This window comes from Planococcus citri, chromosome 2 (assembly GCF_950023065.1).
Source record: "Planococcus citri chromosome 2, ihPlaCitr1.1, whole genome shotgun sequence".
Classification (NCBI taxonomy): Eukaryota; Metazoa; Arthropoda; class Insecta; order Hemiptera; family Pseudococcidae; genus Planococcus; species Planococcus citri.
The window spans coordinates 76,845,188-76,917,276 of record NC_088678.1 but is presented as its reverse complement, the minus strand read 5'-3'; the positions used below and the strand labels follow the sequence as shown (position 1 = coordinate 76,917,276).

At 35.6% G+C, this 72,089-nt stretch overlaps 4 protein-coding genes and 2 long non-coding RNA genes across 7 annotated transcripts in view; 2 read left to right on the top strand and 4 right to left on the bottom strand.

Moving 5' to 3' along the window:
* Nucleotides 1–12,365: 12,365 nt before the first annotated feature.
* LOC135837820 (uncharacterized) lies at nucleotides 12,366–13,341 on the bottom strand. The gene is made up of 2 exons (XR_010557259.1): nucleotides 13,023–13,341; nucleotides 12,366–12,854 (listed from the first exon to the last, which is right to left on the bottom strand). It is a non-coding gene; the product is annotated as an uncharacterized LOC135837820 (long non-coding RNA).
* A 9,324-nt stretch (nucleotides 13,342–22,665) lies between these two features.
* Ndg (Nidogen) lies at nucleotides 22,666–51,562 on the top strand. The gene is made up of 21 exons (XM_065353212.1): nucleotides 22,666–23,016; nucleotides 23,541–23,822; nucleotides 32,528–32,739; nucleotides 32,849–32,955; nucleotides 33,035–33,178; nucleotides 33,270–33,503; nucleotides 39,011–39,211; nucleotides 39,300–39,566; nucleotides 39,671–39,767; nucleotides 39,839–40,011; nucleotides 40,320–40,613; nucleotides 43,658–43,903; nucleotides 44,035–44,154; nucleotides 44,254–44,376; nucleotides 44,561–44,692; nucleotides 44,813–45,021; nucleotides 45,110–45,266; nucleotides 50,357–50,596; nucleotides 50,716–50,887; nucleotides 50,973–51,257; nucleotides 51,360–51,562. Exons 1-21 carry the CDS (start codon nucleotides 22,810–22,812, stop codon nucleotides 51,469–51,471), a joined length of 4,014 nt encoding a protein of 1,337 aa, XP_065209284.1. The 5' UTR covers nucleotides 22,666–22,809; the 3' UTR covers nucleotides 51,472–51,562.
* A 6,511-nt stretch (nucleotides 51,563–58,073) lies between these two features.
* Nucleotides 58,074–59,005, top strand: LOC135834190 (uncharacterized). The gene has a single exon (XM_065348029.1). It carries the CDS (start codon nucleotides 58,082–58,084, stop codon nucleotides 59,003–59,005), a length of 924 nt encoding a protein of 307 aa, XP_065204101.1. The 5' UTR covers nucleotides 58,074–58,081.
* A 474-nt stretch (nucleotides 59,006–59,479) lies between these two features.
* LOC135837818 (PDZ and LIM domain protein Zasp-like) lies at nucleotides 59,480–62,029 on the bottom strand. Of its 2 annotated transcripts, none has more exons than XM_065353210.1 (3): nucleotides 61,541–62,029; nucleotides 60,872–61,456; nucleotides 59,480–60,798 (listed from the first exon to the last, which is right to left on the bottom strand). In XM_065353210.1, the coding sequence occupies exons 2-3, from the start codon at nucleotides 61,431–61,433 to the stop codon at nucleotides 60,455–60,457; spliced, it is 906 nt and encodes a 301-aa protein (XP_065209282.1). In that variant the 5' UTR covers nucleotides 61,434–61,456; nucleotides 61,541–62,029; the 3' UTR covers nucleotides 59,480–60,454. The 2 variants fall into 2 exon arrangements, with proteins under 2 accessions (XP_065209282.1, XP_065209283.1); XM_065353211.1 differs by having other exon boundaries at nucleotides 59,480–60,795; nucleotides 61,541–62,002.
* Nucleotides 62,030–64,282: 2,253 nt separating this feature from the next.
* On the bottom strand, nucleotides 64,283–68,215 carry LOC135837817 (uncharacterized). The gene is made up of 3 exons (XR_010557257.1): nucleotides 67,854–68,215; nucleotides 67,688–67,763; nucleotides 64,283–67,598 (listed from the first exon to the last, which is right to left on the bottom strand). It is a non-coding gene; the product is annotated as an uncharacterized LOC135837817 (long non-coding RNA).
* Nucleotides 68,216–70,068: 1,853 nt separating this feature from the next.
* LOC135837816 (vitellogenin receptor Yl-like) overlaps nucleotides 70,069–72,089 on the bottom strand; it is an 8,258-nt gene continuing 6,237 nt past the window's right edge. Inside the window, exons 9-10 of the mRNA XM_065353209.1 lie at nucleotides 71,837–72,028; nucleotides 70,069–71,576 (exon numbers count right to left, since the gene is read on the bottom strand). Of these exons, the coding sequence (XP_065209281.1) occupies nucleotides 71,085–71,576; nucleotides 71,837–72,028 (684 nt within the window). The 3' untranslated portion in view covers nucleotides 70,069–71,084. The remainder of the gene's footprint in view (nucleotides 71,577–71,836; nucleotides 72,029–72,089) is intronic.

The window sequence follows — 72,089 nt, the reverse complement described above, 5'->3', positions numbered from 1 at the left end:
AAAATTTGGTTTGGGGAGTTGATATTAGTTTCAGCGCTAATTTTCATACGTACTACATCATTTCAAATGAATAAATCCGGTAGATTTTTTGAAAAGCATACTTGGATCGCCGAAAATAGCTAATTTTGGATACCTATACCAACTTAAACATTCACCCAAAATCGAAAAATGTATTTGGACAGCTGAAATTTAGGATTGGGGGTTTCAGATCGTTCTCTTTCCAGCTCTACGCAAAACATCGTCTATTTTCAAATCAGAGATGGGCCTTTCAAGAGGTCCTTTTGTGAGTAGAGTGTGAATGAGTACCAGAAAAACGCCTTCAAAACTAATTTTGAGAGTAACTATTCAACACCTTATTAGCTCGTAAATTGATCAATAAAAAATTGAAGTTCTTAAATGAATTTTTTTATTTTTGAAGTTTGAAAAAAAAAAACAAGGAGAATGTCTTATCCACACAGCGGAGTTCCTTCGAAGTATTTTATTTTCAGGAGTGGGGATACGTAGCCTATTCGTTGATTGAAAAGTTGAACCGAATTCCAGTTTAATCTTTGTAGTTTTAAATGCTCAGGTATAGACTATTTTTGGGCTCCAGTTTCAGTCTTTGGCATTTGTTGAAGTCTGAAAAAAAAATCAAATATTATTAATATGACATTGGGAAAAAAGACTAATTTATTATTTTTAATCAAAATAATTATACATTAATACATACAACATGAATATTTTCTATTCCTACTAAAAATAGGTATTAGATAATTTATTAAAATGATGCAAAATAAAATGTAAATTTGGAAGTCTGAAACCTTAAAAATCTAAAATTAAGATGAAATGAATTGATAAAATATGTAGCAGTAGATTAAGTGGGCTTGAGTATAGAAAACTGAAACTTTAAATTGATAAGGACCATCCTAGTGCATGCAAGTGGAAGTAGCAGGACATTCAAATGAGGCCTGTTTTCAGAGAACTTGAAAATTATTTCACTGAGAGGAGAAATAATTTTGATAAATTCTCTGATAATGGGCTTCATTGGAATGTTCTGCTTGTACTAGGATGGCCTTTATTAATTTGAACTTCCGGTTTCTGGACCTCTGAGTAATCCCCTTTGACCATCTGCTTCATTACTGTCTGACTTCTTAGCAGGGTATATAGCCCAATCAGGATCACCATCGAGATTTCTCAGAGAGGTCTCTGATAACTGGTTTCATTTTGATGTCCTGCTTGTACTAGAATGGTCCTTATTAACTTACTTGAGCGAAATGTCAGAGAGCTGATGTTTCACAAGGATTCTTGCTACAATATCGATCCTGAAGTAACATTCATGTCTTTCTTGAAATTTTGAACTTCTTTTCGGTGTATTGCCTAAAATTTTAATTCTTTTTTAAATGTTGAATTTTTGCATTGCTTGAACTACTGCAAAATAAATACGTATTACCTAATTTTTTTTTTAATTTTAAATTCTTATATTGCTTGAAAATTCGAATTTTTCAAAATTTTGAATTTCTTTTCTGTGAAAATACTTAAATAAATATTCGATTTTTACGCAAAAATGTTATGATTTTTCAGCTGTACTACCATCTATCAAACTGTGAACCTCTGTCAATGTTGCCCCATCGTTCAAACCATGTTTTGTGAATTTTATCAGCCCTTCAGAGCACAAATTTCAAACTCCAACTTGACCAATTTTTTTATAAATTTTCCAAAAATTCGCATGTCTTACCTGCAAGTTATGCTACAAACTTTGTTCTTCCGTCAAAATGTAGATAAAATATGGGAATTTCAGGGGGAAAAATATTTAATACATAAATCAAATTTGATTATACCTACTTATCTGAAACCATCATAAAATATATAATTTCATTTGAAAATGTCCTGTGAAGCTCATTCAGTTTTAAAGCTTAATAGAATATTACAAGAAATAAAGTTTCCCAGAAAAATAAGTTTATTTAACTGTTCGCACTGTTCACAGATAGCTTATTAGTATTGAAGAATTGAAGATATATTTTTCAAAAAATAGTAATTTTAAACATAATATAAGTTTTTCTTTTACATAATTTATGTCATTCAGTTTCCCTCGTAATTCTTTTTTTTCCTAAATCACCTGTTACTGAACTGGCAGGGATTTTTAACTGATTTGAAATGTCGTTTTTCAATGAAATACTTTCATAATAGGATGGCAGTATCAAAATCGCTAATTTTGAACTGTGTTTTCTTTTCTTTTTTTTTTTTTGATGTTCGGTTTATCAACGAGATGATCTATGTACTTTCAAACGAATTGTTCACGTATAAATTGATTCATTTTTCTGTGAATTATTCGTAAGAGGTTCAATTCATGAATAATTCATTAATTTATGAATTAATTCGTTCGCGAAGGCGTCGCGCGTCGCTTATACGATTCAATTCGTTCACGAATGATTCACCAAAATTATTCAATTCGTTCGCGAACGAGTCAATTATAGGAATCAATTCGTTCGCGAACAATTCACCAAAAATTCTTCAATTCGTTCGTGAATGATTCACCTAAAAATCAAACAATTTGTTCAATCACCAATCGTTCGAGAATGATTCGATTCGCTTTGCTTCGCTTGAAAGCAGGTCAATTCCTATGCTACAATACTTACACAAAAACCAAATAGCTTAACCTTAATCTAATTTCAATACACTACGAAGTACGAAGTCGACTGCAGATGAATTTCAGGTCGTTTTGGAGCCTCCAGCGACTTTTCGAGAATTACGGGAGTCTCCAGTGAATTTTTGAAACTTGAAATTTCAACATAATTCACATTTACCCCTATTTAATTTTCTTTTCAATGAAAATGCAAAAATTGTCCTTGCCTGAAAAATTTGAAAAAATAAATAAATAATGCATTTCCGTGTTTTTGATCCTTCTGAAACCAAGGAAAGAAAATAAATATTATCTACCTGCTGCTACCCCATGCCCAGGAGTTTTTAAGATCTTCATCAATACCTGAGAGGTGTAAAGCATTCTTTTTTACAAAACGGAAATGGAGATAATGACCATACCATTCTATGATACGAGTATTTATCATTAAAAACCACACTGAACCAGAATTTTCTAAAAAAAGACTGCTTTTTGGGTTTCTAATAGGTCGCGAAACGATACTGGAGGAAGAGCCAGATGTGACGACCTAGTACCGAATACCAGCGACTATTTACTATTCGTCCATGAAGTTTTTCACCAGCTCTATGGATTTGGATATTGTCGAAATATTGAGAATAAATGAAATGGCGAAAAGTGAAGGAAAAAAATCCATCTACAACAATTTTTTCGATAGTCATTTCATTGATAAGAAGTTCTCATTTACCGTATGAAGAAAAAAATGGGAGGATCGAAGCTCTCTCCGAATGGAAGCATGTCTGGAGGGTCATTCCATGTCAACTCAACCAAAAAAAGGCGATTTTGAAAGTCATGTCTTTCGATTTCGCTCTATTTTTTTTTACAGTATCTACCCACCCAGTTAGTAAGAAAGCTGGAATTAGTTTGGTCCCAGCCCCCTCCGGGGGCGGGTGGGTGGGCTTCCGTTATTTTCACATTGTCTCGAGGTACTCAACTTCAGCAGCCTATTCCTCCAAAACTATGATACTTTAATCAAAACTGATTTCACAGTTCGAAAGTGCATTGCATTTTGAACTTTTTAAGCATTTTGAAATTTTCAAAAGTTGAAAGTTGAACATTCAATTTGAAAGTTCAAATTTCAAAATGGCGCTGTAAGTGAGAGCTACCATTTAAAATTTTGAAAAAATGTCCATAGATGTACATTTTGAAACTTTTTCGAAATATTTAGGTTTCGAGATGGCACTCGTTGTCGGAGGGGGAGCACCCCACCCCCAATTTTGGGTGAAACTTTCAAAAGAAAATCTGGGGCATGTGATATATCGAATTGTATGTTTTCGGCAACGCTTAACACGAATATGACGTCAGATTTTTGATAGGACCCCATCCACGGCCCCCAACAATTTTTTTGGACTTTTACCTATTGGGGGAGGTGCTGGGGGCCGTGGATGGGGTCCTATCAAAAATCTGACGTCGTATTCGTGTTCAGCATCGCTGAAAACATACAATTCGATGTATTATCACATGCCCCAGATTTTCTTTTGAAAGTTTTGCCCAAAATTGGGGGTGGGGGTGCTTCCCCTCCGTCAACGAGTGTCATCTCGAAACCTAAATATTTCGAAAAAGTTTCAAAATGTACACCTATGGACATTTTTTCAAAATTTTAAATGGTAGCTCCCACTTACAGTGCCATTTTGAAATTTTAACTTTCAAATGGAAAGTTCAACTTTCAAATTGAAAGTTCAACTTTCAACTTTTGAAAATTTCAAAATACTTGAAAAGTTCAAAATTCAATGCCCTTTCAAACTGTGAAATCAGTTTTGATCAAAGTATCATAGTTTTGGAGGAATGGGCTGCTGAAGTTGAGTACCTCGAGACAATGTGAAAATAATGGAACCCCTCCTCACCCGCCCCCTGAGGGGGCTGGCACCAAACCGATTGCGGCTTTCTTACTTACTGGGCGGGTAAATATTGTAAAAAAAAAATTGAGCAAAATCGAAGGACATGACCCAAAAACGTTGATTGAGTTGACATGGAATGACCCTGGAGAGAAATGGATGAAAAAACAGAAACAATGACCGAATTCGCGAAGGTCACAATTCAATCAAATAAAGGAGAAAATGCAACACCAACAACAAGTATAGCGAGCCATGAAACAACAGAATATGTCTTTGTGAATTTATTTATGAAGTATTTGCACAAGTAGGTATACCTTCTCTAAAATTGTGCTGATCATGGCCGAATAAAAGTTAGGTAGTAAGACTAAGTAACTACCTCATTGCGAATTTGATAGTCCTGCAAATCTTGTTCGGTTTGGAAATGTTCCGCAATTTTATACTGTTCTTGAAAGTTGCGCACCCACGCAGCAGGTGAAAGGAAGATATCAATTTTAAATGCAGAAGTAGTTGGTATAACACTCCTCGTCTACATCAGCCTCTTGGAATTCCCCTTGCAATCTCATTATTGCCTCAGGTGCAGTTTCTACTGGAAATTCCGTTTCCGTAACCAAAGGTTTCAATTTTAAGCTCTGAGGACTAGAGATCTTAAAATGATTAAATTCATCTGTAGGATCATGAGATGAATACTCGAACTGGTAGACTAAAAAACGGACCACCGATAATCAATGATCGATTCATCTCCTCTTTGAATGACTCCACTGTATCCGACATCTTAGTTCTAATGTCGTCCTTATTTACATTATTTGATCGTGATTTTTGGTCTACTTTTCTTTTTACTGTGCAATAAATCAATTTCTTTAAGAGCTGAAAACGAATAATAGAACCATGTACTTGTAAAATAGGTATTTTTAATCGACATTCTTCTTCTATGTTCGAAAATTGCAACGTATTACTCACTTTTTGATTTTGTATCATCTTTAAGGATTTTTCGAACATTCCAAGTGCAAGTCAAATTGAGTCATTGAATTAAACACCTTCGGTGCTGGTGTGAAAAACATTGTGTAAAAAAATGTCTAAAAATAGATCATTATCTGTCCATTCATTTTACTTAATTATAAAATTCAACTAGTGCACAAGGCTTTCTTCTCTTACTGTCAAAACAGTGTTATTTCTGTGCAATATGATGACAGACAGTTTTTGATGACCTATTTTTGTACAAAGAATGGAGAACACAATTTTGAAAAAAAAAAACAACACAAATTAGGTATAATAATTATAAATTACTAAAAAAAAAAAACAGTAGAAACATTATAATATACTATTACAATACAAATCTTTCAATTAATCATAACTACTTGAAATTATATCCAATTTGGCCCCATTGGGGGTTCCAATTTCCTTCATTCATAAGCATGATAAACAAATATCAGAAAATTATTTGTGTGATTGTGCTCAACGTATGGTAGTACCTAGGATTGGTTGAAGACGAGTGAATACATATCATTCAACTTAATTGCGTATTTTTATCACAATCGAGTGAACGAGCTGAATTTTATGTCAGAGGCTCCGGTATCTTGCACAGCATTGTGGGCAGCTAATTGCAAACTATAAATGAGTACTGCAGTGAATACCTTGAAATTAAACAATCAGATTACCTATCAATGTTGGTCTAGGTACATAGTTATATATACACAATTTTGAAGCAAACAAATTTCACATGATGAGGCCTCCAAAAATCCCTCCCAAAAAATAATAATAATAAAAATCTTCATTAAGTCATATGAATGTTATATCAATTGGTGAAATTGATGTTTTTCTTCTACATCAAACGACAAATTTTCAGTCCACACAACCTTTCTCTCAAAAACCTAAAAATAGCTTTAGTTTTTCATTCGGCATTTTTGAAGTTTTATTCGACATTTTCGTACCCAATATACCCCCCCTTCCCAGAAAATTTGGAGCGCGAGCCTCTGCTTAGATGCTGCTTGTGGCAACTAAATTGCTGATGTACTGCTTATTGTCAACGGTCATCCTGCGGAGTTCGAATTCAGACTGGTGAAAAAAAAAGTTGCTGGAAGTTTTTGGTCAAAGGAAAGAAAATGTACCTAATAATTTCAAGTGTGAAGTGTTAAACTGGTGGCAGTATTTTTTTAATTGTTTGCTGAAAGCAAACAGGAAATTATGGAAATTGTAGTCAAAAAATAGGTACATATGTATTTATAAAATAAAGAGCTATAAAAAGTTTTTGGGTAAAGTAAAGAAGATGGGAAAATTACATACTCAAACGTGAAATTCAAAACAAAAATGCAAATGTTATAAAAATGTAAAATTGGTAGACTGAGTTTTTTTTCAACTGCAAATCCTTTTGCATAATTCTAAAACAAAAAACAAAAAAGATCTCTTCATGTTTGTTGGAGGAAATAGGAAATTACGTAAATTATAGGTACCTAGTAAAAAATGTAATGAAAAGTTTTTCGTCAAAGAAAAGAAAATGCGAATATTATAAAAATGTAAAGTTGGTAGCTGGAACTTTTTTTTGACTGCAAATCATTCTGCATGAATCGAAAAAAAAACAAAAAAGATTTCGATTGCAGAAGGAAATAGGAAATCTTGTAAAAATTGGCGAAAAATGCCTAAATGAGAAACAATAAAACAATGTAATGTACTTGATAAGAAAGTTTTAGTAAAAGAAAAGAAAATTTAAAAATAACAATAATGTAAAATTGGTAACTAGGAGATATTTTTTTACTGTGAATTCATCGAACAGAAAAGAGAACCTTGGCCTCGAATTGAAAAAAAAAATAAAATACAAAGCAAAAAACAAAATATTTAGGAGGAACTAGGACATTACGTAAATATTGGTGAAAAACTTCTTGATAAAAAAAGTGCTTACTTTTACGGGGAATACGTAAAAATTGAAAATATACATTCAGTTAACCATGGTTTGTTTTAGACTGGCATCTGAGTACATTAGACTATCTTGCGGCGATCCGCAAATTTTTTCAGATGTTGAACTTGACAGTGTCCGACTGGACTTGGAAAATAAAATGAACGGGATGTTAGTTTAGCTTGAATTGAAATAGTGAAAGTATTAATTAAAACCATAAACATTGCAAAAAATAATAAATAAATGAGTAAATAAAAAATAGAATTATTCATTAGATCCTAAATTCTTTTTCAAACAATTTGTGTCCTGTTTTAGGTTACTTTTTAGCATTATGGATTTCTCTTTGGGTCTGTGAGCTGCCCTGAATTTTTAATCGGTCAACCCAGCGGCGGATTTAGGCATGGGCAGAGTGGGCAGCTGCCCAGAGCGGCAAAATTTCAGGGGCGGCAAAACGTGGACAATTTTTTTCGGTACTTTGAAGTTTGAAATAGTAAAAAAGAAAAAACTAAAAATAATGGTAAAAATGGAAAGCACAAATCAGTGAAGCCATAATTTAAATATCCTTACATCAGTCAAAATTCAAAAATGTGAAATCACAAAACCAGTGTAGCTTTAGATTAAGGTGCACCGGGGCAACTTTGAACGGCTGTTACTCCCCTACAAATGAACCAATATGACTCAAATTTATTATGTAGGTTCCCATAAGGGTTCTTTACCTACGGTAAAAATTTGAACGTGATTGCCCTACATGAAAAATTTTGTGTTTTTTAATGATTTTTTTTTCAATTTTTAATGAAATTAAAATATCAAAGTGTCTACTGGCAATAAAATAGCAAGAAAGCAAGAAAATAGTGTAGAAATTCCTTCAAAAAGCAAGAAATTTTTTTAAAAATTCACATAAAAAATCTCTGTAAAATTGAAGTTATCCCACCAATTTTGAAAAATGTTTGAGATCAGAAAAATCGAATGCTTTCATTAGATTGATATTGTTCTACTTTTCGAATTACAAATTTTTCAAAAAAATTTTAAGAATTCAAAAACTGAATAGGAAAATTCCCGAAATACTCGTAATAACCCAAACCATTTGAAAAGTACGAATTTTTCATTTTTTCTGAACAGAACCACTAACGTTTCAAAATTTTTGATAGTACCTATTGTGCTCCGATGAAAATGTAAAATAAAACATACAAAATGGTCTTTTTTGGGTTTTTTGTACCAATTTTTGAAAAAATTTTCGCTCTCGCTTCGCTGGAGCAGTAATTTTACCTTTCTTTCAATACAATAACCATTCATCATTATGAAGAATTCTCGAAAAATTACCTAATATTTGTCAATTTTTTATTTCTAATAATCTGCTTTTCCCCTCCCCAAGTAACATGATTTTGATCCATAAATTTTTTCTAAAATTGTTTTTGGGGAGCGGGTAGCAAAGATCATCTATGTGTAAATATGAGGAGGGGTACGAAATTTCATGTTGGAAAGCAAGAAAAAGGTAAGAAAATTGCTTTTCTAGGTTTCAGCAGACACTCTGAATATGTTGTGTACAAATTTTTTGTTTCGTTCTTGGGGGGGGGGCGGCGGCAAACATTACTGCCCACAGGCGGCAAAATCCTTAATCCGCCTCTGGGTCAACCCATTGTTGGAAGTGTTCTCATCCTTTTTCTAATCTATTTGAAAATTTTCATAATGATTGAAATTTCTGACAAAGCTATGCATAGTACTTACTATGTTTAGACGATAACACTTATGTACGTACAAGTAAATAATCAACAAAATTAATCCCTTACCGTTACTGTAATGCGATTAGGTTGACGAACCGTATTTTAAATAAGTTAACTTCTTGTTTATTTAATACAAATAAAATTACCTGTACCTATGTATAAAGGCCAATTTAGACTTGCAAAAGTAAAATGTTCTAAAATTGGAACACCACCCTTCTGTCTCTGAACGGCTTCAACTTTTTTTGGAGCCAGATACAGGAATTGGGTCGCAATTTTTGGAAATTTTTAGACTTTTTGAGATGAAACTTTGTCAGAAACAATTTTTGGATCATACAAGTAGGCATGTACAATTGTACAAGCAATAAACAGAGAATGAAAAAATATGAGCAATTTTGGTAAAATCTTGAAATTTCATAAAGTAAAACCTGAGATTTGAAAAATATGAAATGATACAAATTTTTGTGTTTTCTCATTTAAAAAAATATTATTATCATGATTCTACAGCATAACTATCAAATTGTACTTTGTAAATCGCATGGAAAATTAGCTACATACTTTGACCACTTTATATACCTATGCATAAACTCATGAAAAATTACTTCGAACTTTAATTAAATATAAATACAAAAAAAAAGAATAAAAGACCACATAGATAACGAATGAAAAATTACTTACTTCGATATAGCATTTTAGTAAGATATTCCATGTTAAGTTTTCCAAATATTCGTTGTTTGAATAAACGACTCAATCCTTCGAAAATTGGTAAATTAGGTACTTTTAAAGTTGTAGTCTCGCAATAAGTTTTACTTGAAGACATGAAGACAAAAAAGAGCTTAAAAAAATAAGAACATTTAGATGCGCTTTAAAATGTATTCATCGCATTAAAAGCAAATAAAATGTCCTCAGCACAAATCATTACCCTTTTTCCCCGAACCGAAACTGTTTAGGTGATTTCGAAATTGTTGGTAAATCTGAAATAGAAGTTGAAACCAAATTGTATCTAAGTATGGGTAAGTTTTTATGTAAAAATTACATAGAAAAATGTTTACTTTGAACAGGAAAATCGGTGCTGATATCAGACACTGATTTCTCAACAGTTTTTACAAGTTCATTGTCATGGTGCCCTGACGTAGATGCAGTATTATTTTAAATTTGCACTATCTGAAACCTGAGCTTGATCTGGGGTTGCAGTCACGAAATCAGAAATACTATCCTCAAAATAGTCACATTCAAATTCCTCTTCTTGAACTGCAACTATGTAGTCATTGGTACTAAAGGAATTTCCAATAGTTTCGACATCATCAGCCAAATCTTCATGTTCTTCATCGATCAACATTTGCTGATTTGCTGGTTCTGGTTTGATTTCATCGCTGCACACAACCGAATAATGTTCGGTTTATGATTTTTTATAGTTTCAACCCATGTAAAATGATCCACGAAAATCATTTCAAGTTTTCCGGAGAAATTTTCAAAATAAGGGTCTGTGGGAGGTTTTAGAAGGAACTAAGACATTATGAAAAAATTGATGAAAAACGTCTTGATAAAAAAAAGTGCTTACTTTTACAGAATAGGTAAAAATTGAAAATACGGATACGTTAGAAAGATGGTTTATTTTAGACTGGCATCTGAGTACATTCGTATGTACCATAATCTTGCGGCGATCCGCAAATTTTTTTCAGATGTTGAACTTGACAGTGTCCGACTTGACTTGGAAAATAAAATTAACGGGATGCTAGTTTAGCTTGAAATAGTGAAAGTATTAATTAAAACTATAAACATTGCAAAAAACAAATAAATAAATAAATAAATAAATAAAAAATACATAGAATTATTTACAAGATCTTATTATCAGACTGAAAGCAAATGCAAAAACTATCTTGCAATCAGCGAGTAGTTGGTGGCTTGTTTTACATTTACCTTTGATATCTAAAAATTTGAAATTATTTTTCAAAAAATTTGTATCCTGTTTTAGGGTTACTTTTTAGCGAGTATGGATTTTTCTTTGCGTCTGTCTGTGAGCTGCATTGAATTTTTAATCAGTCTACCCATTTTTGAAAGTGTTCTCATCCTTTTTCTAATCTGTTTGAAAATTTTCATAATGATTGAAATGTATGCCAAAGCTATGCATAGAAAATGCATACACTGATGTTCGAATTACCTACTGTAGACGATAACTTAGGTAGGTACATATACTTACAAGTAAATAATCAACAAAATTAAACCCTTACCGTTACTGCAATACCATTGGGTTGATCGGCGACTGGCCTGACTATAAACTCAAAATACTCTAAACTTCGATCATCCTTCACAAAATACATAAGTATAGTCCGGCATATGACAATAAGAGTAATTGCACAGCCCACCCCCCCCCCCCGCTGATCCTCCGGGACAACTTTTTTCTTGAAGGGGACATCCTAAGGAACATTTTAAAGTAAACTTGCCAAAAAAAAAGTTGGCCTTACTTACAAAATGGCGGCCATTTTGTAAGTAAGGCCAACTTTTTTTTTGGCAAGTTTACTTTAAAATGTTCCTTAGGATGTCCCCTTTAAGAAAAAAGTTGTCCCGGAGGATCGGGGGGGGGGGGGGGTGCAAATACTCCTATTGTCATATGCCGAACTAGATCTCGCAAACCTTTTAGTGAGGAGAACCGCATCTAATAGCAATTTTAAGTTTACTTCTTGTTTATAAATACGAATAAAGTTACCTGTACCCATAAAGGCCAATTTAGACTTGCAAAAGTCTTATTGGACACCATTGGGCACCACCCTTCTGTCTTGCTCCAGTAAATTAACGATAACACAAGTTACAATCGACGAGGATCGATTAATTAAACATCGTCGAGGACCACTATCAATATTTCCTGTAAGGAGACACAATATAGGGAACACGAAAATACATCGAGCAGGATCGAATCGAATTATTCTTTCTTTTGCGATTCGCCGATTTTCTGGCTCTTTCTTTCTCAGCATCGTCTTCTTCTTTCCTCTTTCGAATACTCGCTGCCGTTTTACGCAGTTTGATTTTATATTGTTCGAAATTGGCTTTCTTTTTTTCCATCTCTTTTGTATCCGGTAAATCTTTGAAACTGTGGGCGCTTGACCCAAGGTGATCGGTAACTTTATTGATTTCGAAGTTAATCACCCAGTCGTCGCACTTATGGTATTTGCATTTTAGTGCATATCTATAGTCCGGTGCGTCTGCAGATGGTCGCTTAAATGCTTGCCTTTCTTTCCAACGAAAGGGCAGTAATCGCATAAGTACTCGATTTACTCTAGAATAAGAAGTAAAACTGTTAGTAATCAGTAGTTTAATATTATGATACAGAAACCAAAAACATTCAGCTCTTAAAATATAAAAAACGACTATGCGTAATTAACATACCATCCATTCATAACATACGCAAACCCACATACAATCACAAACACAACACATACACAAACACATTTGCGCATAATTAAATAAAAATCACATTTAAAAATATAAATAGAACTTCGTTTTATAATTTATTCGTCTTCATCGTCAGCTTCATAGCTGACACTGGTTGTCAATATCCTTTTTCTCAAACCATTTCTGATATAAGTCGAACGTGTCATTTAACTTTAATAGTTTGAACAAACTACGGCCAGGAGTTCGTTGAAAAGTAATAGCGACGTATAGCGCATTACTGGGAGGCGTAAAGTTGTACAAATTGAAGCTCTCCAAGTCTCCATGTTGATGTTGAAATCATTAATAGTAGAGCATGAAAATTGCGCATTATTCTGCCAAACATGATAAAATATCTGGAAACGAAAAAATTGAATAATATTAGATAAACAGATCACGATCATTATTGTTATTATTATTATTTTTAAAACTGTACGTGAGCAGGCCGACGACGACGACAGAGATAACTACGATTCGGATAATCTATTGACGATAATAATTAATTAATTAAACAATTTACTTACTACTGAATCAGAATCACTACTGTCTGATTGATGCAGGCGATTCGATGCCAGAGTCATCACTGGAAAAAAAGTAAACGGGTTAAAATGTTACACTTCATTTTGAAATTTCAAGAAAATCGGTCCATAAATAAAGTTGTGATTCGCAGTCTAAAAAAAGGGTTTACATTACTATAATAGATTAAGTAATTAATTTCATTATACATATTAAAAACATATTTTCCTATACGAAAAAGTGAAGAAAATCATCAAAGTTTCAAGTATTGAAACTCCCACTATAATCTATACCTTACTTTTGATGAAACTTTAGCTCATCAATTTCAATATTGTGGCGATACTACATGCAGCCCAACTTACACATACGCCAATTAGGCGCGGGCGAAGCGGGTTTCCCGCGCGCGCGCGCATCGTCACTGAAACCACTCATTTCATTACCTTCATACAACATCCAGTTGTTATCGTAATCTTTGTACCGTTAGCCGTCTGTAATTCTACGTATACGTGTATATTTCTGTTCTAGTCATTGTGTACATATTTTATATTATTAATTAATCATTTTAATTGGCGATTCGGTATTCGTTATTCTACGTGGAGTCGAGTACTTCACACTGGTGACCCCGACTGAAAGTTTTTCGCGTTTTGCGTGTGTTTTCCCGAGGTTTTTTCCCACAAAATTCGGTGTGTTTTCGCACAGTACGGCTAGTTCGAACGTAGAAAATTGTTGAGCATATCGTAGCTCGAGCGTGAATCGTTATCCGGCGCAATGACCAACCCTGAAGATAAAGAAGATCCACCAGAGCAGCCCGCTGCAGTCCAAGCGGTGCAGAAAATCGAATTGCCAGCATTCAATGCCGGCAATGTCAGGCTATGGTGGAGGCAGGTCGAATATAGGCTCAAATTAGGCCAATTTACGGGTGACGAGCGACGTTATTATGCAGCCGCCAGCGCATTGCCTCACGAAGTCGCAGGCAGAGTTCCAGATATTATTATGAACCCACCAGCCACCGATATGTTTACTGCGCTACGTGATCGTTTGTTCGAGGAGTTCGAGCCTGACGATGTAGAGCAAATCACCAGGCTGCTTGAGGGGTGCCACCTTGGGGATAAAAAGCCCTCAGTTCTGCTCCGAGAGATGCGCGAAATAGCTAAGAACCGCCTACTTGATTCTGCGCTGAGAGTGTTCTATATGAATGGTCTTCCTGAGCAGATACGTGTTGTACTAGCCGCAGGAGGCATAACAGATCTAGACAAGCTCGCTGCAGCCGCAGATGCGGCTATGAAATATGTTAAAGCACCAACTGTGCACGAAGTCAGCAAGCCATCCGGCAGTGGCGCATCATCCGGCACCCAAACAGCAGCTACGCCAGACCTCGCAACCCAAATAGCCGCGCTAACGAACTCCGTAAATCAGCTCGTAAGCGAGTCGCGCCGCAGCCGCTCTAAACCACGCTCAAGGAGCCCTGACGTTCGCTCAAAGTCACGAAATAGATCGCCAACGCCCGGGCGAAATTACCGCTACTGTTGGTACCACTATCGTTTTGGCAGCAGGGCAAAGCAGTGCGGCGGTGACGGCTGCAAGTGGACAAAATCAGAATAACATCCAGAAGCGCCTACAGTGGCGGAGTACGGCGCGCCTGCAGGCAAATCACGCCGCCTATTTGTGTTCGATCGCAGCACCAATTGCAAGTTTTTAATAGACAGTGGTGCGGACGTCTCAGTCCTTCCGGCGCAAGCAGCCGATAGGCGCCGCGGCGCAGTAGCCAACTCACTTTTTGCTGCAAATGGTACCAGGATAAACACTTACGGCGTGCGCTTGGTCCGGGTTTCCTTGGGGTTGAGGCGTGATTTCGTGTGGCCATTCATAATCGCTAATGTGGATAGGCCTATAATTGGCGCCGATTTTTTGGCGCATTTTCACCTTATACCGGACCTGAAGTTCTCCAAGCTGATCGATGGATCGACGTGGTTGGCAGCAAACTGCACTGTGCAGGCAGTAGAACTTGGCCAAACTGCTCTGAGTTCAGTGGACCGCGGAGCTGAGTTCACCAAGCTGCTCACCGAGTTTCCTGAGCTCATCCGATCAAATCCAGGCGCCAAATCAACGGTGAAACATGCCGTCAAACACGTAATCGAAACCGAAGGACCACCAGTAGCCGCCAGAGCTCGCAGGCTACCTCCGGACAAGTATAAGGCCGCAAAACTAGCCTTTGAAGAGATGCTGCGGAAGGGCGAGATACGTCCGTCAAAAAGCCCCTGGTCATCTCCACTCCACGTGGCACCTAAACGTGGTGAAGAGAAATGGAGAATGTGCGGCGACTACCGTGCTCTAAATGCCGCCACAAAGCCTGATCGATATCCTGTTCCGAATGCTCAGGATTTCAACATCACATTCTGCGGCGCTTCCATATTTTCCAAAGTTGACATCGAAAGGGCATACTACCAGGTACCAGTGGCAGAGGAAGATATCGAGAAAACGGCTGTTATTACGCCATTTGGCCTTTTCGAATTCCCTTTCATGCCATTCGGCCTAAAGAATGCGGCGCAGACCTTCCAGAGACTGATGCATCAGGTGCTATGTGACCTTCCATTTGTCTATGTATATATAGATGACATCATAATATTCTCCACCTCGCCAGAGGAACATGAACGTCACGTGCGCACCGTTTTGGCACGATTGGCCGCAGCTGGGCTCACTCTAAAAGCTGGTAAATGCGTCTATGCGCAGCCCAGTGTTGAGTTTTTGGGATACATCGTATCTGCCGCAGGTATCTGCCCATCTCCGGAGCGCGTCGAACCAATTATGCGCTATCCGCGGCCAAAAGACGTTTCCGGTCTTCGTCGTTTCATCGGGATGTTAGGCTATTACCGCCGCTGCTTACCAGGCGTCGCCGACGTTCAAAGGCGAATTCAGTGTCTAATCAAGACCAATAAGAAAAATGATAAAACTCCGCTGGTTTGGACGAAAGATGCCGAGGAGGCGTTCGAGCTGCTGAAGAAGCGCCTTGCAGATGCAACTCTACTGCACCACCCTGACGAGGCATTACCTACGGTCCTGACAACCGACGCGTCCAATACAGCCATCGGTGCAACATTACAGCAGCTGCGCGATGGTGTACCTGAGCCGATCTCGTTTTTCTCTCGCAAGCTCTCACCCACAGAAATGCGGTATAGCACATACGACCGTGAGCTGCTGGCCATGTATGCCGCAGTTCGGCACTTTGGAACCCAGCTCGAAGGGAGAGTTTTCTCTGTGTACACCGATCACAAGCCATTGGTGTTTGCGTTCAAACAGAGCAGCGAGAAAGCGCCACCACGGCGCGCACGGCAGCTGGATTTCATATCCCAGTACACAACGGATATTCGTTATGTTGAAGGGGCGGCGAACATTCCGGCTGATGCGCTCTCACGCATAGAGACTGTCAACACAACAGCAGAGATAGACTACCACGAGTTGTCTCAGGCACAGGAGGCTGACAATGAGACCCAAGCGCTGTTGGCAGGCGGCTCATCACTCAAGATCGAGCGCAAGAAGCTGCCTCAATCAGACACGGTGCTGTATTGTGACGTTTCTAGCGGCAAAGCAAGGCCACTCGTGCCACAGAAGTTCAGGCGAGCTGCATTCCTCAGCGTGCATCGATTGGCACATGCTGGAGCGAGATCAACTGTGAAGCAGGTAGCAAGCCGCTTCGTCTGGCCGGGCCTGCGGCAGGACTGCCGAAGATGGACTCGAGAGTGTACCGGTTGCGGCATAGCCAAGATTGGACGGCACACAAAGTCAAAGTTTGGCCAGTTCGAGGCTGTGGGCCGTTTCCAGCATATCCACATGGACATCGTAGGCCCACTGCCACCATCAAAAGGCAACGAGTACGTTGTCACCATAATCGACAGGACATCAAGGTGGCCGGAGGCCTACCCAACACTGTCGATTACAGCAGAACGAATTGCCGAGATAATTGCAACCAATTGGGTTCCTCGTTTCGGTGCCCCGGCGACACTCACAACTGATCAAGGTCGCCAATTCGAGGCGGACTTGGTGCGGAAGCTCTCAAACTTGCTAGGCATTCACAAAGTGAGAACAACTAGCTACCATCCGCAGGCAAATGGCAAGGTAGAGCGATGGCATAGGAGCCTGAAAGCCGCAATAATGGCACAGCAAACCACCAGCTGGAGCGACGCACTGCCAATGATCTTGCTCGGCCTGCGTTCCACGGTGCAAGATAACGATGTGTCCGCGGCCCAACTTACGTATGGCGCCGAACTCCGCTTGCCAGGCGATTTTTTCACGCCATCACAAGAGCTATCCGACGCACCAGAGTTCGTAAAAAAAATCAGAAAGGCCATCACAGACGCAGCGAGCACCTTACGTCAGCCTAAGCAGTCGTACACTTACGTACCAAAAGAGCTGACGGACTGCTCTCACGTTTTCCTGAGGGTTGAGACTCAGAGAGCAGCGCTGCAGCCGCCATATACTGGTCCGCACCGAGTCATCTCCCGAAGCGCCGACAAAAAGACTTTAGAAGTCCAATTGGACAACCGAGTGTTGCGAGTGTCCATCGACAGGACGAAGCCAGCGTTCTTTTCATCACCGGAAAAGGAGACCGATACCCACGCACCCTCACCTCCAGTCACAGCCAAGGCGCCTCTAACCTCAGCCAAGAAACCACCTCCGCAGCCTGTCCGACCACTGCGGAAAGTCAGATTTAAGGGGAAATACCCCATGTAAATATCCTCATCTTCCGTGTAATTTATGTAAATTGTGTCCAGCGGGTCCCCCGCTAGGGGGGGAGTTGTGTGGCGATACTACATGCAGCCCAACTTACACATACGCCAATTAGGCGCGGGCGAAGCGGGTTTCCCGCGCGCGCGCGCATCGTCACTGAAACCACTCATTTCATTACCTTCATACAACATCCAGTTGTTATCGTAATCTTTGTACCGTTAGCCGTCTGTAATTCTACGTATACGTGTATATTTCTGTTCTAGTCATTGTGTACATATTTTATATTATTAATTAATCATTTTAATTGGCGATTCGGTATTCGTTATTCTACGTGGAGTCGAGTACTTCACAAATATTATTATACATATTATGATCAATTGACGGGTTGAAATTCTTCCACAGCGTCGTGCTCTTGATATGTTATCAAAATTGATGATCCAATCAAGAGTTAAAATCTTTGAAACTGCCCAGAACACGTTTTCTTCGAAATCTTTGAAGTCTTTCCACAATTATTTTGACCTATAATCTTGATCAGGTTTCATGAGACCTTTTCAAAAACACCAAAAATCATGATCCTACTTTGGGTTCAACATTTTCCAAAAATTGACTTATTCGAGCGTCCATTCTGCCATTCACTTGAATCACATCTGGTTTGATTCAAATATTTTATTTTTGTATAAAAAGCCAAATAAAGTTAGATTGAAAGGGAAGAAATTTTGAAGAGGAAAGGAAAGCAGGAGAGAAGAATAAATTGAAGAAAACTGGAAAAAGAACAAGAAAATAAGAGACGAACAGAAATTTACTAGCACGATGCATGGATAATATATTGCCAATTATCGAGTTTAGTGAAGGAGATACTTACGGCAAAAACCTAAATTGATTTTCCTACTAGGTAGATGGTATTTTCATTTCTATAATTATTTTATAATTACCTCATAATTTCCCTGAATGAATGCTCATTTTTCAATAAAACGTCTATTGGTTTTCCAAAACGCATTAAGTCAATGTTTTAAAACGCTTGTGGAATCGCTTGTGCAACATTCAACTCAACACCGCGTGTTGAATCATATCAAGCTATACCTAAACTTCAATGTTAGGTTGGTTGCATACTCAAAATGAGCCCTCTAATGAAATGGGAGTATGGTTTATGCTTTTTCTCGGAACTTACTTTTGTGACTTAATGCGTTTTGGAAAACCACGCTTCATTTTATTTATCACCAAACTAAACAAATGTTTTATTTATTTATACTTAATATTTTGTTGTTTTTTTTTTTTTTGCTTAATAAGTAAATAATATCATTCTTATACTTGTACTACATACATGTTTTTAATGATTTATACCGTTACGAGATACTTCAACTTCATTCTTTTTTTTTTTTTTTCTTGAGGATCTCTTCTGAGGATCTTTTTGGTTTTGGTTTCATCATATCTAGAATCAACTCGAGCAACTCCGTTTGTTGGTCTTTTTCCAATTCAGCCAGTGCGAATACAAAAACATTTTCGAAAAAGTCTTTGTTGATTGTTTTATCCAATAATTGATTGAGAAATAGTTGTTTTACTTCGATTTTTACTTTTCATAGGTATCTGAATAATGCTGTCAGCATGTCGTCCGAATTTTCTACTTCGTTTATGGTAGATAATATAATCGTACTTAATTCGGCAGAAATTATTGTGCTTCTGTCAAATGCTTTAAGAATAGACGTGAACGTGTTTTCGTCTTGTAAACCTTTAACATACACATTCGCAATTTAAATTAGAGCACAATTGTCATTTAAAAAAATTGTATTTTATTGACTTATGAGGTCTTTTCAAAGCATTTGAATCTTTATTTGAAGGCGATGAACCTTTAATTGTTGGTGGACATACTTAAGTAACTTCTTTTTAATGGTGAAGGTGAAAAAAATCCAACATCCAGATTCTAAATAAGTTGGCTAAATCTGAATAAAAAGAACATGTAATAATCTAAAAATCAAAAATTTACCGAATTGACCAAGAAAGCTGAAATTTGGGATACACCTATTTTTGACCTGCCAAATCGATTGGAAACTGTTTCGAACCGTTTCGAGCAGTTCTGGAGCCTCCAGCAGATTTTTGAAACTCGAAATTCCCACAAAATTTCACCAAAATGGAGTGGAAAGCTGAAATTTATTCTGCAAACTAATTTCAATACGCTACAAAGTTAACTGCAGGGAGATTTCAAGTCGTTTTGGAGCATCCAGCGGTTTTTTTTAAATTACTGGAGCCTCCAGTAGATTTTTGAAACTTCAAATTTTCACAAAATTTCATCAAATGGAGATGGAAAGCTGAAATTTACTCTACACTCCAATTTTAACACCCTCTAAAGACGACTTCAGGTGAGTTCAAATCATTTTGGAGCCTCCAGCGACTTTTTGAAAATTACTGGAGCCTCCAGTAAATTTTTGAAACTTCAAATTTTCACAAAATTTCATCAAATGGAGATGGAAAGCTGAAATTTACTCTACACTCCAATTTTAACACCCTCTAAAGACGACTTCAGGTGAGATCAAATCATTTTGAAGCTTCCAGCGACTTTTTGAAAATTACTGGAGCCTCCAGTAAATTTTTGAAACTTCAAATTTTCACAAAATTTCATCAAATGGAGATGGAAAGCTGAAATTTACTCTACACTCCAATTTTAACACCCTCTGAAGACGACTTCAGGTGGGTTCAAGTCATTTTGGAGCCTCCAGCAACTTTTTGAAAATTACTGGAGCCTCCAGTAGATTTTTGGAACTTGAAATTCCCGCAACATTTTACCAAATGGAGTTGGCAAGCTGATATTTACTTCGCAAACTAATTTCAATACGATATGAGGTCGACTACATGGTGGTTTCAAATGGTTTTAAATGGTTTTGAAGCTTCCAGCTACTTCTTGGAAATTACAATTTTCCAAAAAACACCATACAACCTCTCAAAAAGTGGCTGGAGGCTCCAAAAAGACTTGAAATCCACCAGCAGACGACTTTGTAGCGTATTAAAATTGGTTCTCAGAATGAATTTTGAGTTTCCATCTCCGTTTGATGAAATTTTGAGGAAAATTAAAGTTTCAAAAATCTACTGGAGGCTCCAGTAATTTTCAAAAAATCGCTGTATGCTCCAAAAAGACTTGAAATCCTCCTGCAGTATTGAAATTAGTTATTTCTGCTTTCCAACTCCATTTTGGTGAAATTTTGTGGGAATTTCGAGTTTAAAAATCTGCTGGAAGCTCCAGAACTGCTCAAAATGGTTTCAAACAGTTTCCAATCGATTTGGCATGTCGAAAATATGGTGTATCCCAAATTTCAGCTTTCTTGGTCAATTTGGTAAATTTTTGATTTTTTTCCTCATTTTTGGCCTGAATTTGATTTTCAAAAATTCACCAAAAATCGAAAAACGCACATCAGCACTTGAAATTTTGACAGGTGATAAATTTTTGCTTGATCTTTCGATCTACTTTTGTATAGTTTGAAAAATGTTGTGGAAGTGCTGTGTTGAACGCAAAATCTGCGATTTCGGCTGACCTGTCAATCAAAATGTACGCCATTTTGTAAGTAGGGCCAATTTTTTTTTTAGTACAATTGCTAGAAAAGTTCCTTAGGACACTCCCTTTAAGAAAAATGTTGTCCCGGATGATCGACCGTGGGGGGGGGGGGCAATTTATCCTTAAGCGAGCTCCCCGACTAACTTTTTTTCGTGCAAAAAATTAGCCCAAAAAGTTTTAAAACGTATGTAGTTTTTATATCGTTCCGATTCTCAAAAATTCTGAAAAAATATAAAAATGTTTAAATTTATTCTGTTGTCTTATTCTGACCTCTTTCTGACGTATTTCATTAAAAAGTTGATAAAAATCACACTTATAGCAAATAAATTGAAATTCGTTTATTTTTTGAATTTTTTCAGAATTTGATTTTTTTGTGATGAGTTCATTTCATCGAATGAAGGGGTTCTTTCAACTTTTTCAACGTGTACGTAGAAATCGGGGTCAAATGGGTCAACTTCACCAGTCAAAACTTTTTTTCATGTTTTCTATAAAAAAATCGCATTTTTTCGCCAACTGTCCCTTTTTTTCAATCGACTTTACGAAATAATGCCATCGCAATTTTTTAATATGTTGTTCAGCATGAAAAGCTGACCATAATATATTTTTTTTAGAATTATTGAGAGTCGGAACGATATGAAAACTACGTTTGGAAATTTTTCGAGCTAATTTTTTGTACGAAAAAAAGTGGCAACACTGATTTTTATGATATCACCAAAAAGCCTTTCAAAACCCCTTACTATTGGAAAAAGTTCCATTTTGGTAGGTATCGCAGTCATCGAGTTATCCACTGCTGAAATGGATGATATTTCAAGTTCACTGAAAACTTTGACACCCCCTAGCAGCCTTTAAAAAAGGACTAGAGGGCTGCGATTTGCGCCAATAGTCATCCCTTCGGAAGGTCTCTCCGCCGGAAAATTTTCAAAAAAAATCTTCACTCCCCCCCCCCCCATCATACCACTTTTTGGTCGAATTGACGTGGAATGACCCTGTATCCAAAATACCATATTTCGCCACATCATGTATAGGCTCGTGAGCAACCTGCAACGCCAGCATTTTCCACCTCACTTATCTCTGTTCTTGGAATTTCAAAACTCGTTCAACTCGATGTAAAAATGTACCTATATATCGTATTAACCTTAACCCATTACCCAGTCATACGTCCAAATACATCATCATATCAAAATAACCGAATCTCATCCATCGTATGTATAATCTTTCGTCTTCGTACAATTCCTTCGCAATTACATACGTTAACTTTTACCAACATTTTCATAAAAATAAATATCCGGATGACCTTTACACCTTTTTCAATAGATAATACTCGTCGTCGTTCAATCACCTTTGATAGGATGTTATCGACGATGTTTCATTTCATTCTGTCAGAAATCGAATACTTAATCGAGTTAGTTTGTTCAAGTATTCGTGTATAATAAGGTCGTGTCCAAAAAGTTGTGTGGTTTTTTTCTTCCCAGCAGTCGATTTCAAATCGATTGCTTTCGTATGAAAGTTGGCCCAATATCAACTCCAAAATGATCGCTTTTAAGGCGTTTAGGTGTTTAATTTTGGCCGCGTTTGTCGTCTGGAATGTTGGAGCTATTCCGATACAACGATTCTATTCTTATGGCGAACAATATGGAGATGCTCAGTTGTCTAAAGTTGATCACGAAGCGTATACGCCAGAAATACAGCTCAGAGTACCGGTGAAATTCTACAGCGAAGTGTATTCGTCTTTATTCGTAAGTTATTTCGTATCTTTATATAGGTATTATACCTTCTCGAAGTTTAGTAGGTATTTATAGAGTAGATTCTGGATCTGGGTGGGATAAAAATCAATCCAAAGTCATCGCCGGAGTTCATTTCCGTTTCTTGGAATTTATATTTACAATGCGGCTGCTTCTTATCAACTTACGTTATCGATTCGATGAAAAATAAAATATACTTTGAAAAATTATCCGAGCTTTCGAGGCAGACAAAAAGTCGATACGATGGCTTTTCCTTTATCTTCCTGTAAGGGGAGACAATGATTTATAACGTAAACATAGCTGAACAGAAATAAACACTTCCATTCGATTGATCTCGATTAACGAAAATCTGTTTTTTTTAATTATTCTGTTTATTATTCGACTATTTGTTTTCGAACCAAAAATTTGTCGATGCAATTTCCCTCTTGAGTTAATTTTCTCAAAAACTGGCCCATATGGATGAAAATTGCCTCGAATTTTATTCATTCTTCTCATCGATAGGATTTTCCAACCCTTAGGTAAACGCCAACGGACTGATCTCATTCATAACAACGATGTCGCAATACGTAAACATGCAATTCCCTCTGGACTATCCTGTAATCGCTGCTCTTTACGCCAATACCGATATTCGAGTCTCTGGATCGGTTTTCTATCGTGAAACGAATGATGTATCCTTGCTGAGTCGAGCGAGTCAAGAAATTCGCCAATTCTTTCCCAATTCCGGAGCACGATTCCAGGCCACATCGCTATTCATAGCTACTTGGTACAGAGTTGGATACTATAATCAGAAATACGATAAGGTAAAACCAGGAAGTACATATTTATAAATAAGTACATACATAGGTATCTAATTCTCTATAACAATCGATGCATCAACAACCTACTGATTTGAGTATTCGCTTGATTGCTTCTATGATATGGTTCAACGCAATGCTAACAATATATAGGAAGGTTATTGAACATGGTGGATGATTTGTGACGTCGTCGTAGATGTTTTCCGCTGTTATCGTTTTCGTTGTGATTTTCTTATAATGACCGTTGAATTTGAATTCATCTTACTTTCTGTCCAAATAAAGTGAAATGGAAATAACTGAAAACGTACGATTTTCTCCTGAACTTTCAAAAAGTCTCGAATTTTTCTCCCAAAGTACCAAAAAGTTTCGCCTTATTGCTGAAAAAGTGAAAAAAATCTCGTTTTTTTCGACGAAAATTCTTGAAAAGTACGAATCTGTAGGTATCATACTTTTATCAATAATCTATCAAAAATCCTTCTTTTTGCTCAAATGGTTCAAGTCTTACTTTTTACCAATATATTTTTTCCTTACGTAGATAAATTGTTGAGAAGTCTTACCTTTTTTCAAGAATTTCTCAAAAATCAGGATTTTTTGCCATAAATTGTCTTAAAGTATCACTTTTTTGCAAATTATTTACAAGAAGTCCTGTTTTTTGCTAAAATTCACCAGTTTCATTTTTTCCAAAATTCGTCAAAAATTTTCGCTTTTTCAAAGATAGATAATAATTTAAGCTTTTTGGAAAATGGCCAAATTTTTCTGCAGAAGTTATCTTTTCTAAAACTGTCTAAGTTTCGTTTTTTTTTTTTTTTTTTTTTTGACAAAAATATCAGTAATATTTCCACTAAAATTGCCAATAAGTTCTCATTTTTGCTAAAATTATTTTCGATGACTTGCATTTTGATAGAAATTTACAAAAACTCACCATTCATATTAAAATTGCCAAACATGTTTTGTTTTTTTGTTTTTTTAAATCCGAAAAGTCCTCATTTTTTCCACAAATTTTCAAGAAGTCTCGATTTTTCAAAAGTAAAACTTCGTTTTTTTGCACAATGGCTAAAAATTGTGCAAAATTCTCGCTTTTTTTGCCAAAAATGTACAAAAATTATCACCTGTCTGTCTCTAATTACCTATCAAAATGTCCCATTTTTTGCTCAAATTGTCAAATTCTTGCTTTTTTTCCGAAAAGTGTCAAGAATTTTTGTTTTTTTAGAACAAACAAAAATTTTTGCTGTTCAGCAAATGGCTAAAAGGTTTTGTTTTTTTTTTCAATTCAAAATATTCCAACGAATTTCACTTTTTTTCTAAAATTGTTCAAAGAAATTGCAGAAATTCTTACTTTATTGCCAAAAACTTACAAAGTGATGCAATTCTTCAGAATTGAAAACCAAATAGTCATTTTTCTCTGCAATAAATTGCCAATGTATTTTTCTCACAAGGGAACCTCATGAGGTGTCCGCCTCCGATTTGAACGGGACCGCGATTTTTGGAAAGAGCATGTTCTGAAAACCCTAAATCCAAATTTTCAGCTGCCCAAGTTCATATTTTTTCGATTTTTGACGAATTTTTGAAAATCCAAAATTGACTACATTTTGGTGATTTATGCTTTTTTAAAAAAAAGTACGTACTTGATCAGTAAAGATGTTCAAAAGAAGTCCTAAAACTGATATTTAACCCGCCAAGTCCAAATTTCGTCATTTCCAGCCATTCTGGAGCCTCCAGCGCCATTTTTCAATTTCTCCAGAATTTTGAATTTGCTCCAGAAGGCGTGAATACGAAGTTGGGCAGCTAAAAATCGAGTTGTGTATTATACTCGATCTGTTCAAGAAGTTTATCCACTTTTGAGTCGGATTTGGGAGGAAAACCTCGAAAGAGTGTTTTTTTTACCAGTTTTGAAAATAGATAGTCAAGAAACCACTCTTGAGGTGTCCCTTCCCAAATTGACTCAAATGTGGATAAACTTGTTAAACAGATCGAGTATATCACACAACTCGATTTTTAGCTGCCCAATTTCATATTCACGCCTTCTGGAGCAAATTAAAAATTCTGGAGAAATTTAACAATCCCGCTGGAGGCTCCAGAATGGCTAGAAATGACGGAACTCTGCCTCGAGGGGGGGGGTGTTGTGGACGAAATATAGCAATTCGTGCAAACTTCAAAAATTTCCTCACACACGGTAAAATTTTGATTTTTTTGGATTTCTTATTATGAAAAAAGCTGGTCAAAAAACCACTCTTGAAGTGTCCCTCCCAAAATCGACTCAAATGTGGATAAACTCGTTAAACAGATCGAGTGTAACACATAACTCGATTTTTAGTTGTCCAATTTCATATTCACGCCTTCTGGAGCAAATTTAAAAATCGCGCTGGAGGCTCCAGAATGGCTGGAAATGGCGGAACTCGGCCTGGGGGGGGGGTTGTGGACGAAATACAGCAATTCGCGCAAATTTCAAAAATTTCCTCACAAACGGTAAAATTTTGATTTTTTTTGGATTTTTTATTATGAAAAAAGCTGGTCAAAAAACCACTCTTGAGGTGTCCCTCCCAAAACCGACTCAAATGTGGATAAACTCGTTGAACAGATCGATTATAACACACAACTCGATTTTTAGCTGCCCAACTTCATATTCACGCCTTCTGGAGCAAATTCAAAATTCTGGAGAATTTGAAAAATAGCGCTGGAGGCTCCAGAATGACTGGAGATGGCGAAATTTGGATTCGGGTGGTTAATATCACTTGTAGGACTTCTTTTGAACATCTTTACTGATCAAGTACGTACTTTTTTTAAAAAAGCATAAATCACCAAAATAGTCAATTTTGGATTTTCAAAAATTCGCCAAAAATCGAAAAATGAACTATGGGCAGCTGAAAATTTGGATTTAGGGTTTTAGAACATGATCTTTCCAAAAATCGCGGTCCCGTTCAAATCGGAGGCGGACACCTCAAGAGGTTCCCTTGTCAGTTGTGCCATTTTTTTTTTGATCATTTCTTCAAGATTTTTTGGTTGCCGAATTCTGAGGTTATTTTATTTCATTTTATTTCATTTTATTTTTTTGAGAAAGATTGAAAACGAGCTCTGAGAGTCGAGCCAAGCTTTAGGTATAAATGATCTTAAATTTTCACATTGCATGTTTCTTATGAGACGAGGATTATTCCTGGTTAAAATTCAATGTAGTGATGTACATGAATGTGGAATGGTGATGAGTTTGGTCTCGTTCCACCTTCCTATCCTAATGATAACCCATTCAGCAGCGTGCAGCGTCTCCTGAGAGTCCGTGAATTCGGAAATTATACGTTTTTTCGAAGCTTCATAATTATTTATCCTCTTCAGGTGGCATAGGAAAAAAATCACTTACCTATCGCTGATATGGGATTCTTGATTTTTAGTAATGATTAATTTACAATTCGGAGGTATTACTGTTTTAAGAGATAAAGAGAAGTGGCTCTTCACATTGACATAATTCAAATTTGTTGGATTTTTAAGTGCTTACTAATCAATAAGATGGAATATTACTTTTTCATAAGGAGGAAATGACGAATATTCTGCCCACATGTACTTGCATCTTGATGCAGCCTACAACCCCATATGAATTATGTTGATGTTTTTAATCAACGTGTTGCTTGGCAATTCTGAATTCAATTTGCATAAACCACATCGATAATGTTTTTTTATCAACATTTGTTACTTTACAATTCTTAATTTGATTTACATTAACTACATTGATGGCATTTTTAATTAACATGTTACTTGTACTTCGTAATTCTTAATTTAATTACATATATACATGCCTATATTATTTTAAACAGTATGTTTTGCAACTTCCCTATCCTGGGATGCTTCTATTCGGATATGTTGGTATTGTTGGTCGTGGTGTAGTAGTCACTTACCTGTAGTTCTACATATTTTTCACCATAAAATTTATACAAAGTTGAGAAATGATCAATTTTTTTTTGATTTGAAAACCAAATTGTAATTTTTCTCTGCATTTAACTATTTTATTCACGTTACGTTTTGCCATTTTTTCTTGGCCATTTCTTCGAGCTTTTTTGGTTACTGCATGCTGAGGTTATTTTTTTTAAAGATTAGAGTACGAACGCTGAATGTTGAGCCAAAAGGTATAAATGAACTTTGACTTAAATTTTCATTTTCATAATAAAATTTTTCGTTCTATTTTTTTTGAGAAATATTCCAAACTATTTCACTTTTTTTCTATAATTGTCCAAAGAAATGGTAGATATATTCTTACTTTGTTGCCAAAAATTGCCACAAAGTTGCAAAATGATCCAATTTCTCAGAAATGAAAACCAAATGATCATTTTTTTCTGCATTAAACTATTTTACCTACTCAAGTTTTGCCTGATTTTTTTGGGTCATATGTTTTCGAGCTTTTTTGGTTACTCAAAGCTGAGGTTATTTTCTGGAAAAGATTGAGTACGAACGCTGAAAGTCGAGTCATGAGTTAAACTTTAGGTAGGTATTATTGAACTTTGACTTGAATTTTCTTTTTCATTGGAGGAAAATCTGGAAGAAGTGGAATTAAATATTTTTTTATGAGATGAGGATATTCTTGGTTAAAACTCAATGGAGTAATGTATTTGTAATGGTGAAGCAGTTTGTCTGGTACTCTCTCACTTTTCTAATGATAACCCATTCGGCAGCGTCTCCTGAGAGTCCGTGAATTCAGCAATTATACGTTTTTTCAAAGCTTCATATTTATTATTTTCAGGTGGCATAGGAATAAAAATCACTTACCTACCTCTTTTCTGATTTGTGGTTGTTTTGTTGTATCATTTTTTGTCTTGTAAGTGTTTCCATTTTGCGGTAGACCTATATCCAAATTGGGACCTTCTCAGATGCACGTACAGGTACACATATTGATACGTGTTGCTGGGGAATTCTGATTCAATTTGCATAAACCATATTGATGATGTTTTTTATAAGCATTTGTTACTTTAAAATTCTTTATTTGATTTACAATAACTTACATAGATTGCATTTTTAATTAACATGTTACTTCGTGATTCTAAATTTAATTACATATTATTTTAAACAGTAGTTTTGCAACTTCCTTATCCTGGGATGCTTCAATTTGGATATGTTGATTGTTGGTATTGTCAGTCATGGAGTAATCACTTACCCGTAGTTTTATTTTTCACCATAAAGTCAGTTTGTTACATATGACGATAAATTATCAATTTCAACTACGATTCTTTTCATTTCAAAATATGAAACTCCCTCAAGATATTTTTAATTAATACCTATATATACAATACCTACATGGATATTAGATATGCAATTGTACTGTAATCGTCAAATAAACAACAAGAACAACCAAATTTTGATCCCAAAACACCCCCATGTGTCATCTTTGCCCGCTTTTGACTGCTTAGAAAAGGCGCCAGGCCATGAAATGTGGATATTGGCTCTCAACTGATTTCCAATGGGGGTTTCTTCGTATAAATAATACTTATGAAAAAATAAAATACATACTTATTATACTTACATGAAAAAAACGTTTTGAAATAAATATTAATTATTCAGTATGTCTACCCCCTCAATAAGTAAGAAACCCGAAATCAGTTTGGTCCGAGCCCCCTGAGTGGCTGCGCCAGGTGAAGGGCTTCAATTATTTTCACATTGTGTCGAGGTACTCAACTTCAGCAGCATATACCTCTAAAGCTATGAACCTTTGATCAAAACAGATTCCATAGTTTGAAAGGGCTTTGCATTTCGAACTTTTTAAGTATTTTGAAATTTTCAAAAGTTGAAAGTTGAAGTTCCGAATTGAAAGTTCTAATTTCAGAATGGCGCTGTAAGTGGGAGCTATAATTTAAAATTCCGAAAAAATTTCTATAGATGTGCCTTATGATGCTTTTTTGAAATAATTAACTTTCGATATGAGATCTTTCAATGTAGAGGGAGCACCCCCTCCCCCAAATTTGGGCAAAACTTTCAAAAAAAAACCTGGGGCATGCGATATATCGAATTGTATGTTTTTGGTGATGCTGAACACGAATATGATGTCAGATTTTTGATTGGACCCCACCCACGGATCCCAGCGCCTCCCCAAAGGGGACAAAACTAAAAAAAAAATGATTTCATTCGTGTAACACATGATATAGTATGTTTTCGATATCGCTGAACACTAGTATAGCTTAAGTTTTTCAAATTAACCTCGCTCATTTTCCCAAAACCTCCTCCATGATGGTTAGAAGTCCACATTTGTTTAATTTTGCTCCAATCAAAAATTTAACGTCATATTCGTGTTCAGCGTCACCAAAAACATACTATTTCATGTGTCGGACGAACAAAACACTTTTTTGAACCTTTGGGGAGGTGCTGGAACCCATGGGTGGGGTCCAATCAAATTTCTTACGTCATATTCGTTTTCAGCATCACCAAAAACATACAATTCGATATATCACATGCCCCAGATTTTTTTTTGAAAGTTTTGCCCAAATTGGGGAGGGAGGGGTGATTCTTTTACATTGAAAGATCTTATCTAGAAAATTGATTATTTCAAAAGAGCATCAGAAGATCTATAGAAACCTGTAAAGGTAATAGATATAATTAAGCACCCCTGAGGATGACAGACTTACCCCGGCTTGGATAATATACCTTTATTGTAATAATAGACGACACGCGATGTACTTTTAGAATTATGTATTCATGTACGTTACATGCAGAATTAAACACAATAGTTAACACAGATTACTATATAAAAAGTTAGACACAGTACACATAAAATAAACACATTGAAATAAGATAAACGTATACACTGGATACGACACCACGACGCACCTAATAAAACAATACACTAATTGGGATAAAATACACACTGACCATATTCTACATAAAGTACGAACATAATAACGGCCGCAGCGCCGATCTCCAGCGAGTTCTCCAGAGATCGACGCTTTCCAGTGTTACCACCACTGTGTGGTGATTGTCCCTAATATTCCTTAACAGGAGCCCCATATATCCCTCTCACAAACCATTTCAGAATTTTAAATGTTAGCTACCACTTACAGTGCCAATTTTGAAATTCAAACTTCTCAATTCGAAAGTTCAAATTTCAAAATTTTGAAAATAATTCAAAATACTTGGAAAGTTTAAAATGCAATGCATTTTCGAACTGTGGGATCTGTTTTGATCAAAGTATCATAGCTTTAGAGGTATGCGCTGCTGAAATTGAGTACTTTTCGCCCTCTGAGGGGGCTTGGACCAAACTGATTTCGGGGTTCTTACTTACTTATTGGATGGGTGGACACTGTAAAAAAAAATTGAATGAAATGGGAGGACATGACTCGAAAACGTTGGTCGAATTGAGGTGAAATGACCCACAAGTATCCCAGTTGAAATTTCAGATGCTATGAAAGTGCATTTTTCGATTTTTGGTGAATTTTCAAAAGTCAAATTTAGACTAAAAATCTGAAAAAAAAATCAAAAACTCTACCAAATTGGTCTATAAAGCTGAAATTTGGTATTTAGCTCATTTTTTCGACCTGCCAAATAGATTGGAAACGGTTTCGAACCGTTTTGAGCATTATAATATCTGAAGCCGACCAGAGGTGGTTTCAAATTAATCTGGAGTCTAAAGATTTGCTTAAAATCTGTCTAAATTAACTTCAGTATGAACGCTCGTGATTGGTGCGTTGTTAATCACCCACTTGACAATTAAACTCCATTCATTTTCCAAAATCTGCTTTAATGTGGACAGATTTTATGACGTTTCGTGAAAAACTAGGATTTTCAAAGTATTGCTGGAGGCTCGAAAACTGGTCGAAACCATCTGCAATCGACACAGAATTTCAAAAGTAGGGTATAAACAGTGAATTTCAGCTTTTTACCTCAAACTCTGAAATCATTGAATCGCTAGACAACATTCTGTTTTGAAACTGGAACCCACCGATTTTGGAAAAATGGGGTGTTGATCAATCAATCAGATCACCAACGAATACCAATAATCTTGAGCACATTTATGCTGAAGTATTTTTGAAAAGTTCTGTGGCGTTATTTTGGAAAACCAGAATCTCCAGAAATGTCGCTGGAGGCTCCAAAACTGCTCGAAACCACGTCTACTGAACTCAGCATGTTGAAATTAAGGTGCAGAGTGAATTTCAGTTTTTCAATTCTATTTGAAGTTTCCAAAATCTGCCGGAGGCTCCAGAACTGCTCAAAACGATTTGAAACGGTTTCTAATCGATTTTGCCAGTCGAAAATAGGTTATATATTAAATTTCAGCCTTCTAGGTCACTTCGGTAAAATTTTGAATTTTTTTCTCATTTTTGGTCCAATTTTGGGTTTTTAAAATTCACTAAAAATTGAAAAATGCGCTTCAGCACCTAAAATTTTGGAAAAGTTCATCAAACAACGTTGAAACATTGAATCAATTTTGTTCTGCTTTATCAATATTAACACAATTGGTAGGTGATGGTCATTGAGTAAAAATTTTAGTTGCTTTTTTCATTGGAAAAAAATCACTAATGTTGCTTTTTTTAATTCATATTTCAACATGATACCAGGTCGTATTATCTCGCACGTGAATTCATTACCTTACATACTAGTTAGTTATCGCTGCTTCCCAACTAATTAGCCCCACTGAGCGTATCACGGCACGTTAATGATAATCGTATTTTTAAACGATTCGCTTATAATTTGACGCCGCCTCGAGTAATCTCCTTTTTTTTTGTTCGTAAATTTTTCATGAAAAGGTCAACACGTATCAAATTGTGATAGCTTCGAATAACGAAGAATCATACGTTGAATTTTTATACGCCGACGACGGAATACAATGGATACAAGGTGATGGCCAATTAGGTACCGGATTGCCGGATGCCAAAGCTCAGGCTGGTCTGGTTGCGGCCAATGGTCGCGTACACACGTTACAAGGATCAGGAACTGACCAAATACGTAATTTGATTAGGTACGTGGAGCAGAAAATTTCAATTTCCCATTACCAAGATTCAATTTTTTCAATCCACGTGTGACATACTTAATACTCGTATTTTATTAATCAAGAACCACGTTTTCAGATTGAGTAACACCAACGAAGCTGGTTTATTTGTATTTAGAACTGGGCCCTATGATAATGTTTCAAATATAGAGGTACCTGTTACCTCGCAGATAGTATCTGATTATGGTAAATAATACGAGTTCGATGACCTTTGATTAAGACTTCCTACATGTTGAATTGTGTTCTTTTTTTTTTGTACACACAGTCAGCTATGGCGATCAAATTACCTCTTGTGCTGTAGGATTCAGTCGTTGTCATAGTCAGGCCACTTGTGTAGATACCGCCAGAGGATTCTGTTGTACTTGTAGACCAGCATTTTATGGAAATGGATTCAACTGCTTGAAAGATGGTGGGCATACTTCTTTCTCCCCCCCCTTCGCATAAAGTCTTCTTTTTTTATTTTATCAAAAAAAAAAAAATGACCTTCTTATACTCGACAGGAGTTCCTTTACGAGCCAGTGGAAAAATAACCATCGATGTGAACGGAATCAAACTGAACCAAATCGAAATCCAAGCTTATATAAATATCCAGGAAGGTCGTGCCTACGTCGCCATTTCCAAAGTACCATCAACGGTTGGAATTCAATTACAGTTCTTGTATCCAATTACCACCATGCTGAACTGGCTCTTTGCCAAACCTATTGGAAATGGTTTGAATGGATTCCAAATCACTGGTAAGATTATCCATCTGTTGAACCAAATTACCTTGACTAATTATTCACAAGCTACGGAGCTTTTAGTCGTTTTTTTCATGTCTGGCTGCATTGCCTTAAAAGCTAAGGTTTCAGAGCATTGCTTATGCAACAAAATTTTCTGTCAGAAACAGAAAAAATCCAATCGTTGATCAGAATGGCTGAGTAGTCTCGTTTTCTGACAACAATGGCAAAAAGTCTCGGCTTGAGTCAAAATTGCCAAAAAAAAAAAACGTTGTCTCTTTCCAAAAATTGTCGAAAGATTTCGCTTGAATTTGCAAAAAATGTCAAATGTACTTTTTTTCCAAAAGTCTCGCTTTCATTGAAAAAAGTCACTTTTTCACTCCAAAAGTTTTTCTTTTTTCAAAAATTAGCAACATTTCTATAGTTTTTTTTTATTAAACCGTCAAAAAATCTTGCTTACTTACCTGAAAAACTTTTTTTTTTATTAAAAGTGGAATACGATCAATCACACTTATATGTATTTTGGAAATTTCTCCAAACACCTCTTCTTTGAGTGACTATAAGTCCACCCCTCCCCTCTTGGGTTGGATACTTCGCTGATCCTTCATTCGACGGGGAATTTGCAGTAAAACGATATCAATGAGAAGAATTTTTGCGTAAAAATTCATATTATGTTTGGACTTAAACGCAAAAAAGCAAATTTGGGGGGCTCAGTTGGTTCACAAAAAGGGGAAGCGTACATCGGATGTACCCGCGGACACTTCAAATTTGTTTTCAGCGTATCAAAAATCCCCCTTATTCCAAAATTCAGCTTCAAGTGAAGCTTTTTATTATGGTGTCTTATCCGTTGAACTCATTAAGTCGGACTATAGGAGGGGGCAGGGGCGGGAAGAGGAATCTGTTGAGTACCTACTGACCCTTGTTAGGGATCGTGACGTTATTGAATACATTTTTCATGCATAAAAAGTGGAATACGAACCATCTCAATTACATATTTTGGAAATTTTTCCAAACACCCCTACTTTGAGTGACCATCAGTCCACCCCCCCTGGGGGTTGGAAACTTAGTTGACCTCTCATTCGACGGAGAATTTAGAGGAGAACAAAATCGATACGAAACATTTTTGCATAAAAATGCATATTTTCGGAGTAATACGCCAAAAACCAAATTTGCGGGGCGTGGGGTCCACAAAAAGGGGGAAGCGTACACCGGATTCACCCGGACACCCCAAATTCGTGTTCAGCGTATCAACAAACCCCCGTATATTAAAATTCATCTTGTTATAAAACTTTTCCTCATGGAATGCTAATTTTCCTGGACTATGACATCATCTTTTAAGCTGGAGACTGGAGTAACAAAAAGTGAGGATGCTTTATACAGATTCATTTGTCATGTCGTCAGAACATTGGGTTCATAGTTCGGTTCTTTTGGTTTGACACGATTGTTCATAATTTCATTTCACTAGAAGACATAAAAAAAGAAATTGTAGACTGAAAGTTCATATATTTTATTTTCGAAGTATCAGATTCTTAAAATCATCGGAATTTTTTGAAAAACCTCCAATTTATTAATTGATCCCTCTTGAAGTCAAATTTTGTTTTATCAAAAAATAAAGGGAGGGAGGAATCTTTATAAGACATGACCATTTTGGTTGATTGTGTATCGACCCTCCTACAATATTTCCTATTGAATGATGGAAACCGCAAGTGATTGTCTTTGGAAAACCTGGAAAAGTCGGCGAATTTCAGCCATCTGGATCGAAAAATCAAGGAATTTCAGAAAGGCTATAGGTGGATAAGTATGGTGAATTTGCCCCCGAGAGCTTCAGGGTTGATATTTGCATGGAAGGTGGGTACCCTTGAGCACCTTCCGTCACGAAAGTTTCAGACCCCCAGACCCCCCCGTTTTTGAGAAACCCTCATCCCTTTTATGAAATTACAATAGAAATTTTTTTCTCAGCCCCATGTGAACCGATTTTTTCGATTTTTTGGTATGTTGTAAACATCCATAAGAGGTATCCCCACAAAAATTTTCACACCCCTCCCCCCATATTTACCCCCCAAATTGACGTTTTTTAGCTTTATTTGCCCGTTTTAGCAATGATCATGATTCTGCACAAAAATGGGAATAGCATTTTTAAATGTGTTTTCGACCCCTACAAAACATATATTTTTTTCAAAAAAAAAATTTTTGGTGGGTCGTGGTCAAAAATTGAAAAAACTAACAGAGGGGGTAAAAATGAATTCTGGTGTAAATTATTGTTTTTGGTAAATGAGGTGTCGTTTCCATATGAATCGAACCCCCTCAACACGAATATGACGTCCAATTTAATGCTACCCTCAACCACACCCCTCCCGTGCCTCTGCCCCCACCTCAATTTTTACTATTATATTAAAAATTAAGCTATATAATAATATTGGTGTCGTTCTCATATGAATCAAACACCCCGAACACGAATATGACGTCCAATTTAATGCTACCCTCAACCACACCCCTCCAGTGCCCCTGCCACCACCTCAATTTTTACTATATCAAGAATTTAGCTATTTTCACAATGTTGGTGTCGTTTTCATATGAATCAAACCCTCCGAACACGAATATGACATCCAATTTTACTCTACCCTCATTCACACCCCTACAGTGCCTCTTCCCCCACCTAAACAATAAAATTTTTAGCTAACTCCGATCAATCCTCGACCAATAATTACTTCAAATCAAATCAATTACTATTAAAGGTATGTTTCACGAAGGTTGAAAACTCAACGACATCGCAAGGGTCAAACTTTAACATTTTCGAGGAACTGGCTGTAGCCTGGAAGGGAATAGATGCGGGTAGACCTAAATTGGACTTCATATTCATGTTAGGGGTGTTTGATTTATATGAAAACGACATCAATATTATTATACAGCTCAATTTTTATATAGTAGTACAAATTGCGGTGGGGGCAGAGGCACTGGAGGGGTGTGGTTGAGGGTAGCATTAAATGGGACGTCATATTCGTGTTCGGGGTATTCGAGTCATATGAAAATGACACCAACATTATGAAAATAGATCACCTTATAATAGAGTAAAAATTAAGGGGGGTAGAGGCACCGGAAGGGTGTGAATGAGGGTAGAGTAAAATTGGATGTCATATTCATGTTCGGAGGGTTTGATTCATATGAAAACGACACCAACATCATGAAAATATCAAACTTTTTAAACTTAGTATAAATTGAAGTGGGGGCAGAGGCACTGGAGGGGTGTGAATGAGGGTAGAGCAAAATTGGATGTCATATTCGTGTTCGGAGGGTTTGATTCATATGAAAACGACACCAACATTGTGAAAATAGCTCAATTCTTGATATAGTAAAAATTGAGGTGGGGGCAGAGGCACTGGAGGGGTGTGGTTGAGGGTAGCATTAAATTGGACGTCATATTCGTGTTCGGGGTGTTTGATTCATCTGAGAACGACACCAATATTATTATATAGCTCAATTTTTAATACATATAATAGTAAAAATTGAGGTGGGGGCAGAGGCACGGGAGGGGTGTGGTTGAGGGTAGCATTAAATTGGACGTCATATTCGTGTTGAGGGGGTTCGATTCATATGGAAACGACACCTCATTTACCAAAAACAATAATTTACACCAGAATTCATTCTTACCGCCTCTGTTAGTTTTTTCAATTTTTGACCACGACCCACCAAAAATTTTTTTTTTGAAAAAAATATATGTTTTGTAGGGGTCGAAAACACATTTAAAAATGCTATTCCCATTTTTGTGCAGAATCATGATCATTGCTAAAACGGGCAAATAAAGCTAAAAAACGTCATTTTGGGGGGTAAATATGGGGGAGGGGGGTGAAAATTTTTGTGGGGATACCTCTTATGGATGTTTACAACATACCAAAAAATCGAAAAAATCGGTTCACATGGGGCTGAGAAAAAAATTTCTATTGTAATTTCATAAAAGGGGTGGTTTCTCAAAAACGGGGGGGGGGGTGGTCTGGGGGTCTGAAACTTTCGTGACGGAAGGTGCTCAAGGGTACCCACCTTCCATGCAAATATCAACCCTGAAGCTCTCGGGGGCAAATTCGCCATACTTATCCACCTATAGCCCGAGCAATTTTTCCCTCGCAAGTCAGGGAATTTTTTGAAAGTGTTCATCCGTAATTTTTAATAATTCTAGTAGTTTTATTGTATTCATTTCGGAAAAAATTTACCTCGCGTCGCAAGGTCAGGAAAAATGAAAAAATTTGCCTAAAAAACCTGAAAAAGGTCAGGAAAAATCATTTCCAGAAATCAATAGACGCCCTGAAAATTGACAAAAATTTGTTGTTTCTTGGAAAAGTATCCAAAAAGCTTAACTTTTTTCCAAGAGAGTCTTACTTGCCATCAAACTGTGAAAAAGTCTCAATTTTTGACAAAAATTGCGAAATGATAATGAATCATTTTTATGCCATTTTTTTGCCACTTTTTTCGCCAAAATTGTCAGTTTTGATTTTTCCTAAAAATTGAAAAAAGTTCTAGCTTTTTAGCTAAATTGAAAGGGGTAGCATTTTTTACTGGAAACTGTCGAAAAGTACCAAAAATTATCGTTTTGTTTTATACCTACCAATAAAAAGACGTGACCTTTTTATAGAAAAATTTATTTTAAAAACGTTATTGCAGTGTTTTATGTTGAAACTGTGAAAATCTTGCTTTTTGCAAGTAATTGCCGAAAGTATCTACTCGTCCGTCAAAGGTTCACAAAAGGTCTCGCTTTTTAAAAAAGTCCATTATATTATTTCATTCTGCAATATTCTAGCAGTTTATTTTTTCTTGATTTTTCTGCATTGAAATGTTTTACTCGCATGAGGTCAGTAAGGGCATTTGTAAATTTTTTTCCATTGCTTTTTGCCAGAAATTGTCGAAAATTCTCATTTTTCAAAGGTTAACAAAAAGCTCTCGCTTTTTTGAAAAATTGCTAAAATTTATCGTTTTTGCGAAAAAAATCCAGTAACTTTTTTTCAAAGTTCTTTAGAGGTCTCTTTTTTCATTTTGCAATGTTGATAGTTTTCCTCTTGAAATTGCTCGGGCACGAATGAGGATTGATTCTACATCACTATTAAATACATCACTTAGACTGCTATCTCATTTAAATTGGCCAAAAACACCTTGAGGTTAACTTTTTGCCGAAGTTGTTAATTTTTTCGTTTTTTGTTTTTTTTCAGTTTAGAGGTGAACTTAAATTTCAAAAAATGGTCTTCTTGAAAATGTTAGTTATTTTTCAAGGAATTCAAAAAATTTAACAAAAAAGTCATCAATGCGGACCCGGCCCTTTTTCTGCCCCCAAATACCACTTTCTCGGCAGTTTTGCGGAAATCTGACATTACCAGTCGATCCGCCGTACTTTAAAACCCCCATATTCGTGAAAAAAAATTTCTGAAATTGTGACTAAGTCCCTTTCTGTTCTCACTTATTCAATTACTTTTTTGATTTTTGAAAAAAAAACATTACTACGAGCCCTAAGACTAATAAAATCCTAAATTATCCATTCAAAGGTGGCGTACTGAACCACTCAGCCGAAATATTCTACAAAGAAACCGGTGACCGGATATCGATAACTCAGAAATATCTAGGATTAGATGTAACTGACCAGTTGAAAATTGAAGCCAGCATCCGAGGTACTGTCCCACAAGACAAACGAGACAGCCGTCTCACAATCAACGATTACCAACAACAATTCAATTTCTTATCCAAAGGTATAGGCAAAAACCCCATTTTCAAAAATTCTCAATTTGCAATTTAGAGAATAATTTTTCCTCATCGTGAGCTATTTCTCCTTCTCAGGACTGTTTCGCTCATCATCGACCCTCCAATACGTTAAAAATATAATATCTACCGGACAAGAAGAGCAATACGAGGTATCTCTAGACCAAACCGTACATTTCAACGAATCTTGCCTACTGAACTCTAACAATATCAGCGCCAATGATCAAGGTCAACGATCCCAGTACACTTATTATCGAGTGAAAACTGCCCGAAATTTTATTAATTACGAAAGTCGAGAGAATATTTTACGATTCGCCGCCACAAACAAGGTGTCTTTGTTGACAGGTAATTGAAAAACGCCAATTTTGGTCTCACCCCCTCACCCTCACTCTCCTCCTTTCCTAACTCTTTGAACCACAGACTAATGAGATGATTAAATAACGTTTCAGAGAACGAAGACCCTTGCATCGAGGGCCGAGTGAAATGTGTCGCCAATAGTTCCTGCGTTGTTGAGGGAGATTCGTTTAAATGTGTTTGTAATTCAGGGTACTTGAAGTTTCATTTTTTAACAAATCATATGTATTCATCGGTTACCCTTCTAATATATTTTTCTTTAGCTTCCATACGACGTATTCGAGCTCTAAAACGAACGAATTTGGGTGTTTGGATGTGAACGAATGTGCCGAAGGAAAGGCCAATTGCGATTCAAATGCTATATGCATCAACGAAGTGGGCTCCTATCAGTGTGCTTGCAAAGCCGGATACTCGGGAAATGGATTTTACTGCACAGGTAATAATGAACATAGAAAGAATCAGGATCGTTCAGGAAAAATTTGAGTCCTTGAAGTTCAAAAAAAAAGTTTTATATCCAGATTATTCTGACTTTGAAATTCCGAGCTAATTTTTCAGGTCATTTTTTATGAAAAAATCTTATTTTTTTCAACTCTAGAGGGCCCTCAAAAAGAGCTCGAGCATGGAGGAACCTCGTCCCTCCTCTCGTCCCCCTCTCCACAGACCTGCGAAGAATTTTCCAAAAATACCCACTAATTAAAAATTCAACTTGACAGAAGTATGCATGTATTCATCTCCTTTTTTCAGCACTAGAAACCGAATCACCATGTGTGAAAAATCCAGCCCTGTGTAACGCGCCAAACAGCAGATGTAGCGATAGAAATGACCCGAGAACTTGCGACTGTCTTCCAGGATTCCACAAACAGTACTCGACCGATCAGCCTACTGGAATTATCTGTACTGATATCAACGAATGCGAGTACGACTCTGGAAGTATTTGCGGACCGAACTCGGCTTGCTTGAATTATGCTGGAGGGTACTCTTGCGTGTGCCAGGAGGGGTATTCCCTTGATAGAGATGGAAATTGTCAACGTAAAGATGGTAAATCGATAAATTTTTAATTAAGGAACAGTGAACATATCTTTATAATTCGACAAATAACAATAAATAAGGAATGTCTACCCTGCCTCGCCCCCTCCTGATCCTTTGGGTCATAATTTTTCTTAAAGTGGGCATCCTAATGAACATTTTAAAACAAATTCCCCCCCCCCCCCCAAAAAAAAGTAATCTTGGGAACGAAATGATGGTCATTTTGATTGATAGGGTAATCGAAATTGCAAACTTTTTTTTCCAACGTGGGAGGTATCAAGCCATATTCTAAGAATGTTTTGCAGCTGCTCAGAATACCTACTGAAATCTATAAATTATTGTGACCCCCTTCCCTCCTCCTCCTCCTCCTCACCTAAAAACCATAATCTGCTCAATGGAAAATTGAAAATTTCATCTCATTTTTTTGAAAAATCAAAATGGAATTAGAAACACTTCAGGTGAATAGATTTCATTGAAAATGAATTTGAATTCAAACTCTTCCCCCCTCCCAACTCCGTATCAGTCTTTGAACAATTTTTTGTCCACGTAGAGATGATCAAGGCACATAATACTTGACTTCTCTGAAACGTGCAAATACTCAATACTGGAAATTTGAGAGGGCAACTACCTTTTGTAAAATTTGATATTTCTGACCCAAATTCATGATTCAACTTTTTGAAACAAACAAAAAAGTTTTATTTTGCAAAATAACCCATCTTTAAAATTAAAAGTATTGAAAAGTAGTTACATTTATTTTTAAAAAATGAATCCCTTCAGGTCGTGTTAATTTTTGAAAGTTGAAATTTATTGTTGACTTTGAGGGTAAATTTATGTGTAAATTTTTGAGTCAGCAAAACATTTCATTTTGAGAAATTGTCTGTTTTCAATATTGTAGGAGTTATATACAGGGTGTCCGGGGAGTGGTTGCGAAAAGTTCAGATTTGGATGTAACCAGACACCACTAAAAAAAAGTTGGATGAACAAGTTGCCTATCTTGAAAATTGAAGGGGCAAAATGGCTTTTTGATGGAAATAAATGAATGAAATTTTTCATGATTGGAATGGGTGGTACTTCGAAAACTGAACAAATTCTCATATTATGACTTTTTTTATGACATGAAAAATTGAAAGGGTCATGACCAAATTTGAAATGAAAGCAGCTCAGAAGAAAAATCCAAGAGCGGAAATGAATCGTACTTTTGAAATTGAACAAATTTTGCACTTTTTTAATTTTTTCCAAAAATCAAAATTGAAGGAATTGAAGAATGTCGATTTTCTCCTTCAATTTTAATTTTTTATCGAAAATTGAAGACAACAAATTCGTTTAATTTTGAACGTAAAATCCATTTTTTCGCTATTGATTCTTTCTTTTGAGCTGTTTTTACTTCTAATTTGGTTATAGTCCCTTCAATTTTCAAGTTAGGCAAAAAGTCGTAATACGCGAATTTGTTCAGTTTTCAAAGAACTAGGGCCCTACCCATTTCAATCTTCAAAATGTTCATATGTTTGTATTTTTTTTAAAACATAAAGCCATTTTGCCCCTTCAATTGTTAAGATAGGCAATATGTTTATCAAACGTTTTTTTAGTTAGTGGTACCCGGTTAAGTATATCCAAATCTGGAGATTCAGCAACTTAAACTACTCCCCGGACACCCTGTATAGGGACGATGAATTGCGAAAATTTGGGAGTGCCTTGAAAAATGCATCTATGGAAAAGCTCACAAAACTTTTGGAGAATGTTCTACATAAGTTTAAGCTGCCTGAAGATTGTAGTTGCAAAAAAGTGATGGAAAAATGCTTGAAAAATTTTTTTGTTTGATATTTCAAATCAAGATCGGTTTTGATCCAAATTCCAAAGCTTTGTACCTAGATGAATATTTTTAATGTTTTCATTTTCTAGTACTTTCATGTTGATTTTTCTCTAGAATAATGCATTTTTGAAATTTACATTCTTCTTGGAACTGCACAAATTCAATTTGGAGCTGCACAAAATGTGAGGCGCCACATGTTAAGATATCCCCTGGGAGGTATCTCAACTTGCTCAAAAATTTTCGAACCTGACGAAGTTGGATTGCAAGAGTATTCAAAAATACATTACGAGCCAAAATTTCTCGTGCCGAAGTTCATTTTTCGATTTTTTGCTGAATTTTAATCAAATTTAAGCCAAATATGAGAAAAAAAATCCAAAATTGATCAAATTGACCATGAAAGCTGAAATTTGAGATATACCCTATTTTCGACTCGCCAAATCGATTGAAAACTGTTTCGAATTGTTTTGAGCAGTTCTGGAGCCTCCAGCAGATTTTGGAAACTTGAAATTTCCCCAAAATTTGACCAAATGAAGTCAGGAAGCCGAAATTCAACTAGAACCTTAATTTCAATTTGCTGAGTCGAGTGAAGATGGTTTCAAGTCGTTTTAGAGCCTACAGCAATATTTTGGAAATTCCAGTTTTCCATAAAACTTTATAAAATCTGCCCAATTCGATTTTAGCAAATTCTATCATTTGGTGCTCGTTGTTAGTGACCCACTTGACCAATTCAAGGTCATTTGAGACGATTTTTTTTTAGAACTGGAATTTCCAGAAAGTGGCTGGAGGCTCAAGAACGATTCAAACCACCTGCAGTTGACTTGATACCGTGTTGAAATGTAGATGCAGAGTACGTTTCGGTTTTTTTACTTCAGTTGGTGACATTTTGCGTAAATCTCAATTTCGAAAATCTGCTGGAGGCTCCAGAATTATCCAAAACTGTTTTCATGTGATTTTGCAGGTCAAAAATGAGGCATAATCCGAATTTAAACCTTCTTGGTCAATTTAGCAAAATATTGATTTTTTAAAAATATCAGGTTGTTGGTCCTTTGATTTTTAAAAATTCCATTTTGTTGGTAGATTATTCACCCTTTTCCTCGCAAAATCGGTTTCGAAATGTTCCTTAGGATGTCCACTTGAGAAAAATGTGTCCAGGGGGGAGAGAGGGTGCAAATATTCCTTATGCCATATTGCGGACCATTACCATTGTACTCGTATTATCTAACAATTAAAATGAAATATTTCATAGCTTCCTGCAACGTACTAAGAAACTGTTCCCCAAATGGCGAATGTATTTATAACGAAACTGCAGGCAAATACTCATGTCACTGCATTCGAGGATATTACGGAGACGGTTATGTCTGTCAACAAACAGGAGGTCGTCACGTTGTAGCAAAAATTTGCACTTCGGGAGTTTGTGTGTGTCCACCACGTTTCATAGCTTACGAGAATTACTGCATCGAGAACGAATTCATTCCCACCGAAAGTACATCAAGTACGTCAATATCTAAAATAGATACTATACTAAACAACTAAACAATCTCTTTTAAACGAAAAATTGAACGATTATTTCACATTCGACATAATTTCAACAATATTTTGTAACGTTGAATTATGTGTCTGCAGTATCATGCAACACGATCAACAGCATGTGTCATCCTCAAGCTCAATGCGTTTACAATTCAACAGCTCAAGCATATAAATGCATATGTAACGCAGGTTTCGAAGGAAACGGTTTAGAATGCGGTAAATACAAATATCTGAATTCAAAACACCAACCTTATATGCCTGTACCGTGTATCTAGAAAATCTCGAAAAAATACACTTTTTTTTCAATACTTACAGAAGCTTCGTGTTTCCAAAATAATTTCTGCGACGAGCACGCCACCTGCCTTGAAATTAATGGTAAAGCCCAATGTGTTTGCCAGAGTCACTATTCAGGTGATGGAATACACTGCATTCATTCAGGTACGACGTTTAATTCGATCAAAGGGAAATTTTGAGTCAAGAAAGAAATGGAAAGTTTTGCAGACCAGGTCATTGCATCAAATTTTTTTTTTGATTCGAAAAAATAGTCCAAAAATCACTCTGTGTTATACGTCATCTCTTAATCCATATTGTTTTTGTATACCGAATATTTTCACCTCTATAGGCATGTGCAACTCGGACGGAGACTGCGAAGATAACGAAGAATGCGCTTACAACGAAGTATCTGTCACCTACGAATGTAAATGCAAAGCTGGATACTCGAAATCTCCCAATTCCACATGTCGTCCCATTGCAAGTACATACACGAGCGATTCCCATGCACGATTATACCCTTGACCCTTGACCATAATATTGTACCATTTCAACCATACCATAATATTGTACCATTTCAACCATACTGTTGCCAACTTTTCAGGATGTCCTCAATGCCATCCTCGTGCCAGATGCACCATAGACGAATACACCAGAGAAAGTCGTTGCGAATGTGCCCCTGGGTACAGAGGTGATGGAGTATATACCTGTGAACTGGCCCCAGTATCATGCAACACCACTAATTACTGTTCACCTCATGCTAGTTGTTTGTATAATGTCACTTATGATGTATTCCAGTGCCAATGCAGACAAGTACTTACACCATTTTGTTTAATAAGCATACGATATCATCCTCTAGAACACTATTTTACTTATTCAAGTTAATTATTAATCAATTCAGGGATTTATTGGTAATGGAACAAACTGCCAGAGAGTAATAAATTGCGCTGTTCAACCAAAAATGTGTGATATCAATGCTAGATGCACAACCAGACAGTACGGAGTGTACAATTGCGAATGTAATCCTGGGTTCATTGGTAACGGATCTTACTGCACAGGTTAACAACAAATTATTTGCACACTAATGAAAATTAGATGCTGACAAAAAGTATTTTGAGCTTTGCAGGACTCGTATTACTTACTCGGTTACATTTTAGATAATCAAGATACTAAAGTTAAGCTGCTGAAAGCAACTTTTGTTGGTTTTTTCAACGTTTTCGTTGGTTACTGAATTCACTTTTTTTTTTACTGATTTCTTGCTAAAAATTGTTGCTTTGTCTCAAAAAATCCAAAAAACCACTTTTTTCAAATTACTTACTTCTTATTTTACCATGAAAAGCAAGAAGTTAATGTATGAAATGAATAATTTTGATTTTTGAACAAAGATTACATGAAAAAATGGAATTTCTTTGCGAATAATTGCACAAAATGTTTTGCGATTTGCTAAAATAGTCGATCTCGCTTTTTTTTCGAAACAGGTGTAGCAATTGAGGAAATCTTGCTGTTTCAGCTATTAAAATTGCCAAACGTTACTGAAAATCCTCGTTTTTTGCCTATAAAGAAGCAAGAAAGTCTGCCTCTTTCGGAAAAAATTGCGAAAAATTATAAAATATAATTATAAGTATGAGTAAATTAGTTTGCCAATTTTTCCCAAAAATGGCTGTTGTTTTTTAAAATGGTCAAATGTTTGCTTTTTGATAGAAATTCTCACTTTTTAGGGAATTTCCTAGGATTTACTTATTTTTGCCCCCGAAAATTATCCTAAAGTATCACTTTTTAGTTTTTGGTCACTTATCCTCAAAAAGTCCTGCATAAAATGTCGAAGCTCTTGCTTCTTGACGTTTTACGAGTATAATAAAAGTGCTAAAATTGTCGGCTTTTGAGACCGCCAAATGCCAAAAAATGATTTAAAAAAGTTCGGCTTTCGTGAGAATTCCCAAAAAATGCTGTTTCTTGCTAGAAATTGCTCCAAAAATCCCTCGTGTTGCTTTTTTTTCAAAAATGTCCAAAAGTTTCGCTGTTTTGAAACAAATGGTCAAGAAAGCTTACCTTTTTGCTGAAATTTTCATTCTTAATCTCAAAAAGTAGGTAAGTATCGATTTTTTGCCGGCAATTTTCTAATGCCGTGCTTTTTGCCATATTTCTGTATAATTTCAATTTTTTATCCGACAGTGTCAAAAATACTAGGTTTATTTTTTTGCAACCAATAGCTAAGGAGTTTCGCTGTTTTGCCAAAAATTACTAAAAATTGTCGCTACTTTTCAAAATATCTGGAGTCTTTATTTTTTCAAAAATTGTTTAAAAGACTCACTCTTTTGTCAAAAATTGCCTTGAAAAACTCTCTGCTTTTTGATTTTAATTAAAATTTTGATCATTTCGTAATTTTTTTACATGTTTTATTTTAGAAGGTTGTGGCTTTTTTTGGCGATTTCTTTTCTACGTTGTCGTTTTTTGCGATAATTTCAGAATATGTTTTTCTCCCTCAAAATTACCTCCAAGTCTTACTTTTTGCCAAAAATTACCGAAAATTCTCATTTTTTTAGTGGTTGAGAAGTCTTTCTTTTTATAAAAAGATAAAATATTTCTTTGCCAATTATTCTCAAAAATGCTGCTGTTTGTTAAAATTGTCCACTTTTTAGGTTTTTGTCAATAATTCTCAAAAAGTCGCGTTTTTTACTCAAACTTTCAAAATCTTGCTTTTTGCCAAAAAATGTTGAATATGTACTTGCTTATTCCTCGCTTTTTAAAAAAATTGCTTGAATTGTTATTTGCAAAAAATTCCAAAATAGTAGGAGGGTCTTATAAGAATTAATTATGCACCCCTTGCCGATCCTCCGGGACTACTTTTTTCACAAAGGGGGAGTCCTCAGAAAAATTTCTAGATCTTCATGGCCCTACTCACAAAATGGCGGCTATTTTGATTGACAGGTCAGACGAAATCGCAGATTTTGCGTTCCAACATAGGACTTGAATGAAATTTTTTAATCCTTACAAAAGTAGATCGAAAGAGCAGGCAAGAATTTATCATTTGACAACATTTCAAGTGCTAAAGTGCGTTTTTTGATTTTTGGTGAATTTTTGAAAATCAAATTTATGCCAAAAATGAGGGAAAAAATCAAAATCTTGCAATATTGATCTAGAAAGCTGAAATTAGGTATAATCCCTGTTTTCGACCTGCAAAATCGATTGGAAAATGTTTCAGACTGTTTAAAGTAGTTCTGGAGCCTCCAGCAGATTTTTGAAACTTGAAATTTCCACAAAATTTCATCAATTGGAAGTTGTAAGACGAAATTTATTCTGAAAACTAATTTCAATACGCTAGGAAGTCGATTGCAGGTGGATTTCTAGTCGTTTTAGAGTCTCCAGCGATTTTTTGGAAATTACTGGAGCCTCATCAAATGGAAATGAAGAGCGGAAATTTACTCTGCACTGCAATTTTAGTACTTTCTGAAGACGACTTTAAATGGGTGTAAGTCATTTCGGAGCCTCCAGCGACTTTTCAAAAACTCCTGGAGTTTCCAGCAGATTTTTGAAACTTGAAATTAAATTTTTGTCCATTTTGGTTGGATAGTTTAGAAGTGTATCAGGCTTCGGAAAAAAAGTGCTCTGTCTTAGGACAGGGTCCCCAGGGTCCCCAATTCAAGTTCGAAACATATTTTTGTGCATTGATTTCATATTTGGAAATTCAAAAAATTCACCTTTTCGCCTCCATTTGAGGTACATAGAAGAATGAGATTCAGTTGACACCCTACTTTTGGCTTATTAAATGAGGAAAAGTCACTGTTAAAAAGAAACTGCGTATCTATACCATAATATTGTTATAATGGCGTTACACAGTTTCAATCCATTTTGAAGCATCCTGCGCCTTTTTTGAAACTTCTGGTTTTTAAAAAATGCCACAAAATCTGTTCGAATCAATTCTATCACGTACTGTGCAGAGTAAATTTCAGCATCACAACGTTATTTCATGAAATTTTATTGAAATTTCAACTTGAAAAATTTGCTGGAGACTCCACAACGACATAAAATCTACCGGCAATCGACTTCCTGGTATATTGAAATTAGTTTTCAGAATGAATTTCGTCTTTCCAACTCCATTTGATGAAATTTTGTGAGAATTTCAAGTTTCAAAAATCTGCTGGAGGGTCCAGAACTACTCCGAACGGTCTGAAATAGTTTCCAATCGATTTTGCAGGTCGAAAATAGGGTATGTCCCAAATTTCAGCTTTGTAGGTCAATTTGGTAAGATTTTGATTTTTTCCCCTCATTTTTGGCCTAAATTTGATTTTCAAAAATTCACCAAAAATCGAAAAAGGTACTTCAGCACTTGAAATTTTGCCAAATGATGAATTTTTGCCTGCTCTTTTGATCTACCTTTGTAAAGTTTGAAAAATTTCGTCCAAGTCCTATGTTAGAACGCAAAATCTGTGATTTCGGCTGACCTGTCAATCAAAATGGCCGCCATTTTGTGAGTAAGGTCATGTTTTTTCTTAGGACAATGGCTAGAAATGTTCCTCAGGACTCCCCTCTTTGAAAAATAATGTGTCCCGCAGATTCGGCAGGGGGGCAAGTGATCCTTATGCGACCCCCCTCACTAAAAAGTCTCATTTTTTTCCAAAATTGTCCAAAAGTCTCGGTTTTTGCAGCATTTTGCTAGAAATTGCCATAAACCCCTTTCCTTTTGTTAAAACGTCATATTCACGTTTTTCCAAAAACTGTTTTTTTATTCCCTGAAATTACAAGAAATCTCACTTTGTTGCCAAATTTTTCCAAAAATAGCAAATGTGCTCGACTTTTGTCAAAATTGGCTAACAAGGGAACTACCTGAACCGGCAGAAACGAAAATGAACGAATCAAAGCTAGATCGAAAGGGGACCACCTCAGGACCCCAAATCCAAAATTTCAAGTGCTAAAGTTGATTTATCGATTTTTAGTGAATTTTTGAAAATTGAAAAATCCGAAAAATTATCAATTAATACCAAAAATAGAAAATATTGATGAAAAATGGAATTTTCTCGGGAAGTGGCTCAGATGGTGTCCCTAACTCATTTACGAGTATCGAAATTCGTAAAACCTGAATTCCAGTCATTCTGGAGCCTCCAGCGATTTTGTATCATTTCTCCAGAAACTTGAAATTGCTGTGGAACGGCTAAAAATCAACTTTAGCACGAATAACTTTATTTGGGGCCTATGTGGGTTGCATTTAACCTTTTTTTGCGGTTGTCGCGAAAATCGGTGTCTGCCGGTTCAGATGTGTATTTTTGGCCACTGGAAAAAATGACAAAATTTGAAAATGTTAAATATTCCATCTTTTGCAATGCTACCTATCCAAAATCGAGCTCTGACCTATTTTCAACGTTCCGAATTGGTGAAACCCCCATTTCGACCATTCTGGAGCCTCCAGAGATTTTTTATCATTTCTCCAGAAACTTGAAATTGCTGTGGAACGGCTAAAAATCAACTATAGCACAAATAACTTTATTTGGGGCCTATGTGGGTTGCCTTTAACCATTTTTTGCGGTTGTCGCGAAAATCGGTGTCTGTCGGTTCAGATGTGTATTTTTGGCCACTGGAAAAAACGACAAAATTTGAAAATGTTAATGGATGCTCCAGAATGGTCGAACTGGAGGTTTTGCCTATTCAGAACGTCGAAAATCGGTCAGAGCTCGATTTCGGATAGGTAGCATTGCAAAAGATGGAATATTTAACATTTTCAAATTTTGTCATTTTTTCCAATGGCCAAACTCATTTTTCTATGTCAAAAATTTCCAAAAATTCTTGCTTTATTACTAAAAAGTTACGAAATATGTAGTATCGCTTTTCTTACCGAAATTTTTGAAGAAAAATATCACTGCTTTGGCGAAAATTTCCAATAAAAAATCTCTGGGAACCTTTTGCTAAATTTCAGTAGAAATCTTCATTGTTTTTTTGTAATTATTATTTTTTATATTTTTGATTGAATTTTTGTGGCTGGTTTGTGTGTGTGTTTTTTTTACGTTGAAATGTTTTGCTCACGTCTTGTAACTTTTTTGGTTTCCTGAGGTTTTTTTTGGGGGGGGGGGGGACTGAGTACTAGTCCTAACTCTGTTATCACGAACGAAACAATCTCATATTAATACAATCAACGTCCTTCATAATTTTTCTCTAGAACCAGAAAAGATCGAAGGAGGATTTCTACTCATAAATTATGGTTTGGGTACTGTACGATTACCTCTGCAAGGAGAATCTTCCAGACAAGGGTATTCAATTCAACTGCAAGCAGATCAAATAGCCATCGGTTTGGCGATCGATTGCCAGGAGGGAAAAGTATACTGGAGCGATTACAACGGTCGTAAAATAAAATACTCCAACTATAAAGGCAAAAATATCGGTCTCCTGTTAGACAAAGGTACATATCTAATTGTAGCAAAATGCATCTCATTTCTACCACACAAACGTGTCACGAATACAACAAATACTAATGTGTACATAATAATTGTACCTAATAATCTTCAATCCGTATCATAGATATCGAGAACCCAGAAGGTTTAGCGATTGATTGGGTTGGTCGTACATTATATTGGACCGATGCTAAGAAAAAATCCATACAATCTATCAACCTCGACGGTACCCAACGTAAAACAATCATTTCAGCGAATCTCACTAATCCTAGAGGAATTGCAGTCCATCCATACAAACGGTACCTCCTCCCCCTCATTTCCTTCCCTTCTATGTACAAAGCAACATATCATTCCGTACTACTATGTCTGATTTTCATATTCCAGCAAACTGTTCTGGACTGACTGGAACCGAGCTCATCCAAAAATCGAATGGAGTAACTTAGATGGTAGCGTGCGTTCGGTATTCCTTTCCGGGGCTGATGTCCAGGTACCTAATTCCATCGCCATTGATTGGTCTACCGAAGAGGTATGCTGGGCTGATGCGGGAACTAAACGTATATCGTGCTATGGAATCGATACCAGGATTCAAAGATTAATTACAGCCAATGTCTCGTCACCTTTTGGACTCACTGTGTCGAATGATAAATATTTCTGGACTGATTGGGCTACGTAGGTTTACCATATTATAAATTCATTCCGAGGTGAAGTTTTTTTCGTTTCTCTGCTCAGATAAATATTCACGTATTTGTTTTTGTTTGTTTACTCACACAGAGGCAAAGTAGGATATTATGATCGGTACACTTCCAGAACTGATTCAATAACGCTACAAGTTGGAAACAGTAAATTATACGGGATCGTAGCCGTACCCAATAATTGTCCTTAAGTTAATACCTACATACCCTGCAGTGCATAAATACATTTATGAGCATTTTAGAAATGTACATTTTAAATTCAGATAAATTCGTAATTTTGTACTTGGAATTATTATTTTTGCGAAGCGACCTTCTTGTGAGGCTATAAGAAGTAGTTCCTATGAAGAAATAGTGACCCACGATTACAAAAATTGACGTATCCAGGCGTCCATTTACATGAATCCCATCTCGTTTAATTGAAATATAACCAGAAATTTATTTAATACAAAAATTCAAATAAAGCTATTAGATTGAAAGAGAAGAGATTTTGAAGAAGAGTGGAAGACAGAAAGAGAAGAGAAAAGAAAGCAGGAGAGAAGAATAAGTTGAAGAAAAATGGAAAAAGAACAAGAAAAGAAGAGAGGAACAAAAATTTACGAGCACGCTGCATGGATAATATTTTGTCAATTATCGAATTTAGTGAAGGAGATACTTACAATTGGCCTATATTGCCTCTCCAAATCTTAATATGATTAGATGTCTTTCTCGTCCAGAAGGCCCCCTCATCGCCCCTGTCACCTTCAACGTGAGTTATTTGTCTATGGCAAGCTAGCAAGGCAAAAAAAATGACACGAATAAGGAGACGAGTTTAAGTGATACCTACATGTACATATTGCAAGGTTAGTTGATAATTATAGCTTGAATGGGCATTCAACTTGCTGATGAAAATTTTGTACTTGGAACTAAATATACTTATCGTAAAGTATTTGATTGAACCCTTTATATAGGTTCTCTAAGTTCCCATGTTGGCGGAATAAATTGCTTTAAAGAGTGTAATACCCAATTGACCAAATCACAAAAAAAGTTGAGCTATCAAAGAAATATCATTTTGAAAAATGAAAGTTGGCCATTCCACGTCAATTCAACCAAGAAGTGGTAAGAAGGTCGGTGATTTTATTGACATTTTTCCTGTGGAAAGACCTTCCGAAGGGATGACCAATGGCGCAAATCGCAGCCCTCTAGCCATTTTTTAAAGGCTGCTAGGGGGTGTCAAAGTTTTTCAGTGAACTTAGAAAATCATATATTTCAGTAGTGAATTACTCGATAGCTGTGATACCTACCAAAATGGAACTTTTTCCAATAGTTCGGGGGTCTAAAAGACTTTTTGGTGATATCATAAAAATCAGTGTTGCCACTTTTTTTGTACGAAAAATCAGCTCGAAAAGTTTCAAAACGTGATTTTCATATCGTTCCGACTTTCAAAAATTCTGAAAAAAATATATTATGGACAACTTTTTATGATGAACAACATATTAAAAAATTGGGATGGCATTATGAGGTAAAGTCGATTTAAAAAAATTGTAAGTTTGCAAAAAAATGTGATTTTTCTGATTTAAAACATGAAAAAAAGTTTTGACTGATGAAGTTGACCCATTTAACCCCTATTTTTTCGTATCCGTTGAAAAAAGTTGAAAAACCTCTTTCACTAGATGAAATAAACTCATCACTCATCACAAAAAAATCAGAATTTTAATTTTTTTTACTTTGAGTGTAATTTTTATCAACTTTTTCGTGAAATACGTCAGAAAGACGTCAAAATAAGACAACTGAATGAATTTAAACTTTTTTTGATGTTTGGAATTGAAAATTGAATTTTTTCAAATTTTGATATTTTTTGTGACGAGTTCATTTTATCAATTGAAAGGAGTTTTTCGACTTTTTCAACTGATACGTAAAAATAGTGGATCAAATGGGTCAACTTCACCAATCGAAACTTTTTTCATGTTTAAAATCAATGAATCGCTTTTTTTTTTGCAAACTTTCAGTTTTTTAAAATCGACTTCACGAAATTATGCCATCCCAATTTTTTAATATTATGTTGTTCAGCATAAAAAGTTATCCATAGTACATTTTTTTCAGAATTTTTGAGAGTCGGAACGATATGAAAACAACGTTTTGAAACTTTTCAAGCTAATTTTTTGTACGAAAAAAAGTGGCAACACTGATTTTTATGATATCACCAAAAAGCCTTTCAAACCCCCTAACTATTGGAAAAAGCTCCATTTTGGTAGGTATCGCGGTTATCGAGTAATCCACTCCTGAAATGGATGATATTTTAAGTTCACTGAAAACTTTAACAACCCCTAGCAGCATTTAAAAAAGGGCTAGAGGGCTGCTATTTGCGCCATTGGGCATCTCTTCGGAAGATCTTTCCACAGGAAAAATTTCAAAAAAATCGCCGACCTTCGTTACCACTTCTTGGTCGAATTGACGTGGAATGACCCTTCTGCATTTTTATTTAATTTTGGAATGAAAACAATGACCAGAATTTGAAATTATCTTACTTTGTACGTATTAAGTATACTAATTCTTTAATTCTCGTGGCAACCGGGTGTCAACCTGTTGATTTTTCTACTGATTAATTAATTATTAAGCGAAATGCTAATTTATTGTATTGCACCAATAATTAATACGTACTTATTCGCTTTGCATTACTGAAAAAAATTCATGGTCAATGTTTGATCAATTTTTTTCAAGGTAACTTATCGAAAAAATGGTCATCACTGAATTTTTTTTTTGCAATAAATTAGGCTAAGAAATGAAATTGATTTTAGCGAAGGAGGTTAATAGTTAGTATTTATTCGAACTTACCGTCCAATTAGATTCTAAAATTGAAATTATCAGTGCAACTCAACTTATCTACTTCGGATTCCAGTTGTTTGAAGTGATTTTAATTTAGATAAGTTATGAATAAATGTATTACGCGTGTAAAGCTTTGTGTAGGTAGTAGGTGCATATTTTTGGCAGCCAATTCCCCGTCTTTTTTTGTTCTCGAAAAATACCTCACATTATTAAAATGACATAAATCACCGAAGTCATAAAACACAATGTGAGAGGCGTCAAAAAGTTTTTGACCATTCAAAACCAACTTTCTGCCCTATCTAATTCAAATTTGGCTTTAGGGTTACGATTTTGGTGTCATTCGTTTTGTCTGCGAAAAAGGAATAGAAATACATTTTCTCCGGAAAAGTTCCGGTATCATTTGAATGAAATTGGCAGGTGGTCGGAATTAGAGTAGTGGTGGGCATTAGGGCACCTTACCCTTATATCATTTCTTTATAAGACTCATTTCTTTTCCGAAAAAAAAAAAAATAATAAAATAAGTCTCAAGGCCTGGCAAAACTTACTCATCACTTGAGAAAAAAATGTAGTTTTTCATAATAAAGAACGAAATAATTTCAAATTGATCAAAATTTCCAAAAACTTAATTCCATACCTATTTATAACGTTTTTTTGCTTAAAGAAGAACATTGAGGGGTTGGATCCAAAAAATAAGTTCATATTCGTACTCAGCGATCTCAAAAACATACCATTTGATATATCACTCGACTTTTTCGTGATTTTTCGAAATTTTGGGCCCCCTCATTGGGACACAGTGGGACATCCAGGGGTTGGATCCAAAAAATAAGTTCATATTCGTACTCAGCGACCTCAAAAACATACCATTCGATATATCACTCGACTTTTCACGATTTTTCAAAATTTTGACCCCCTTTTTTGGAGCACAGAGGGGATTTGAGGGGTCGGATCCAAAAAATAAGTTCATATTCGTATTCAGCAACCTCGAAAACATACTATTCGATATATTGCACGTCCAGATTCGTTTTTCAAATACATAGGTAATGATTCAGTTGTGTGTTACTTGAAAAATCCACCAACCCCTGAGAAGGGTTGACGACCAATCAACGGTGGTTTGATTAGTAGTTGGGTGAGAGGAGTTTGTAAAAAAAAATTGAGCGAAAACGAATGATATCAAGTAGTAACTTTGATTAATTTATTGGACTGGCCTATTTTGAAACACCTACTCTTTCCACCCATTTTTTAGACACCCCCCTCTTGAGAGATGGGTATCGAGGATCGAGAATTTGAAGGGGAATATTTTTCGTTACGGTAGTTTTTCTCAAAAACCTCGCGAAACTCATCGCAGGGTAAAATTGATCGTGAGGGAAAACTCATTGCTGAGGAAAATTCATCGTATTTTTGGTAGGATACATACATCACAATACACAACAGTTTTCATTCGATATTTTAATGTAGGAGAAACACATCGTACATCGTTGAATTCATAAATGAAATTGCTTTTAAAATTAATTTCTAAATTGTCCTAATATAAGTAGGTATATTATAAATGCACTTTATCCATAGCAATTCAAAACTTTTACACTTCCATCGGATTGGTCTTGTCTACACTCGCATTTATTATTGTCGAAATCGCAATAGGGATAAACTCCTCTCAAGTCTGCAGCGAGGAACTGTTGAGCACAGAGTTCTTGACATTTGTCCAGGTCGCACCGATTAGCTCTTGTAAAATGCTCGGAGAAGAAAATCGATATCATGCACGACATCATCACTGATTGTAAAATGAATTTTCTCCCGAACATGCTGTGAAATTAGGCTGGAATCAAAATGAAGTCTATTGAGTATTTAAGAACTTGTTGCAGAAATTTGTATTAGGTAATGATTTCAAAATAAAAGGCCGACCTTTTAGCTTATTTTATACGTAAGGTACAAGATTTCTCAAAAGTTGTCAGAGAGCGTAGAAAGGTTTTTCAAAGTACAATATTACCTACATATACATTTTGAAAATGTTTCGATCCAAATGACGTTATAGGTAAGTTATATAAAAATATTGTATGCAAAAAAATTAATTTTTCAAATAAAAATTTGCATTCCTAAACTGACGATGGAAAAAATGAATTTCATGGTACTCGTATTATCTTGTAAAATATTTTGACCAGTTAAAATGAACTACAATTACGTTAAAAGAATCAATTTTGACCGAAGAGGGGGAAGATAGATGTTCGTTTTGGGGGTCAAATTATTACAGAAACGTTGTATGTTATTCAATCGCACGTTTCAAGATTTCAGCGAATATTTTTGCAAAAAAATCGTTCAAAAACTAATTTTCTCATGCATCAAATATTTTACCCTCCAGTAAAATATGTAGACATACTTACTTAAGTACTTGAAAAAAAAAAAAAAAAAAAAAAAAAAAAAAATAGTCAGAAATAACAATAGACTACTTACCTACTAAAAAAACTGATCAGAAATAACAACAGACTTGGGTACCTAGTTACCTACTGGCTTACTTTTTTTTTAAATTAAAAAAACCTGATCAGATACGTATAACAAGTACCTACTCGCGAACATTCAAATGAAATATGTTCGTAATTTTGAAAGTTTATAGCAGTATTTCGTAACCAGTATAAAACAAAATACAGGGTGATCCATAAGTCAGGCCGCACTCTCGAGTTTTTCTCGTCATGGCGAATGGTTGGGTTGAATTTGTCCAGACGTGTTCTAAACATTCCAAACTTTATTTATCACTACCTACTTACTTATGCATTTACGTGATTTTAACATGGTATAAACTATAAAGGACTTTTTTGTAGAAAGTTTTTCTCTCGTTTTTTCGATTGTGCAAAATTGCAGCCTGACTTATGGACCGCCCTGTAGATAGGTATGTTCGTTACACGCGATAAATATGATATCTGAATAAAGAGTTTGCACCTGGTAAAAACTTTATTGCTATTTATCATTTTTTTTACTGTCATTCTGTCACCTTTTTTGGGCAATGATATGTACCTACACCTTGTAGTTACTTGATATCATTGTGGTAATTGTCCACTCATTAAATTGAAATACTCGCATTAAACTGACTTTAATTACACGAACTTTTACATTATACATTATATACATGAGACGTGAAATACTACGTTACGAATACAACAATAAAATTACATATGTATATTTGGGCTTTCTGAAGAGGGGATATTTACCACAATCCTATAATTTTGAAAATTCTCAAGCTTTTTAGGGGGTTTTGATACTGGTGACAACCGGCATAGTGATGGTTCTGGCGAAGTGATGGTTCTTCCGGCGGATCACTGGACCGACCAGTGATAGGTTCGGACACAGGAACATTATCTGGAACCGGAGTTGCAGGCGTTGCACTTGTATACTTTTCAACTTGATTTTCATGACGTTGAATTGTCTTTGAAGGCGTTGCAATATTGAGGACTGGACTATTTATTGCCTCAATTACGCCTATTTCATCTTCGAATTTACTTTGAAACTTATTCTTGGTAAACGGTCCTTCGATTAAAACTTCATCACCAACTTGAAGTTTCTGATTGACTGAAAGAGGTTTTCCACTCACCATAATCGATTTACTTTTATTCAACTGATCTTTCTCACGAACCTTTGCTTCCTCAACGAATGGCCAAAGCATTCCATTACAGATGCATGGGCTGTCTTAGATCCAAGTGCCGATGTCTGGGCTTCTTTCTCCTTGTTTTTGTTGAAACAAGCGCGATCGATGTGGCCAATTTTCTCGCAAAAGTTACAAAAGGCATTAATATGATAACAATCCTCTGGTAAATGACCAGTTTTTGCGCAACAATGACATCTCTTAGAAGTTGAATCATAATCAGAAGTTTCTATCTTACATGCGTATGTCTATCAATTGTTTTTATTATATTGAACAGAAAATGAAACCAACGAAGACTACCAATTTCATTATCTGTCCTATCAGTAACGAAGAGAAGCTCATGTTAACTATTAGGTAACCATAACCCCAAAATGCAAAATGATTTGTTGTCCAAATTGTTCTATACTTCGCTTTTTTCCCATGGTGTTCATAGATATCTCAGCACTGGTCAATCTTTCCACTCATTGGCATTCACCTTCCGTATGGGAATCAGTACTGTCCGTCAAATAGTTTACAGCACTTGCCAAGAAATTTGGGAAACATTTTCAGAAATACACTTGTCTCTACCTACAAAAGAAGATTTTCTACGCATTGCTGATGAATTCTACCGTACCTGGCAATACCCAAATTGCTTGGGCAGCATAGATGGGAAACATATTAGAATAAAGTGCCCTGGCAAAAGCGGCTCGCTTTTTTTCAATTATCGTAAATTTTTTTCAATAGTTTTGCAGGGTGTTGCAGATGCGAAGTATAGATTTGTGTGCGTGGATATAGGGGCGTATGGACACCAAAATGATGCCGGAACATTCCGTCAATCTATGTTTTATGATACAGTGTTTCGAAGACAGGAATGTATTCCTGATCCGAGGCCGTTGCCTGGGACCAACACAGATGCTCCTTTTGTTTTTTTAGGTGACAAAGCCTACCCTCTCCTTCCCAATTTAATGAGACCGTTTCCTAAAGCATCTTTGACCCCCGAAACGAAATATTACAATGATCGGCACTCATCTGCACGTAAGACCATAGAATGCACATTTGGAATTTTAGCTGCGAAGTGGCGTCTGCTGTGGAAACCCATTGAAGTGGAACCGAAGCATGCTGATAACATTGTTAAATGCATGTGTGTTTTACACAACTTAATCATTGATATTGATGGTCCGCCACAAATAGACAGTGGGTCACGTTTATCTACTTCTCAAACCGGAAGGAGAAATCTACATAACAGCTCCGACAGAATCGCCCAGCGAATCAGAGAAATGTTTAAAAATTATTTCCTCAATAATATAGTTAGATAATAAGGCTTTTGACGTATTGCGGGTTGCATATCGGTTTGCCTGAACTTTATCGGTTTGGTGGGCATTCTTATCACTGAGTATCAAAATTTCATATTTTGAGCAATTTTCACAAGGTGTTTTTGAAATGCATAGCTTTTTTTTAGTTTTTCCTTCAATTTTAAACACTGTTAAACCCTGTAATGGAAAAAGATCCTCTCTTCGTCGAGTTTTAAAGAAGTTGACGAAACGTCTTTGAACCTCGACAAAGAGCGGATCTTTTTCCATCTCAGGATTCAACAGTGTTTAAAATTGAAGGAAAAACTAAATAAAAGCTATGCATTTCAAAAACACCTTGTGAAAATTGCTCAAAATATGAAATTCTGATACTCAGTGATAAGAATGCCCACCAAACCGATAAAGTTCAGGCAAACCGATATGCAACCCACAATACGTCAAAAGCCTTATTGATACCGTAGTCGTAATGTAGCTGCTCATGTGAATTTTTGAAAAATTTTCATTTCTGTCAAATAAAGTAGTCTCTTCATAAATAATATAATACAATGTCAATTATTCAGCTTTCTCTGAGCCTACAGTGAAACTTTCAGAACTCTAAGAAAAATCCGGACAACTGCCATCAATCAATACGTTACCTATATCAAACAGATAAAAGAGAACAAGAGAAAACACTTCCCATGAAATTTCAATGATTTCATCCACTATATTTTTATTTATTCTTCAAGTTTTTGAACTACACAATCATAATTCATAATTACAGAAATCAAAATTAAGAATATGTAGATACTTAGTTGCAAACAAATCAGGGACTAATATCTCAAATGCTTAAAAATTAAATTGTTAAAAAAATAAAAAGGAAAAAACGACATATTTAGTATCCATAAAATTGATTTGAAATTCAGAAACATACGCAAAAAAAACTGAAATCGGAAGTGCTTAAACAAACATTACTAAAATGAAGAAAAAAACGACTACATTTAGTAGGTATCCATAAAATTGATTTGAAATTCAGGAACCTATACAAAAACTAAAATTGAAATTGCTTAGAAAAAACATTAATAAAATGAAGGAAAAAAACGACTAATTTAGTACCCATAAAATTGATTTGAAATTCAGGAAAATTTACAAAAAGGACTAAAATCGGAAGTGCTTAAACAAACATCAGTAAAATGATGAAAAAACGACTTATATTCAGTATCTAAAATCTAAAATGAAAAACGAAACAGTGCTTAAACAAACACCAATAAAATGATGAAAAACGACTTATATTATTTAGTATCTAAAATCTAAAACGAAAAACGAAACAGTGCTTAAACGAACACCAATAAAATGATGAGAAAATGACTTCGCATTTAAAAAACGAAAAACGAAACAATGCTTAAACAAATATCAATGGAATGATGAAAAAACGACTTAGTTATATATCTAAAATCTAAAACAAAAAACTAAACAAAGTTACTGCTGTTGCTGCCGTTGCTGGTTTGGATCTGGTGGTGCGTATTTCAGTAACACTTGCTGGAGTTCTATTTTGGCTTGGGACTTCTGTCTTAAAGGCAAGGCTTTGAGCTCTGGAACCAAGCTGAGAAGAAATTGCCGATCTGCATCTTCTAAGTGCTTCTGGCAGAACTCCATTTTTCTGTTCTCTATTTCAAAAAGTTGGCCAAGGGTTCCTGAAGATTTGTTGTTCCTTTTACCTTGACGAGATTGGTGGGAGTTTCTGATTGGTGTCTCATTGAACATACGAGCATCGTGTAAAGCTTCATTTAATTCTTCATCCCGCTCCAATGTTTCGAAATCTGCTACAACAGTTTCTATTATTATCTGACACATTAATTTAAAAAAAAAATTGAATGACTGAGTGCCAATACAAACCTTCATCTTGCTCAGATTCTGACATCAAAGCTTCAAGGTTCTGTGAGGGTGGTGGAACGTAATTGGAACCACTTGGTATGGAGTCTCTCACAGTACTATTCGAAGGAGGAACAGCAGAGGAAGACGAAATTATAACAACATTACTTCCGCGAACTGATGCAACATTTGCCACATTTGGACTGTTTCTATTTGTATCATCTACTGCTGTACGAGGAGAAATAATCACTGATGCAGGTTCTTGTTGAGGTGATTGAGTAGTTCTAGGTACAGGTTGAGTAGTCCTAGGTACAGTTTGAGTAGTTCTAGGTACAGGTTGAGAGTATGATCTCAATGGAGCAGCTGATTGCAAACGTTTAGCATTGGTCACTAAAGGTTGAGAATGTGAACTTCGAACAGATGAAATCATCTGCCGCTTTCTCAGGGACGGATCTAAAAATTGTAAATTTTTATAAAATTTCCAAGTAGGGAAGTACAGATCCCGTAACCCGGCTCCAGATCTTGGTGTATTTGCCAGAAATTCTTTTCTTTTCTCACGATAAGTATCACGTAGCTGTTTCCACATTGCTTTCACTACAGTAACATGGCCTGCAAAAAGAGTTGAGTTTGAGCTGTTTTGGAAATGGAAAATTGCTAGAGTAAACTGAGTGTAGTTGAATGATATGTACTCACGTTTCAGAGTTGCTGCAATTTCTGTCCATTGCTCTGCAATATGAACATTATTGCTGTGGAGAGCATGAGATTTATCATACAACTCCAATTTTGACTCCACCAGGGAGATCAAATTAAATATCCATTCCTCCTCTGCAGCCACTTTTAAAGAACTCCCCTAAGGGAATTCATGATTTCAATAATCAAAAAAACCATCAAATATTAAATATTTTCAATTAAAACTCCGAACTAGTAAGTTTCATCGTAAAAATGAATTAAAGAAGAATGTGCTGGTAATATGAAATTTTTTGGGCTTTCATCTCACATCACATCATCATCGTCATTGTCACTATAAACATGACGTGATGTGAAGATGGATTTTTTCATCCTCATCCGCATCGTCATCGGCATCTCACATCATCAGTATAACCTCCGCCTAATACTAGGACCGTCGACAGAAGTAACATTATTACAACTTGTAAACTTGAAAATTGATTGTTTCACAGTCTTCTGTAGAAGCTGCACAGGCTCGTGCTCAAAAATTAATTGAGATAGATGTAAGGTGCACCGGGGCAAGTCAGAATGATTTTTCGCAATTTCAACTTTGACCAGCTGTTACTCCCCTTCTAATGAACCAATATGGATCAAATTTAATATGTAGGTTCCCATAAGGGTTCTTAATCGATGGTAAAAATTTGAGCGCGATTGACCCAGTAGCTTTCGCTCAGTGGAATAAAATATAAACTGTCCTGACTTACCCCAATTGGGGGAAGTCAGAACGGGCTAAACTTTGCAGAGGCGTAGATCACAAACCGAGCGTCCTAGAAAAATTGCATAAGAACAAAATTGTACAGAATTTAATTCTCTTTGAGATCACTCTCATCAGATTTTCACTAGGACGTACGGTTCGTCCGCTATATGCGAAAAACTAAGAAATAGAAAGTCTGTATTTTAGACCAAATTCAAAATAAGTTCAAAACAACAAAAAAATACAATTGAACCAAAGACATCTAAAATGAAACTAAATCGCGAAAATTTTTATGCCGTGATGAAGTAGGAGTGGTACCCTCAATTCACCTTTAGTGGCACTTTGCCAGATATAAACCTCTAGGCGCTAGAGCAAGTTTTCTAACTTACCCCAAATTCCAACTTCCCCCGGTGCACCTTACATAGATTTAAATTATTATTCTGCTGTCTTAATGGAAAGCATTTGTGTCAGACTTGGATGGAGCATTCGTTGTCTGATGTTTTTCATTAGAGCTCCTCATAGCTGCAGGAGCATTGTCCTTAATCGTCTAGTCTTGGATGGATAGTTACCATGAGATTGTTTGGTCGAGGGACTGTTGGGTCCACAATGTCAGTAAGTTTACATACATTCAGTTCATCAAATAACATTTGCCTCCAGTTTTTATAGCTGTTCCTCTCAGTAAGCTTGTAATTAATAGGTACTTGGAAAAAATGATGACATATTTGGAGCAGAAAACATAATGCCACTAGATGATGGCATCATATAGTTCGTCTGCTAGATATAATTGGTGTTGGATTACTTGAAGTCACTGTAGTGAAACCACTAATTGAAAATTATTATTCTATTACACAGGTTATTATTATTTTAACAAATATAACAACACTTTAACATCTCTAACCAAAATAGTTGAACAAAAATATGAGAATCCTTGATAAGGTAAAAATTGATAGTCATATTTCTACGGTCAAGGACTCCAAACTATCTTTCTTGCGGATGTACAATTTTCTCATTTTAAATTGTAATTAAAATGATATTTTGTTGAAAAGTACGTTTTTCAATCTAATAATTAAACCAATCTGATCTATTAATTAGACCAATCTAATTAATCGATCTAATTAAACTAAAATTTAGTTAAAATTCACATTTTAAAAATAATTCTCATGAAAAAAAAAATAATAAAACATACAAAAAACGCAATTGTTGGAAAATAAAGGGAATGTCTGGTGTATTGGATTTTCTAGTAGATCCTAAATTCCCACATATTGTAGTTATGCAATAATTATTCGGAATCCGCATCATAACAGACATCTGCATCTATGATTGTAGGAGATGGAGAAGCAGAAGGAGGAGATGAGTCCGCCATTAAATCTATAATAGGAGGAATATATCTAGAAGGAAAAAAATGTCATACTATGTAGTGCATCAGCTATAAAAGCAATGCGTGTAGGTAGGTCCAGGTACTTACTGTATAAATTCTATATCCGAATCAGAAAGTGACGATTCGGAATTAACATCCTGCGTTGAATCAATCAAAACAAAGGGAAGGGGTATATATCTGGGGGAAAAATATAGTTGTTATTATCATGTAGAGCTAGAGCATCAGCTGTAAAAGCAATGTGTGTGTGTAAGTCTGTGGGTTAGGTACTCACTAAATGAATTCCGCTGAATCAGAATCACTACTTACTGTCTGATGAAGGCTAAGGCAAAGGCGATGACTATAGTTTTTTGTCAGGTCTATAACAGTAGGAATATATCTGAAAAAAAATTTCATACTATGTAGTGCATCAGCTATAAAAGCAATGCGTGTAGGTCATTTGACATAGCAACTCCTACGCAGAAATTAAACTGAAAAGTTCAAAACAGCAGTTTTCGAGTTTTGTAATTGTTAAATAATAAAATTTATTTATGTATGCATGAATCCGTGAAACGCAGTATATTACCTGATCTGCAATTGGATTACATTTACAGTGTGTTGCTGAAAGTTCAAAACATAAAAAATGGGTCAAAGACAAAAATTGTTCAAAGCTCAGATCGAGTTTCATTTATTAATTTTTTTGAATTAAATTCAAAACATTTACATTGATTTTACCATGTACATTTTTTTACGTACAATAACTATGCGGGGTCAAACCGGTGAGCGTCATGCCGGATTCCACATTGATGCTTTTTTTATTTTGTCATTAATACTGAAAAAAAAATACAATACTGAAAAAAAAATACAATCTCGAGAATATATTAATTGACAGTTGACACATTGGTTACACGATAATATTTCAAGCACAATTTGGAATTTTCTATCTCCCCGCGCCTCATCCCCCCTCCCACCTCTACAAAAAAAACTAACTCTAGATTCGAACTCTACGACCTCGAAAACACATCAATCGACATACTACACAATAATACTTAATTGGAAACGATTTCAAACCGTTTTGGGAGATTCTGGAGCCTCCAGCACATTTTTGAAGCTTGCAATTTCTACAAAATTTCATCAAATGGAGTTTAAAAGCCGAAATAGCGTATTGAAATTAGTTTACAGAATGAATTTCTGCTTTCCAACTGCTTTTGATAAAATTTTGTGGAAATTTCAAGTTTCAAAAATCTACTGGAGTCTCCAAGAATTTTCAAAAACGGTTTGAAATAGGCGGTGGTATTTTTTCAAATTGTGCCTTTTACTAAAATGATGAAAAAATATTATACAGTAAACTTCGCTTATTATTATAAAGGTTAATGTTATAAATCGCTTTATGTTATTAAAATCGTCTGGTCCCAGCCTTTTATATCCCATTACATTTCAATTGGTTTATGTTATAAGTCGCTTAATGTTATTAAAATGGGCTGGGACAAACGTTATAACATTAAGCGAAGTTTACTGTAGTTTGGTAAAGTGGTGGGTATTGCGAAATATAATCATTCCAGTGATGATTAAGAAAGTCACTATTATTGTAAACGTCACAGTAGTGTGAATTTCCATGGTTTGGTAAGGTATATGTACTTGATCTGAAAAATCATATACTTAAACATAATTAATGTGTACATTTTTCAACTTTCTATGTAAATACAGTTAGTGCCGAAAATATTCGGTTTGAATTTAGCGTCATTGTTTTTCGTTGCCTGCTCGCGTAATTATAACGATCGGTCAAAAGTAATTAGTGATTCTGAAAGCTCAAATCTTCCTCTTTCAGAATCACTATTCACTTTTGCCCGTTTGTGCTTTTAACCGGGAGAAAAATGAATATTCGTAAAACAAGTCAAAAATAGGCGTTCCAAAAATATTCGGTTTCAATAAAAAAACAAAACAAATAATGATACGCTCCGGGAAAAAGTACAATGCGTCGGCAAAGGTCAAGTCGGAGATATTCAAAATACAAATACAGCGCATCTTTACGAACATTTCAAGACAAACCGTGCCCAAAAATGTTGAAAATTGCCGAATTTATTCAACTTAGAAGTTGAAGTATTGAAAAAGTTCATTTCGACATGAAATGACATGTTATCCGGGGTAATTTTTCGCGTAGAATTCGATGCTGCAGTCCAAATTTTTGTAAAACCAACTTGAGTACGCTTATTTTTGAAAAATTGTCTAAAATCTCACCGAAATAAACATGAGAAAATTTTCAGTCTTTTAGTTTTTCGCATATACAGGACGAACTGCACGTCCTACCAAAAATCTGTTACAGTGATCTGAAAGAGAATTGAATTTTCTACAATTTCGTTCATGAAATTTTTTGCTAGGACGCTTCCTTTCATAACTGTAGATCTTTGAAGTTGGAGTAACGAAAAATTGATCTTAAAGTTGATCTTTGTATGAGACCAACTTTTCGTTACTCCAACTTCAAAGATCTACAGTTTTGAAACAAAGCATCCTAGCAAAAAATTTCATGAACGAAATTGTAGAAAATTCAATTCTCTTTCAGATCACCGTAACAGATTTTTGCTGGTACGTACAGTTCGTCCGGCATATGCGAAAAACTAAAAGACTGAAAATTTTATCATGTTCATTTCGGTGAGCTTTTATACAATTTTTCGAGAATAAACGTACTCAAGTTGGTTTTACAAAAACTTAGACTGCAGCATCGAATTCTACGCGAAAAATTACCCCGGGAAACGTGTCATTTCATGTCGAAATGAACTATTTCAACACTTCAACATCAAAGTTGAATAAATTCGGTAATTTTCAACATTTCTGAGCACGGTTTGTCTTGAAATGTGCGTAATGTGTGCCGTATTTGTAGTGTGAATATCTCCGACTTGACCTTTACCGACGTATTGTACTTTTTCCCGGAGCGTATCATTATTTGTTTTGTTTTTTTATTGAAACCGAATATTTTTGGAACGCCTATTTTTGACTTGTTTTACGAATATTCATTTTTCTCCCAGTTAAAAGCACAAACGGGCAAAAGTGAATAGTGATTCTGAAAGAGGAAGATTTGAGCTTTCAGAATCACTAATTACTTTTGACCGATCGTTATAATTACGCGAGCAGGCAACGAAAAACAATGACGCTAAATTCAAACCGAATATTTTCGGCACTAACTGTACCTACATAAGTATTGACGATTTTATATGTGTAGAAGTACCAAAACATTTTCCAGTGTCGCTGTTTCAAATGTGCAATTTTTAGTTTGATAAAACTTAATAGTTAATGGTACCCCAATTTAACATGCTTCATAAGAAATGAAATTGATAACTTTAAAATTCAATGACAGAAAGTGTAAAACTTTAAAACTGAAATTCTTCTGCGTTAAAATTAAAATGATAATTTCTTTAAATTAATAATGAAAATGTTACAGAAAGCGTAAAACTTTAAAAGAGAAATTTTTTTATGTGAAAATTAAAACAAAAGTTTCTTTAAAGTAATAATGGAAATGTTAATGATTTTGGAGGTACTGGGCTATCCTATCACGGGTTAGTTTTGCTGCAGCAGGAGGATTATTCATCCTTCCCGCGAAATGCATGTTGTTTTGTTGTACCATGTTGTTGCAGTAGGTCTCCTGGACCATGTATCTGTAATCTAGATCAGAATGACCGTTTCTCGGTCGAATGAAATTATGCAGTATGCACACTGCCTTTATGTACGCTAAGCAGCCTTCAGAGTGCCTTGTATGCATTTTGAAAAGATAGAGAACTTTCGCACCATAATACCAAACACACATTCTATGGTCTTTCGGGCTCTGCTTAGCCTCTTATTAAAAAGATAAAGTTGATGCTTTTGATGATGAAGATGATTTCGCTGATTCTACAGTGTTATTCGTACTAGATGGATCATCTTTGTTCTGCTCAATAAGCAGTTTTTCTTGTTCGTTTTCTGGCAAACATTCGATTTGGGATGACCTGAAATGGCCAATTAACAGTTGAATTGATACAATTATGTATGTTACAATAATTGAAGAGAAAAACGTCAAATGGTTAGGAGTGCTCACATAGCCATAGTTCGGCATCCGTTCATTCCAATCACGTAACGAGGATTTGTGTTATCCTTATATTGAAATAGCTCATCTAACATTATGAAAATTAAATAATATAACCACAGTTATGAATTACGAATACGTTTCTTCATGTTAAATTAATAGAAAAGAAAATACATACGATTCCAATTCGCAATCCATCCTATTCCGACCAGTTTTGTTATTATGCTTCTTTGAATTTAACCATTTCCTTTTTAATGCTTTGAGTTTATCCTCACACTGGCTTGCACTGAATTTATGGCGATGTTTCCTCATTGATTCAGAAATGGACTGCCACATCTTTTTCACTTTCTTAAATTGCCCTTCACCTAATGAAACCATCGTTTCTCTGTACAGGTTGACTATAGAAGTTTGCTTTGAGGTAGAGTCAAACGAGCACGGTCCTATTTAAATTTAAAAAATGAATTATTGAACATCAAACGAGATAGATTTACAGACTAGAAAGACATTGGTTGATGAATCGTTTTTTAAGTTACCTCATCAGAACTGTATTCATTTTCTGAACATTCTCAACTAACTTGGGCTCGTTCAAAGGATTCACCATCGCTATGATCACCGGATGCCGCAGCAGATGGAACAGAGTTCAAGTTTATATTATTTAAAGAAGATAATTTTAAAAAATAAATTTGATTATAATTATAATTATTGATCCTATAATGACATGAAGTATATGAAATGAAGTTGATGTAAAAAAAATTGATATTAAAATTGAATTATTAATATTAAATTGTAATATTTTGTATTCAAATAATTGAATAATAATAAAGTATAAACTTAAAATAATTGTTAAATTAATATATTATGATCACCAGATGCCGCTGCAGACTGAACGGAGTTGGCTGTCTGCTTATTACCATTTCTTCTAACTATTAAATCCATAGGAGTTCTACAACAGTGCATGTAATTGTAAAGTAACAGTAAGATGAATTAGATATTACTTTAGTGAGTTTATAAACAATCACTTAATACTTACAAATCATTAATATTGACGTTGAATTTATTTTTACCAACAGATGTGCACTTTGAGGAATACGTTTTTCCATATATAAAAAAACACAATATGTTTAATTGAGTTTACTTCTTAATAAGAATGGTATATGTTCCAACGATACGTACCATGTTTATTTCTCAGATACACAATATTCCCTATTACTTGTAAAACTTCAAAATTTAAGGTATCCATTGCTATTAATAATTTTCAACATAATTAAAAGGAAAACAACAAAACATTTATCAGTAGCCGGCACCTTTACTGCTGTTTACAACGTGCAAAAAGTGTTGCTCTAAAATTACACCCGGTTTCACTGACGATAAACACGAACACAATCAGTGCCTCGTTCGTTTTTACTCCGCTCTCCATTTTTTACCCCAGAGCGTTAGTGAATGTTTACTTCAAAACTTACCTGGGTCAGAAAGTGTAAGATAGTGTAAACAAAACGAGCATAGCTACTAAAGGTAGAGCGTCGGATTCCAGAGACTGCAACACACAAACTAAACCAGGTAACATGCCGCGGTAGCGGGTATGGTTTGTAATGCGTTGTGTCGTTGTAAACTGCTGCAACTTTTAAACAAGATCGAGGACCCCCTTATTTTCTTATGCCATTTTGTAGAGAATTTTCTCCTCTTTCCAATGGTGTAAATTTTTTTGAAATCCTCATAACTTTTAATGGAGAAAATCGCGATTTTTCGATCTGTAAGAGGTAGCTAGACTGAGGTTGTGAGGTTACTGGTTTGTCTACTTTATACTTTGAGGCGCCGTAACTTTTGAACCAGATCGGGAACCCTATCATTTTATGGTGTCTTTTTGTAGAGAAATTTACGCCCTTTCCAATGATATAACAATTTTTAAAATCCCCAAAATTTTTCATCAAGAAAATTGCGATTTTACGAGATGAAAAATTTAGCTACTTGCTATGGACACGGTCTATTTTCTACTTCAAAGAATCAGAACTTTCAAACCAGATCGCGGACCTCATCATTTTATGGTGTCATTTTGTGCAGAATTTCATGTGCTTTCTGATGATATAAAATTTTTTAAAATCCTCAAAATTCCTCATCGAGAAAAATGCAATTTTACGAGTTGAAAAAGGCCATATGGCTTTTTTTCAAGCTTTTTCATCTCGTAAAATCGCAATTTTCTTGATGAAAAATGTTGGGGATTTTAAAAATTGTTATATCATTGGAAAGGGCGTAAATTTCTCTACAAAAAGACACCATAAAATGATAGGGTTCCCGATCTGGTTCAAAAGTTACGGCGCCTCAAAGTAAAGTAGACAAACCAGTAACCTCAGTCTAGCTACCTCTTACAGATCGAAAAATCGCGATTTTCTCCATTAAAAGTTATGAGGATTTCAAAAAAATTTACACCATTGGAAAGAGGAGAAAATTCTCTACAAAATGGCATAAGAAAATAAGGGGGTCCTCGATCTTGTTTAAAAGTTGCAGCAGTTTACAACGACACAACGCATTACAAACCATACCCGCTACCGCGGCATGTTACCTGGTTTAGTTTGTGTGTTGCAGTCTCTGGAATCCGACGCTCTACTACTAAAGGTAGAAATAAAATATGCGCCTTGTTACAATCTATCAAAGAGGGTGTGGCCATGAAAGCCAGAAACGACTTGAACTGGTTGGGTTTTACCAACTCATACAACACATCGCCTAGATAGGTATGTAATAGTGCTATTGTTTATTTGCTTAAGGTCCAGTTTATTGTTTTGTGTGCATCTTATTTTAAAAACCAATGTGTAAAAAATTATGATGTGATATTCCTCTAATAAACTTGCCCCACCACGCTAAAAAAAAAAAAAAAAAAAAAAGGTAACAATAACTACACAAATAGGTGTGAAATATATATGAATTTACAGGAAATGAAAAAGTGCATATTTTACACAAACAGCGTGTGTGTACATAATAACTACAGGGTGCCCAGAAATATCGAGCACCCCTAAGAAAGTTTTCTACTAAAATCCTATGGTTGGTCACAGTGAATAATAATAATGATAGCACATGATTGGTTGTTGGATTGGAGAGATAACATTCCACCAATCATATGCATCTATTTCACGTTGCCAACCTATATTTTTAATGAAAAAATTTCTTAGGGGTGCTCGATATTTCTGGGCACCCTGTACCATCCTCTTCTTTCACAACAATGATAGGAACGATGCTGATATTGCTGATCGATGAAAAAACAATAAGAAACGATGAAAATCGATGAAAACGATTTCTTGAGGGAATAAAACACCCTGGGTAGCGGGTATGGAGGTCCTTCGATGCGATTATTCAGATATCAGAGCTCACAGGAACGATGAAAATGATCCATGATGATTTGTTGAGCTGTATAACGAGCTCACTCACAAGTTTCAGTATTCCAAGCGCTTTCACGTAGCGTTGAGTACCTGACAGGTGGTACATTTATTCGGGAATAACAGAGGTAGAACCTGTCTCTTCCAAAAATGAAATATATACAGATACTCGTTAACACAACAAAAATTATTATCAAGATCACAAACAATGTGAATTTTCCTTCGGTTTGTGGAGGTTCGGAAGACGCAATGAAATCTGTTTCTTGATCTACTTCATCAGATTGAAGAGGTGGGGAAGTTTCATTTCGATAATTGAACTCCATATCTTCTTCATCATATTGAGACATTTCCCCGTATTCCTCTGCATTCGAATCAGGCCCATGTCGAATAAAGAGATTATTGCACCACTTCTGTCTACTCAAAGATGTGGTATTGTCACATTGTACTAGACATGTAAAATTTAAAAATCCTTCATCTGAGGATGGTCGGAGTAAACATAGACCTTCACAGCCTGAATTCAGGCAAGGATTTGATATCTGTGAAAAATGAACAAACAAGAGTACATCAGTATCCTTTAAACTTTAGATACAAGTTTGTAGATATTCTATTTTGGAGACTTGTAAGTACTAAGGTGGAGCAGAAAAATTTTTTGGAGAAGAAACTGTCTTTTGGGTTTAATAGTACTCATTTTTTCCAAAGACAGGTAGCACTTAAAAGGTGTGATTTGTTTCTGCTCTACCCTACTAAGTAAGATATTAAATAAGTATACGTATCTAGTAGTAGGTTAGGTACTCACTTTATTGCGTTGTAAAACCGGGTTAAATCCGTATAAATATCTGACGACTGTGGTATTGTAGTCTGTGGTAATTATTTCAGTTGAATTGTAAAAATTCATTAAAATTTTGTTTTTGTTTTCTTCTGTCCAAAACAAATTACTTTCGAATCCGCTTATGGTGAAAACATTGAACTGCGAACTTTGAAATACTTTCTGAAATTGACCTCTCGTATTAGCATTTAATTTGATTAATAGTGCCTGTATTTAGGTAAAT

What these genes read in the sequence shown, in the direction of transcription:
- Ndg (XM_065353212.1), top strand. Translation starts at nt 22,810, where the DNA reads ATGATCGCTTTTAAGGCGTTTAGGTGTTTAATTTTGGCCGCGTTTGTC. An exon ending in CAAATACGTAATTTGATTAG is followed by an intron (nt 32,740 to 32,848) that starts GTACGTGGAGCA and finishes CCACGTTTTCAG; the next exon opens with ATTGAGTAACACCAACGAAG. An exon ending in CACATGTCGTCCCATTGCAA is followed by an intron (nt 44,693 to 44,812) that starts GTACATACACGA and finishes CCAACTTTTCAG; the next exon opens with GATGTCCTCAATGCCATCCT.
- LOC135834190 (XM_065348029.1), top strand. Translation starts at nt 58,082, where the DNA reads ATGCAAAATGATTTGTTGTCCAAATTGTTCTATACTTCGCTTTTTTCC.
- LOC135837818 (XM_065353210.1), bottom strand. Translation starts at nt 61,433, where the DNA reads ATGTGGAAACAGCTACGTGATACTTATCGTGAGAAAAGAAAAGAATTT. An exon ending in AGAATCTGAGCAAGATGAAG is followed by an intron (nt 60,799 to 60,871) that starts GTTTGTATTGGC and finishes AAACTGTTGTAG; the next exon opens with CAGATTTCGAAACATTGGAG.